A 72,089-nucleotide genomic window follows, 5' to 3' on the forward strand; every position below is an offset into this window, starting at 1 on the left:
GAGAGGATTAGAAGCCTGGGGCCAGGCCGGCGGGAGACGGATACAGATCGGAGGAGGAAGGCGAGCACGGGCAAGGAGGGTTCGAGCAGAGCGTTTGGGTCGGGTTCGGGTACTGAGCTCCTGGTCCACCAGGCACCAGCGAGGGAATGGCCGAATCGGGAGTCTTGGGGGCACAACAAGTCGTTTGCCGGGCTCCAAGCCGGGCAGTCAACACAAGTAGGCAAATAAACAATAATAACAGTAGCACATTATTATTTTATAATATTATCATTATTATATTAGTATTTGTCTGACCACGTATGTTAATCACTGCTCGTCTAACCATCAATGGTATGCTATAAAGATTCAGCTCTAGACTTGTTTGTGCTTGGAGGAAATAGTTTCTAACTTCTAAGTAAAACTATCTATACTTATATTATTAAACAGATGTTGATCTAATGCAAAGCAACACAATCTTCACAAAAGGGAGAAAACATCATTTCATAATAGTTGAGCTGAAGCATAACTAACTTCATCCTTGCAAGAATATGCAACCATCCATTGCTTAAAAGTCATTCTCTACCTATTACGTGGATGGTTGGACCAAACTCTTTTTCCAGCGTCAAATTCATAGCCGAAAGAGAAATAAAACCACCCAAAACAGTACAGGTGCATCCCCTCGTGAAGCTACCCCGCCACTGCTACCCCAAGTCCCCAACAGACACTGAACCTTCAGTTTAATAAAAAATAAATAAAGGTCATAGCGAAACTACTCTGGAAATTTTACCATCATTATTTTTTACTTTTCATGCATAGAAAATCGATTTATTATTAATCAATGGGCTATTGTATTCTTATTTTTTCTTAAAAAAAACAAAGTAGACAAGGCGTATTCTTTCTAGCAACGAACCAATCAAATTTCACCGGTTCAATAGAGGCACACGAAGCACAACAGGCGCCATCCACTTCCAGGGATCGCGTAAGAGCCGCACCTTTCCCACCAATCCAGACAAACAGGGAAGGGAAAGTAAAGTGGATCACTCACACCACGGGACGACGGCGCGTTCGACGATGTCTTCGGCCAATGCGAGGTCAAAACAGTAACGGGCTCCCGTAGAACAAAAGGCCGAATAAGAGAAGAAACTGATCAGGCTACACTGGCTACTATAGTAGTTCATTGTCCGTTTAGTACCTGATCTGATTAGTGTTTCTGTATTTATTACTTATGAAACATATATAACGTTGAGTATAACTCAACAATCTTACGATTACAGGTTTATTACTGCAGAAAACATTTCCATCCAGAACATAAAAATCACATGAGGGTAGACAACCCGAAAAAGAACGCGAAGATGCTGCAGCCGCTCTCTTGCCATGTCGCCTCTTTCCAGCCCAGCTAGTAGAAGGCGTGCTTTCCATAGTCCATGCCTATTCCTGTACATAAGACCACAGCACAGGTACAAAGAAATATAAATCTTAACATTATTTCTAGACTCTTTCTGAAAGGCTACCTTTAAAGAAAAAATATTTTCCTTCAGATTTTTACTTTGTATCGCGCATGTGGAAGGTCAAAAAAATGATTTAAAAAATATACTCGAAAGAAAAATAACTTAGTTAGTTGTTCTAATAAAATTCCAATCATCTAAAGATATATCATTTGCACATGCAAATAATCAATTGCACACCATGATATGTTAGTGACCAAACGCTAGGCAACAAGGGCCTTCACAACCATATAATTGTAGTCTCTCAATATGCAGAGAATAGCCTAGTACTGGTGTATTTGCAATGGCGATGTGGCTGGCCGAGGTGGTGATGAAAGGTGGCCTAGGAGGCTATAAATAGGGACGCATATGCACCATGAAAACATGCAACCCTGAACATCCATACATGAGCTAAACGCGAAGGACAGAGTAAGAGCAGGGACAGGACAAAGAACTTTAATTACGATATTTCACCACATCAGGATATATCACATCGTATGGTTCAACACAGAGGAGAAAAGGCCAATAGATAAAAAGTGAATAACCATGGATCAACAAAGACAATTTTGCTAAGTGCTGGCACACCAAGTGAGGGCCAAGGCGGAGGCAAGCACCTGTCGTGGCTCACGCTGGTGTATGTATCAGTAAGTGGACTAATCAGGCTTTAGGGTGGAGATGAAGCTCAGATATTGTGGAGACAAACGCTACACGTATTTTTTCACGTGAAAGAATACGTGTAGCGTTTGTCTCCAAACAAATTAATTAAAAAGTATATTCTAATTATATTAATTACTCCCTCCGTCCCGTTAAGTTTGTCGCTGAAGGAATGGGCGTGCATACCAAGACGAGAGAAGAAAGGCTAGGAAACCGTACGTGTTCGACAGATTCAAAGTTTTGTGCTGCAACATGCCTTCATTAAATGCTTCCATCATGTCAATGCTACAGATACATTCATCGTATCAAAACCAGCCACGACACAAGGCAATTAGCACAGTAGTATTCACCGATTAAACATACTCCTATGGGCACAAATCGGCAAGCAGTGAAAAGTAGCTTTTCAGCATCAAAATTTTAGCGCCAAAACTCTGGCGCTCTTTGTTTACACACACAAGGCAATGCTTGAAACTTGAAATCCAAATATTGAATCAGGCGCCCTTTCTCACTTTTGTGAATTCTAAGTCACCGCCGGCAGCTTCATCTTGCACTATTACCATCCACTTAAGCCCACATCCAAGCACTTCCCTTCCACTTCAACCATTCACCTCCATGGCCATAGATTTGAACACAACTGTAGCTGAGGAAGGAGACCATGTTTGATCTCAACAATCCACCTGACGAAGAATATGATGAACTGCACGGTGGGACAAGGCCACGAGGGCATCATCACCTTGGTCTCAATCTTCAAGAAACAGAGGAACACCAAGAACATCATCAAGGTTAGCACATCTGCCTTTCTCCCAAAATGAGTGTACTTCTATCTACCTCTCCTAAAATGATGAACTGCCTATATTCTGTTTTTTTTTGCATCTCCTAAAATAAGTGTTGCTTGTAAATTGTATGCCTTGTTTTAGAATTTTGTGTACAAATGAAAATGGAATTCTTTTCAAAAAATGGGGGAAAAGGTTTAATCGTGTATCAGTTCAAAGTGTCCTGGTATCTTAATTCAAGCCTAGAAGAAAAGTGATAGTTGCCATCATTGTTTATCAGGTTTTGGCTAAATGATGGACAACTCAACAGAATTAGTATGCACCTGCTTCTTGCTATGTGTTCTTCCTCTTTTTATTATGCACCTGTAGCCATAAAAAACACAAAACAGGGAGCATATTCATTAGATTACAATAAGAGGAAAATGCAAACAAAAATATTCATGATCCATTGAAATTATTGGTGCAGGTGACATTAGTGGGGTTGATCCTTTACCTGGCCTTATCCTTCAAGCTGCAAGTCAGATCGATGAAGTGCATGAAGGAGACAACAATAGAGGGTATCATTGGGGTCTCGATCCTAAAGAAAATGATGGCCAACAAGAACTTTATGAAGGTAACCACAGTTGTATCTCTTGTGTACAATAGATGCATTTTCAGCTTGTAGTAGCAAAAAATTTGTACTTACAGGAGACGATAATTCACAGGGGACAATATCTCACATGATGCTGGTCTTCCATTTGATTTAAATGATCCACAAGAAGAAGACAACCTGCATGAAGGTGATTATTTCCATCATTTCCAAGACATGTTACCAATATTAATTGTGTATGCTAAAATGTGTCATCATCCATGTACTAACAATATGCATGCACCATCTAATTTATTTGCTAGGCTATGGTGACGTTGGCTTACAAGATGCACAAGATGCCATGGACAATCTGATACACCAATTTGGCGTATACGCAGATGAGGTCAACGTCATATTTGATGAAGAAGAATTGACCGACTCAAATGACGAAGATTTTCAGGCAACACAAGATGAAGCACCAAATGCAACCAGGAATTTGACAGACAGACAAAGGCAAGACATATATGAAGATTTGCTTCAGATAAGCAATCATGGGAAATTAAAAAGGACACACACAACACATGTTGCTACAAAACACAATGTGCATCTGCGTACAGTACAACGTATATGGCAAAGAGCACAAAACTGCAAGGCACAAGGCATACCAGTAGATGTCAAATCAAGGATACCTAAGAATTGTCATCGCAAAAAAATTCAGGTGGACCTATCAAGGGTTGCTGATATTCCCTTAAACAGAAGAGGTACCATAAGGTCATTAGCACATGCTCTAGGTGTACACAAAACCACTCTACATAGGTGGTTCACGGAAGGTTTGCTACGACGACACTCCAGTGCACTCAGGCCCTATTTAAAAGAAGCAAACAAAAAGGATCGATTGAGCTGGTGTCTGTCTATGTTAGATCCAAGCACTTTGCCAAATAATCCCAAGTTCCGCAATATGGAAGATATTATCCATACAGATGAGAAATGGTTTAATGGGACAAAGAAGACCAAGACAGCTTACATGCTTCCCGATGAAGATGACCCACACAGGACAGTGCGCAACAAGAATTCAATTGACAAAGTCATGTTCTTTTCTAGTGTTGGCAGACCAAGATTCGATGATGAAGGTAGATGTTATTTCGATGGCAAGCTAGGCACTTGGCCTTTTGTGCGAACGGTACAAATCGTCTCTACATACGATTTGCAATCCATTTTCTATCACTTCTCACAATAATGCATATTATTTCAGGAACCAGCAAAAAGAAAAAGTGACAACAGGCCGAGGGGCACACCAATCACCAAAACAATGAAGGTTGATAGAGAAACAAGCAGATTTTATATAATCAATTATCTCCTACCAGCTATACAAGCTCGTTGGCCTCGAGAAGATGCACACAAGACAATATGGATCCAGCAGGACAATGCTCCTGCTCATATACTAGAAAATGATGCTGAGTTTGCTGCAGCAGTGGCCCGAACAGGACTTGATATACGGCTAAGGAACCAGCCGGCTAATTCACCGGACATGAACTGCCTAGACCTCGGTTTTTTCGCTTCTCTTCAGTCATTAACGGATAGAACCACTGCTAGAAACATAGATGAGCTCATTCAGAATGTGATCATGGAATATCAAAACTACGACCCGATCATTCTGAATAGGATATTCCTCACACTACAAGGATGCATGATTGAAGTTATGAAAGATAATGGAGGGAATAGGTACAAGATCCCGCACATGAGTAAGGAGAGGCTAGAGGCACTAGACATGCTTCCTAGAGTTCTTAGTTGTGATAGCCAGCTAGTTCAAAGGGCATTGGAGAAGTTGAGCATCTAATGGGCACTGTCATGTAAGTAGCCATTGTATGCTTGGCTTTGTTTTGGCAAGATGGGTTGTACATATGCAATGGTAGTCTGTAACCTACATATATATGTACGTAAACTAGTTCATATAATCGTTTCCTTCTAAGGCGAACTTTTATGTTATATGGGCGCTTTTCAATCCACAATCTCTGATTGGAAAATGTAACCTTCGTACTGCCGTCATAAATCACAAAGAAAACATATGGCCCTTCTTGTGTGTCTTGGGCAAAATCCTGGCCTTCTATGGCGATACACTGCTTTTCCCGATCCCACCAAGTGCCAGGACGACGTTCCCGCCCGCGCGTGCGATTGGCAGGACGCATCCCACGGCTGGATTGGATACCCAAGGCACGCCTCATCTGCAAGCGGCAGATGAACCGGCTAGTCCCATGTGCCCCCTTGCCACCCACCATTGTACGGCTGACTGAAGCACAGGAAACACGCTAATGTAAGAACCTATAAAAATTTGAAAATTAAATATAGAGTTGCAATATCAGTCAGCATTACACGAGTCACCATATGGTTAACTTGATTTACCAAAAAAAAAAGAAACATAAGCCTAAATTATTCCTAGCATACTGCTTGGCCTCTAAAAGAATTAATCTAGACACAATGTGCTATTGTGTTTTTTCCGTTACCATCGCTAATCAGGACAAGCAGATTACCAAAGCAAATGGTTGTCAATCCAAAGACTGAAATAAAACAAATTCCTTAACATGTCTCCTCTGCTATTCAGGAAATTTTGACCTCCAATCTGAGCTCCCAACGCACGTACCAGATTACAACAGGAAGGGAGCGGCCCAAAATAAAGATGCAGGGGAGGGCATTTGGACATACCAATGGATCTGCAACAGAAACACGAATCAGAGTCGCGGAGATGCCGGAAGCAGTCCAAGTCGAGTGCTGTAGGGGGCGGCGTGCTCCACCTTGGCTTGCTCCAGGGGGCGGCGGCTAGCAGCTGGAGGTGCCGGGGCCCTAGCTTCCTGGTCGACCGGGAGGTACGGACTGCGGTGGCAGATGGCCCGGTGGAGGGGGCAAGCCGGCGGGGCTAGACGGCGAAGGGGAAGCAGCCACAGATAACTCCCAACCCACGGACCGGCTGGCCTGCCGATGCCTCCACCGGACGTCAGTGACTCCAGATTGGGGAAGGGGATGCCGATGACTCCGGAGTCCGGACGGGGGCGGCTGCTTTTGGATCCACGCGCCCGCCGGCGGCCTCGCGGATCGGAGGAGGAGGTGAAGTGTAGGGGCGACGTGGCCTGGAGGAGGAGCCGAAGCGGAGGGGCAACGCGGCGTGGAGGAAGAGGCCGCCGGCCTAGAGGATAGGCGAAGCGGAGGAGCGACGGAGCGTCACGCGCGGCATGGAGACTGGGAGGGATTTTTTTTTGTGAATGGAGACCGGGAGGATGGGATGAGACCGGGAGGATAAGGCTGGGTCTCTGTTGCTTTGCTTTCCCAGGTGTGGGCCCCTCGTTAGCTAGAACGACAATCTCGGTGGGACAACAGCCGGTTGCTTCAGCGACAAACTTAACGGGACGGAGGGAGTATGTACCATAAATATTAATAATTTTTTATATATATTTTGGTCAGAATTGTTTCTTGAAAAATAAAAAAGAGAAATATTTAGGAACGGAGGGACTACTCCCTTATCTATGCCTAGTTAGTTTTGAAAATATATGGTCTTGGGAGTCACAAAAGGACAATCCCTATGGGACGAAGGTAGTAAGAGACAAGTTCACAAGTTGAGTTGATCCATGAGAGACAGAGACATGCATCGCTGCACAAATGTGACGAGACAAAACATGTTTCACGACGCCAAACAAATAAATGCAACGTGCTTAGCTAAACACATAAAAAGTGTATCTACCACTACAGCACAGGACAGGGATAGTGCATGATGACAATTCTCCCATGTGGTAGCTGTACATTTGATGGGTCATGGGAGCGGTCCTTTTATTGTTGCTGCTGCCATAAGGCCTTGTTTAGTTGGCGAGTTTTTTTGGAAAATGGTATTGTAATATTTTTGTTGTTATTTGATAATTAGTGTCCAATCATAGTCTAATTAGGCTTAAAAGATCCGTCTCGTGAATTTCGTCTAAACTGTGTAATTAGTTTTATTTTTTATTTATATTTAATGCTTCATGCATGCGTCCAAAGATTCGATGTGACGGGGAATCTTGAAAAATTTTGGGAACTAAACACTACCTAACTTAGGGGGTGTTTGGTTCCTACAGGAAAATTTTAGTCCCTGTCCCATCGGATGTTTGGACACATGCATGAAGTATTAAATATAGACGAAAAAATAACTAATTGCACAGATTGTGGCTAATTTGCGAGACGAATTTTTTAAGCCTAATTAATCCATGATTTGACAATGTTGTGCTACAGTAAATATGTTCTAATGGCGGATTAATTAGGCTTAATAAATTCGTCTCGTAAATTAGCCTCCATCTGTGTAATTAGTTTTATAATTAACTCATATTTAGTTCTCTTAAATAGCATCCGAACGTCCGATGTGACATAGACTAAGATTTAGTCTAGGAAACCAAACACCCCATAGGCACACCAAGAGAGCAATAATTTATAGATGGTACCCATCAGCCCTGATCCTAGCGTGCACATGGCTGCATGCCGCCGCTACGCTGGTCCAGGTTGTATGGTGCTGCAGGCACGGAAGCATCAAAACAGCAGCAGGCTTGTCTTTTCCAATTACTACCAAACCACATGCAAGCGCACCAGCCAGCAGCCAAGCGGAAGCCTACATCATGCAACCATCAAGCACCTGGCTGCATGCACTCATCACATTTAAGGCTTCTCATGCATGCATCTGCGGCTCAGGAAACCACGAGAAAGAAACCACGGGATTCATCTACCCTACAAAAATAAAGGATACGTGGACACATTGGGAGGCCGCCTAGACGGCGCAACCTCATACTTCTGATACACCTGCAGGCTGCAGACCTGCACAGGCAAGAGCAGCAGTTTCATTCGGCGCAAGAGTCGTAGGGAGTGGCGCGAGTACTATTTGTGACCACGGCTATTTGTCGCCGACGTGGAGAGCTACGGGCCTGGCCTTAGTAGGGAAGGCCGGTTCAAGGCCCACACCCACTGGGGTAGTACGTGGCCCATTGTCTCGAGGGGATTTGTTTTGTTCCCTTTTGTTTTTCCTCTTATAATAATACGTCCGTGTGTTATAACGACAAGAATATTCATTTATGTAGGTAGCGTAGCGTATAGTGGAAATAGTCCAATTTACTCTCCCCACACCAAAATTGTCCGGATATTCCCCTAAAACAATCTGGTTCAATTACTTCTCCAGATCTTATAGTTGGTCCAGTCTGCCCCTTTATACAATTAGACTTTTTTTTTCTCCGCATATAAGTTGAGTTTTAAGTTGAAATTTTGTAGGGATATAAAGAACTTTGTCAATGGTGCTAGAAAAATAAATTATAACTTTTCATCATTAGTTTTTTATACTTCAGGCATCTAATAATAAATTAACACTACACATACAAAATTATACAAAAAATCATCATTAAAATTCATAATGGGTATGTTCGCTTGAACTTATCAGCTAGAATCTACAGTATTTTGCTCTCACAACAAATCAGCCAAGACTGGCTTATCAGCCAGCTTTAATACCATCCGAACGTGCCATTTTCTAATATAATTTATGATATTTCCTACCATTTTACAAAATTTGAACTAAAAACTCAACTTGTACAAGAACAAATAAAAAAGCAAATCATATGAAGGGGTGGAATGGACCAACTGGTAAATTCAAATATTGAACACATAATTGCTTTATGGGTTATCCAGACAACTTTTCTATGGAGGGAGTAATTTAGAATTTTTTTTCTAAAATATTTATATGATTGCCTCCAAGAATAACTCAGTCACAAAATGCCATTGAACTTTCCAGTGGTGGTCCTTCTGTTACAACACCGAACTCCATTGAACTTTTCAATTCTATTGATTCAATTAAAAAAGCCTTCACATTAAGTCTTATTGGAGCAAACAAAAATATACAGTCCATGTAACATAACAACGCACAATCCCCTGTGTGTTACAGGAAAAGATGGCCAATCTGTATGTATCATTGAAAAGTTCACTGTGACTCCTATACAAGTTTTAAAAATTTTCTTCCCCTTGATGCCACTTTTTCTGTTAGGGAGCTAACATCCAATTGTTTCGGTCAAGGGATCCGAGAGAGCAACCATGTTAGGCTGACACGAAAAACTAGCAGTTGCAAGCTTACTGTGTAGAAATTGTTGGCACCAGCTGAGTGCCCACACCGGAGATCTCCGATGGCTACAAAACTAGCCATAGAACGATTCCAACACTCCAGTGCATCTCCATTGAAATTACCGGAGAGCTCCTGTCAGTGCAACGCCTCAAGTGCGCAGAAAACATTGTTGCCTCTAGAGTCACACCGGTGAGCATACTAGAGAGCGTAGGTGTGCACAATTGAACTTCGCGAGCTATCAATCGGTACTGTTCCCAAACTTCGCTACATACAGAAAGTTACAGCACTGATTGAGACCTCCGGTGCACCAAGTCTGGTGACCACCGAAGGACGCCAATGAGTGCAAAAAACGCCACCAAGGCCCTGTTTAGTTCCACTCCAAAATGCTAAATTTTTCAAGATTTCTCGTCACATCGAATCTTTGGACGCATGCATAAAGCATTAAATATAAATAAAAAATAAAACTAATTACACAATTTAGACGAAATTGACGAGACGAATCTTTTAAGCCTAATTAGATTATGATTGGACACTAATTGTCAAATAACAACGAAAGTGCTACAGTGGCATTTCGCCAAAAATTTTGCCATCTAAACGGTACCCAAGTGCGGGTTTCAAACCAGTCTTGCAAGGGTGATAACTCCAAATGTATTCCACGTGAACACCAACTATTTAGCACAGAGTTATAGGGTGTTTGGTTCTTTAGTCGCTCCTAAAATTCATGTCATATCGAATATTTAGATACTAATAAGGAGCATTAAATATAGATTAATTATAAACCAATTACATAAATAGAGGCTAATTTACGAGACGATTTTTTAAGCCTAATTAACCCGTCATTAACATATGTTTACTGTAGCACCACGTTGTCAAATCATGGACTAATTAGGCTTAAAAGATTCGTCTCACAAATTAGACGTAAGTTGTGCAATTAATTTCATAATTAGTCTATATTTAGTACTCCATGCATGTGTCCAAACATTCGATATGACAGGAATTTTAGGAGCTCCTGTAGAAGCCAAACAGACCCTTAGCATTTTGAAATAGTTCTCAAAACATTTTTTCATTTGCTCCCCCACCATGGCACTAGGTCTGGTGCAAATGCAAAGTTAGTTATTACGTTCCAAATTATAAGTCGCTTTGGCTTTTTTGGTTCATCTGTTTTGCTATGTATCTAGACATATTATTATACATAGATGCATAACAAAATAGATGTACCAAAAAAGTTAAAGCGACTTATAATTTGGTGGAGGGAGTAGTAGCACTCGATAACTGTAATCACTTTAGAGCCGCCCTCTTAATAGTACGAATATCTACCCCAAACACTACCGTGCACTTTATTGTATCTTGGCCGGCGAAACAAAGCCCCTACGCATATACTATTGCCTCCGGGCTTATTTTCAATTCCATCTCTTCTCCAAATGTTGAGCACTTGCTTCATGGTTATGGCCATCTCCATTCAAAAGCAATAGTCCACTAGTTATCACTCAATTACGAAAACTAAACTAGGGCTTCTAGTGATTCGTCGGAATGGGATCCGATCACTATTTTTAGATATGGGAATACACAGAAGTAGAGAAACAATGGAGATTCCTTTTGTAGGTTATAGGTGTGGGTTGGGTGTAGGAGATGGTTGGCTGGTAGCGGGAATGAGAACATTGTTGACGTGGAACAGGCGGCGACCAAATATCTAAGTGGACATGCTTTTTTGATTGTCTAGAATAAATTATTGAAAAGTGTTGGTAATGGCTTGTTTTTCCGCCTTCAATATTTATTGGAAAAGTTGAAAACCAGATTTGTAGAATTAATTTTAGTACTATTGGAGATGCTCAGTTGGTTAGCCAATTAGCTGCGTATGTTTGAATCACTCAGCTAATTTTTAACAATTAACTGTTATTTTGATACAAATAGAACAAGTTGCTCTTAAACCACACCTGGAAAAAGAAACTTACCCAAGCAAAACCGCGGTCGTCTTTTCTAATCCGTTGGCCCTGTTCGGCTTACCCCATATTCGTCTTGTTCGGCTTCTTTTTTCAGCCGGAACAGTGTTTTTCTCTCACAACAATTCAGCCGGAACAGTGTTTTCCAGCCAAGTTTCGTACCAGCGAACGGGGCCGCGATGTCGACATCACCGTCCACCACGCAGGCTCACCTCGCTCACCGACACCTGGGCCCGTGTAACCCCGGCCGCGCGTGCTCGCCACCCGATTGGCCGGTGGAGCGTATGGCCATATGGGCCGAGGCCCGTTGGCCCGGCCCACGGCCCGATGTTTCGGCCCGGCCCAGGCACGGCATGGCCCGGTGGTTGGCGGGCCCGGGCTGGCCCGGCCCGACCCTTGGGCCGTGTCTAAGCCTCACTTTTGGCACGCCGTACCGGCCCGGCCCGGCCCGATACAACGGTTGGCACGAGGGGCCCGGCCATGGCCCGTTTGGCAACCGGCCAATATAAATCGCTCGATTCGCCCCTCTCCTAGTCCCGGTCTCCCCAGTCCCCCCGGCTCTCTCCATCGGTCCATCCCAAACCCTAATCCTCATTTCACTCCGCCGCCCGCCGCCTCGCTCGCTCGCCTAGCGCCAGAGCGGAGAAAGGGAGCGCCGCTGTCGCTTGCCTCCAACCATCACCGGGCGCCGGCTAGCTTCTCTCGGCTCATTTGAGGTTGCTTCCTTGCCGGATCTACGACTGCGGCCATCGAAGGCGCATCGACGACTCCTCTCGCTTGTCTGCTCCGCGCATCCTTCCTGCTTCCTCCGTCTTCGTCTTCATCTCCGGTCACCGCTCGCCGGATCCGGTCCCATTTTGGCCATCTATAGCCTCTTCTCTCCCCTCTAACCGTCTCTTCCCCGTCTCGCTCCCTCCACCGTCCTTCTCTTCGTCAGATCTGTCCCCCAAAACCTAGTCTCTCCATCATCTTCTCGTAGATCTATGGATCTCGGTCTTCAACGGCAACTTCGGTGCTCCGGTTGAGCAGGTAAGCCACACTCCTAACCCTAACCCTAACTTTGTGTAGCTTGTTCTAACTTCTATCGTTTTGCAGGGCGCAGGCTTCTTGCTAAGCTGCGGTAGCCGCCGTTGAGGGACCGGAGTGCCCACGATGGCCGATGGCGACGATCCCACCTCCACCAATTACGAGTTGAGGATGATGGGGCTTCGAGGTGATGACAAAGATGACTTGGAGGACGGGCGCATGGAGCTGTTCGGCACTGCAGCCACTCCGATCGAGGTTGGCGTAGACTAGCCGCCGCAGTCTGAGCACGGCGCTACTCTTGGAGCTGCTCCTAAGCACGGCGCTGCTCCTGGCGCTGCACCGTCTGGCTCTAGCGCCAGCAACAAACACACCAGGTCTGAGGTATGGGAGGATTTTGAGGAGTTGTTTGAGCTCCACAATGGATCTCAAGTTAGAGTCAATGCTAAGTGCAATTACTGCAAAAAAACTTTGACTGCTCGTTCTAGTGCTGGTACTGGTCATTTGATTAGGCATATCAAATCATGCAAACCGAGAAAGCTTGGCAGTAATGCCATGTCTTAGTCCCTGCTTAGGTTTAATCCTGATGGTTCTGTCCATCACTGGGAATACAACCCTGAGGTTGTTAGAACACAGTTGTGCAGGTTGATTGCTAGAGAGGATCTTCTAGTTTGTTTTGGTGAATCTGCTACTTTTGAGGAGTACATTAAACTTGCTCATAACCCTAGGTTTGTTCCTGTCTCTCGGCAAACCACCACCAGAGACTTTGTTAAGTACTTTAATGAACGTCGTAGCAAACTCCTTGAATCTTTGAAGTCTGTTAGTTCTGTTGCTTTGACATATGATATATGGTCTGGTAATGCTAAAGAAGACTACTTAAGTATTGTTGCTCACTATGTTAACTCTGACTAGCAATTAGAGAAGAGGATTTTGGGTCTAAGGTTGATTGATGTGTCACACAATCATGAGAACATTGCTGAACGTGTGCTTACTTATATTGATGAATATGGCTTAACTGATAAGGTTTTCTCCATTACATTAGACAATGCTTCTGCAAACACTAAAGCAATGGAGATTCTTGCTCCTGCATTGTCTGATTATGTTGGTGAACTATTTTTGCATCAGCGCTGTGCTTGTCATATCATTAACTTAATTGTTAAAGCTGGGCTAGAAGTCTTCAAGCCCATGCTGCATGCTTTTAGAACTGCAATTTCATTCATGAATTCCTCTAATCTGCGCATTGCATCATACAAAAATTTCTACATTGCTAAAGGTGTCCGCCCTCGTAAGTTTGGCTTGGACATGGATGTTAGATGGAATGCAACCTATCTGATGCTAAAGCATCTGATAGGACACATGGCCCCTTTTTCAGTGTGGATCACTGCAAACCATCCTTTGGTTGATGGCCAGCCGTTGTTAAAAGAGAATGACTGGAAAGCTGCTGAAAAACTTCTCCTATTCCTTGAACAGTTTTATGATTCTACTGTTGTGCTGTCTGGTGTTTATTATCCAACATCTCCACTAATTATGCATCATGTTCTTGAGATTGCTGGATATTTAAATACTACTTATGAAAGAGACAGGGACCTGAGAAATGTTGTTGCCCCCATGAAAGAGAAGTTTGAGGACTACTGGTCTACAATTCCAATGCTTTATTCCTTTGCTTTTATCTTGGATCCTAGAGCCAAGATAAGAGGATTCACTAATGTTCTCCAAATTATGTCTAACCTAACTGATGAGAACTATTCTAAATATTTAACCACTGTTAGGTATCTCATACTTTTGCTAAGTATGACAACAAGTTTGGTGCTGTGAGATTGCAAAGGGCCACAGTTCCAGGCCCTGCTTCAGGGAAGAGAAAGACTGCTTGGGGGAAAATTTTTGGTGGCACTCTAGGTGGTGGACTTGGTGCTGGTGCCAGCCTAGCTGGTGGACTTGGTACTGGTGCCAATCTAGCTGCTGCTGGACTTGGTGCTGGTGCTAGTCTACCTCCTGGACTTGGTACTGGTGCCAGTCTAGCTGCTACTGGACTTGGTGCTGGTGGTAGTCTACCTCCTGGACTTGGTGGTGGTGCATCTTCATCCACTAGGAGGCCATCAGCATGTGCTTTGCTACAGGCAGCACACTCTGGTGCTAACCTGAATGCTTCTGAGTTGGCTGCATACCTTGACAGTGACACTGTCAACCAATATGACGATGACTTCAATATCCTCAACTGGTGGCATGAGCACAAACTGTCATATCCTGTTCTTTCCATCTTAGCCAGAGATGTTTTGACTGTGCCTGTTTCTACTATATCTTTAGAATCTGCATTTAGTCTAACTGACAGGATCATCGAGGAACGACGACGACGTCTAACTTCAGACATGGTGGAGATGTTGTCGTTGGTGAAGGACTAGGAGCAAGCAGATACAAAGACTCAACATACCATGGAGAATGTGGAGCTAGTGGAGGCATTTGAGAACTTGTATCTTGATGATGAGAATGTGTAATGCTGTGGCCTATGGGCTCGTACTCTTTTCTTTTCATTTCTGGATGGCTGTAAGACTTAATGAACTTATGAACACTTATTAAAGTTGTGGGCTGTACTCTTTTCCTTTCTGGGGTTTTCTCATGAGGTGTGAGTTTTTACCCAGAAAGGTTTTTAATGAGGCGGCCATTGCACTAAGCAGCTAATATATCAGTTATTTATGTTTACATTCATGTTACTTGTGATCTGTGAAAGATCTTTACTTGTTGAAAGATAACCGAGAACTTGTTGAAAGATGTAACTGAGAACTTGTTGAAACCTGTTTTACTTGTAATCTAAATTCTGAGTTGAACATGTTTTTCTGAGTCTGGGGGTGTCGAGCCGTGGGCTGGCACGGACACGCTGGGCCAGTCGGGCCATCGAGCCGGCACGGCACGACACGAGAACTTTAGGGCCGTGCTTGGGCCGTCAGTGCTGCCCGTGGGCTGGCACGGCACGGCCCGATGCACTTGACGGGCCGTGCCGGCCCGATGACCTCCGCAAATCCCTTCCTTTCCTTCACTGCAGTTCCAACAAAAGTCAACTCAGCCAATAAGCGCCGCTGTCCGCTGCGGTGTGCGGTCTCACGGGTGGTTTCGGGGGCGGGATGCAGTCGCTGCAGGACAAGGCGTCGGAGTGGAGCGGCGTGGCGGCCGCCGATGCCTTCGCCATCGACGACGTCAACATATTCGAGTCCCTCGGCGGCACTCCGCAGCCCTTCGTCGACCTCTCCAACAATTTCTACACCAGGTCCGTCCGTCGGTCGGCAACTCTGTCCCTCCCTTGTTCTCCTCTGCTTTGAACCAATCCGATCTAGAATGTTTTCGCTCGTGTCCTGCTGAATTTCTGGATTTTATAGGGTTTATGAGGACGAGGAGGAGTGGTTTCGGGAGATATTCGCGGGGTCCAAGAAGGAGGATGCCATCCAGAACCAGTATGAGTTCCTGATCCAGCGCATGGGCGGCCCGCCTCTCTTCTCCCAGAGGAGAGGTAAAGTAGCTCGTGCCTCTTCGTCTTCGACCTGTGGGACTCCGTGTGATTTACTTAAATTGGGTGGAGGAAATGAGGGATGAATGTTGTTATATGATTTTGGTTAATTTTGTGGAAAAGTTATTTAGTTTGGTCTTAGCCACGTAGCGTGGAAGCGGGGAAGAAAATCTGCTTTGGTGTCTTTGCGCGTTGACAGTCATCAGTCATGTTCCTGAAACCTGAAAAGTACAAGTTTAGATGATGTACAGATAAGGGGAGCGATCCATTACACATTCTGCACTTGCACATGTTTACCAGTCATATTCCCTGCTAATGCATTACTTAGTGGAATTGCTACTGTTGCTGTGTTTCATGACACTATAACAACTTTCAGGTCTAGAATGAGAGCGTTTTTTTTTTCTTGCCTCTAGGGGCCTGTAACTCTTCTCTGTTAATGAAATTGTACACTCTCGCACACTATAAGCCTAAACTTCTAGGAGAGAAATGAGTATGTGGTGATTCAGCCCCTGTTTACATTCTCGTTAAGTGTTTTTTCTTGTTACTGTCTGCAGCCTTGTTGGTTCTTTCATGTTAACCAGCAGCATACCTCCGTGGCACTTGTAGGCCCCGTTTGGGAGAGCTCCGCTCCCTGATTCTTCAGTTCTGCTCCTTGATTCTCCGATGGAGTGATTCCATTGGATTCCTAGGAGGGAGCAGGGTGGGGAGCTGATGAGAATTGATTCTCTGCTGATCCCCACCAGAATATAACAGGGAGCAGGGTGAAGTAGATTTGTTTAGCTCCCAGCTCGTAGTGTAAATGGAGAAGTGATTCTCTGCTAATGTCCACCTGAATCAGTTGGCATTTTGAGCGTTTGGTTGGTTGGGAGTGATTCTCTTCGGAGAAGCTGAAGCTGGAGCTCTCCCAAGGGGCCCCGTATTTATTCTGTTGATTCAGTTCTTTAAACATATAGTTATCACTATCAGCAATATTTGTTTGAGTGCTTCATGCTTGACCTGAGAGTATCCAAGAATGATATAGTGTTCTTCAATGTTTTCAAGGCGTCGCTTTGTCATCGCTTAATCGCCAAGGCGCTCCACGTGGGACGCCACAACAGACGACTCGCCTTAGATTCGTATGGCATCCGCCTTACGACCGTGACGTCCAGAAATCGTCGCTTTGGCGTCCGATTCACGCCAAATCGTGCGTGGTGGGCGCCATACACGGGTCTAATTCTGGGCGGCAAACAGGAGCGCGCAGGAGAAATTGGCACGCGCGCAGAGAGAGACGTGCGGAGAAATACAGCGCAGAGAGAGGAGCACGCGGGAGATCTTGAAGGGGAGACGGCGACGACTGTCGATCTGAGAGCACTGACCAGAGAGGAAGGGGAAGCAGAGGAGAGAGAGGAAGGGGAAGCAGAGGGGCGGAGGGAAGAGCAGAGCAGCGCGTCAGGAGGAGAGGGAAGCAGAGCAGGGCATCCGGAGAGGGGCGGACGGAAGCAGAGCAACCACTCGTGCGGTCGTGCCGTCGTGTGGAGGCGGAATAGCAGTGGGGAGCGGCGGCGCTGATGGGGGTCGGGAACTCGGGATAGGGACTTCGATGAAGCCACACGCCAGGAGGGGAAGGAGCACATGGTCTGCCTAGTGGGCTGGGCGAGCCCACTTCTTACTCGGCTCCTTTCTTTTTCTTTTTTTCCTTTCCTTTTTTCTTCATCTACTGCTCTAAGCTGCTGTTTTCATTTTTTAATTAATTTCTTAAGGCATCGCCTCGCCTCACGCTTTAGTCGCTTAAGCGTAAGGCGGTAGTCAGTCGCCTCGCCTCGCCTTACCGCCTTGAAAACATTGGTGTTCTTCTCTTTTGTCGATCTATTTGTTCATCAATTGTTCCAAGGAGAGTGAATATTTTTCATTTCAATTATTGCTTGGTTTGATCAGGGGCCTGGCTTTATCCTAACCTGAAGCACCTTATTCAATAAATAGTACAAGTTGTGATTCTCGATTGAGGTTGATTTCGTATTCTGTAGTCACTAATAGAGTGAAAAAGATTCATTTAGCCATTTTCTGCTGTTGTTCGTTTGCATGTCTGGCTAGATGATCTGCCCAAAATGAATGAAGAAATGAGTGTCTTCATGTTCAGTGCCACTATTGTTTCTGGTACATTCTGTTGTTGTTAACATTATGTAGTGATGTAGTGCCAATGCTTTTCTACTTTGTGTTTTCTATTCATTGCTCTCAAGATAATTTGGACTTGTAAGCCCAATTTGTCTGGTTTTTCTTGCAGGACACCCTGCCCTTATAGGAAGACATCGACCGTTCCTGGTTACCCACCGAGCGGCAGAGCGGTGGCTACACCACATGCAACAAGCTTTGGATGCAACTGAAAGCATAGATGTGGACTCAAAAACCAAAATGACGAACTTTTTTAGGTCTGCATTATGACTTAAGTTTCGCTGGTTCTTGTATCTAATTAACCAACAATTCCGCTAAAACTTTCATTTGTTTTCTTTTTCCAGGCACACCGCTTACTTCATCGTTGCTGGCAATGAGATGACAAGGCAGCAGGGCCATGGAGTAGCCTGCAAACATGCAACAAGTAAACCAGCTGAGTAACTATTTCAGCCGTGGAGCTGGTAACCATTGGAATAATTACTGATAAGCCTTTATCCAGGGTGCCTTTATAGCATTCCGTATACAATGGAGTTCGAACAACCTCCATATTCAAAGAAACAATGGCACTGACTCTTTGTAGGCTTTATAGCCATTCTTGAGCAGAGAGCGTACTCAAAGTGGATAGTTGTAGCTTCTTCCAATATTTTTATCCTTCTTTGTCTCTTGCGCTTAAGAGTTATTCACGACAGTACATGTGAAGATGTCTCTTTTTCAGATTCGACTTAACCGTAGCAAGGGCTGGTTTGGATGGCTACCACAGGTTACCACACCACATGTTAAGCATGCCACACTTATTTAAGGTCATAATTGTTTAATTTCCATAAGTTTGGCAGCCAAAGAATGCTATAACCTATTTAGTTCGCTGTCAAGGAGAGCCTAGCTAGGCTGGCAGGGACAGGCCAATGACATGCAAAAACTTGTTTGGTTCATTGCATCCTAAAGATCAGGCAGAGTAGAGCATTTGTTTGATTGGTTGCACTAGGATATGTTGTATTAAACTGAAATAAAAAACAAGTACTAAGATCAGGGAGTACTAAGATGATTTTTATTTTGCTTGAATCGATTGTATAATATTTATCTTTAAGGCTTAATTTACTTCAAAATATATCAATATGCCTTAAATTATGCTAATCATCTACTAATGCCATCACTGAGCTGTTAATACCCTGCATCCCATGATCTAGAGTAATGGATTTTATTCACGTTGAGCGCTTTTGCACGCCGCTGGACTGGCCCAAGCCATGCTAGTGTCTGGTAAAGGCTTTGCCAAAGATTAGTGTTGGCCAATTGTGCAGTGAGCAATTGGCTGCCAATATTTTTGGCGAGAATCTGTATTGCTAGGAAAGCTTAACTTGTGATTGGTAGGGTGCATATGGGCTTATCTTTCTCATCTCATTTGTCTCCCTCTTCCTCTCAACTCTCATCGTTGCGGCGTCCCACCTTAGATCTAGGCATCGTGGCTACGGGTGTTCACCAGATTTGGTGGCCGTTGTCTTTAAGCTGGGGATGCCTAAGCTGCCGGTGTTTATCTTGATGTTTTACAATGGCACCATAAGCTGATATCTTCCTTCAAGAATCTGTCATACTATTTGTTAGGATCTGATTGTTCATCACTGACATACTCAATTCGTTCTGTAAATTGCTGGATACCAAGGCCATCTCAATTTTTTGAAAAATAAATGAATTAATGATTTGTTTTTATTTATTTCTCTCCTATGTGTCGTGTCCTTGCAGTTTCAGTGCCAGTTTTAAGTTGTATAAATGCGATCATTATTAGTCCTATAGCTCATAGTTTACAGGCTGTATGCTGGAAGTTTTGAGCTCACATTTTTTTTAGCATGGAATGGCAGGTGCTCTGCCTTTGCATTTAAGTAGATATGGAGAAAACAGTACAAATTTACACTCTTGCCAGAAATTCATCAGGATGCTGAAAAGGAAAAGGTAAATAGGGGAAAGAAGTTAGCAACTTGCCTTGCTGCAGTAGATTGCAGCCATGGCCAAACGCCCAAACCTGCATATACAAGCTAGTTATCTGCAGGATATTGCCCATGCGCTGTTTCATTGAGGAGGATGTCTTGCGTGATTAGGCTTGCTATATGTGTGGGCGTCTGTTCTTTGTTGTCGAAAACTCGTCTGCTCCTTCCACAGGTTTCAGACGGTGTATAAGCACGCTTTTTCTTTTTGATCTCGATAAGCACGCTTTCTGTCTATTCCCAAACTGCTCAACCCAAACATAGCAGCCACCAGAGTTCTGTCTATCCCCCAAACTTCTCAGCCCAAACATAGCAGGACACCAGAGCTTAATCCTTGTGCTTCTTATGGTCTGAATGACCACTGGAAGGGTTAATTTTGAGCTACTAATAAGGACCAAACAATACACGAAAAGGGTTAGTTTTTTGAATTTCTCAAACAACAATTGGTAATGTTCAATGTCGTGTAAAATATGGTGGTGAGAATAAGGGCTATGATACTGATACCAGCTAATTTTCCTGCTACTTTACTGGATAACTCGTTCCTGGGAAAGGATTCGTGGGTTTGTTTGGATTCCATCTAATTTGATATTCTGTGAAACAAACGCATGCAGCTAATATAAAGGGAACACATGCTGACATTATATAACGAAAAATAGAAAAAGCATAGTAGAACTAATGACACATGTATGTAGGTAGGCCGCCTGTGTCCTCGTGAAACTGAACCTAACAGAAGTACTGGAAATATCATTCTGAACACCAAACCTAACAGAAACACTCGAAAGATCATTCTAAACACCATTTGCACCTTTGCCTACGACGTCATCGTAGGTCTCCTGAAGCTCTTCCACAAGCTTCTGCAAAGCCATGGCCGAAGTTCCACCGTGGCTCACCGCTGACCTCGCTGCTTGCTGCGCCCACGCAGCCCTCTCCCGCATCTGCTTCGCTGCCTTGCATTCAGCGTCCATGAGCTCCCGAACCTTCTCCTCGACCTCCGCGCTTCCGATGACGTCCGCGCCAGCCTTCAGGGCTATCCTCACGCCGACGCCGATGATGTTGGCCACGTGCCTTGCGTTGAGGTGCTGCTCCGCTATCATCGGCCATGCCAGCATGGGCTTCCCGGCGGTGAGGCTCTCCATCACCGAGTTCCACCCGCAATGGCTCACGAACCCACCAACTGCCTTGTGGGCCAGAACGCTTCTTTGCGGGACCCATCCACGGACGATCCGGCTGTTGGGCCCCACGTCCACCGGCGGCGACCATGTGTCAGATCGGACAGCCCAGAGGAAGGGATGGCCGGACTGCAGCAGCCCGTGCACCAGCTCGTCCAGCTGCGCGTCCGTGATGTGGGCCTGCGTCCCGAACGAAACGTAGACCACCGACCCCGGGTGCGCCGCCGCCCTCTCGTCGAGCCACGAGAGACAGCCCTCGGGGTCTTGCTCCTTGTCGCCGTCCGGCATGTCGCCGGCGGCGGCCAGGAACAGCGGGCCGATGAGCCAGGCACGGGCTCCCGCCTCGTAGAACGACTCCAGGGCCGGCACGTAGGCCTCGTCGAGCGCGGCGAAGCTGTTGCTGAGGACGCCCCAGCTGCGCACGTCCGAGTCACCGATCTCGTCCATGAAGAAGCGCGTGAACGGGTTGTCCGGGTCGGCCCTCTTGGTCACCCCATCGGGGACCTCCTCCGCCCTGACCACCACGTGTTCGGGCATGCCGGGCACCTGGATCATGGCCCCCGGTTCGAAGCTGGGCGGCGGGCTCGCGGCGAGCGCCTTGCAGATCGCCGAGGCGAAGCAGGACATGCCGTTGAACACGACGCGGCGGACCCCCGCGTCGGCCGCGACGCGGCGCGTGAACCCGAGGAAGAAGTCGGAGACGAGCGCGAGCGGCGGGGACGGCAGCGACGCCAGGAACTCGGCGAAGGGCCCGCGCAGGAGCCCCGTCGCGTGCATGAACGTCAGGTGCAGCGACGGGCACGGGAGCGCGTCGGTGGACTCGACGCCCGCGGGAAGCGGCGGGAACGACAGGAACGGGAGCGCGACGAGATCCACCGACGCGGGAAGACGGCTCCGGGCGAAGGCCACGTTGCCCGGGGTGGTGACCAGGGTCACACGGAGGCGGCGGCTCCTCCCGTGTTGCGCCGAGAGTGCCGTCGCGAAGTGGAGCAGCGGCAGCATGTGGCCCTTCGCCATGAAGGGGAAGATGACAACGTGGTCGCGGCCTGAGCCTGGCACGGGAACGCCGTCGCCGGCACCGTTCGCGCCATGGTGGGACGCGGGGGAGCCGTAGGCGGCCGTGGCGGAGGCGCCATTCGGTGTGGTGGCAGGAGTGCCGTCGGTACTGGCGCCGTTGGCAGTGGCAACGGTGGCGTTGGTCATGGCAAGGGCGCCGTTGGTGGCGGCGGCGGCGGCCATGTTAGGGGTGCGGCTTGCGTAGTAGATATAGGTATACTGTTAGTATATATCTCCTATTTGCAAGGCCATCTCCAACAGACTCTTCCATTCCTTCCCGTGAAGATCGCGTCCAGCAGATTACAACTGAAATATGTGGTGTCTTGCAGTTTCAGCTGCAACTGAAATGTTGAATTCGGTATGTGAATTACCAGATGGCATGTTCTTGCTATCTCAGATACAACAATTGGGATGTAAGCAGTCTAAGGCCCTGTTTGGTTCCTAGCTCCTAAAACTTTAGTTCCTAAAAAATTTAGGTAGCTTTCTAAAACCTCCTAAAAGAGTGTTTGGTTGCACCTCCTAAAACTGACTAAAAGCAATAAATGTTGTTGAACAAAGACACTTTTATCCTTCTTTAGAAGAGAGAGAGAGGGGGAGGGGGCAATAAATGAGAGGTAGTGGGATCTAGGAAGGACTTTAGGAGGTTTTAGGAGGGGTGGAGCTCCTAAAGAAAAACCAGCCTCCTAAAACTTTTAGGAGATTTTAGGAGGGGGTGTTTGATTCTTTAGACAGATTCTATCCAAATTTTAGCTCCTAAAGCTTTTAGGAGAGGTAACCAAATAGGGCCTAAGACAACTTTCCCTTTCCATCTCTAGCAAAGGATGGCTAACATCATACATATGCAGCCATTCAAATGGCTAACATCATACATATGCAGCCATTTTGGTGCCGCTCAACCGGCGGCCTCGTCTATATGCAAATTGCTTCTTGGTCCCGTGAATTCCCCCGTTCCAAATAACATGACCATGTACTGTATTTTACGTGCACTACAACACTTGTTCATCGATTTATTAGGTACCTGCTAGTATCGCCCAGATTCTTCTCGTTATAGGTACTGTGTACTAGGCATGTAACCGTTCAGATACTTATAGCTAATTAACGTTGCCAACAACCACAAAAGCAAACTCATGAAAGATCACTGACAGTTTGGCAGTACTATTGTCTCTTCTCAGCTCGGGTTCTTATAGGACATCAGAGCGAGCTTGCCCCGTGCGCTGTATAGGACTCCATTGCTCGCCAAACCTGGAGCTATCATGCAGCCCGCGGCACGAAGGCCCGGCACGAAACCCGCTGTTTTGGTCCGGCCCAAGTCCGGCCTGGTCCGACGGCTAGTGGGCCTGGGCTGGCACGGCCCGGAGGAGCAGGCCGTGCCTAGACCTTACCCCAGGCACGTGGGCTGGCATGGCACGGCCCGCTCCTCAACGTGAGGCCCGGCCTGCTCGTCTGCCGCAGGCCACAACCTCCTCCCCCGCGCAGCCCCACGCTCCCACCCCCGAAATAACTCCCTTCCCCCCCTTCCCCGCCGCCCCGTGTAGTCCCCTCCCCACGCGGCCGCGCTGCACTCAGTCCTCTGCGCCGGCAGCGCCGCACTCCGTCCTCCCCCGCGAACCCTCCCCCACGACTTTGCTCCCCTGTCCTCCGCTCGCCGGCAGGTGGCGCCGCCGGCTCCTTCCCTCCTCACGGCCGCGCCTCGGGAGCGAGTGCGCCGGCCCCAGGCTCCACGCCTCGGGTGTGCTGCTGCGGCCTGCGAGGCCGCCGGATCCGCTTCAAGCAGCTGCCTGCCTGCCTCGCTTTCCCCGCCTCTCTCTCGTCTCTGCGGCCTCCTCCATGCACTGCCGTCGGCCTCGAGTGTGCAACTGGCTTCGGGCGACCGGATCTGGCGTCCCGTTGCCTGCTCCGACGGTTGATGTTGCAGATCTACCTCGAGGACAGGGCGAGCGCGCCGGCGTCGACCGCCGCCACAGCGCTCCCGTGCTGCCCCTTGCCCCCTACTGCCCCTCATGTTCTTCCCTTTCCTCTCTCTGATGCCGCCGACGCGGCCGGCGGCCCTCTCGACCTCGATGCCGTCATCGCCTGCTGAAGCGGGCCTTGGGCTGGCCCGGCCTCCCTGACAGGCCATGCTTATCGGGCTAGCCTGGCCCAAAAATCGGTCCAGTAGGCCGTGCCTGGGCCGTAGGTCAGGCACGTTGCCCGCCTCGGCACTGCCCGGGAGGCACGACGTGCCGTGCCGGCCCGAACCCCATCGGGCCCCGTTGGACATCTATACCTGGAGCCTAGGTAGGAACCTAGGGTCGCCGCTGGTGTGGGCCCCTAGCATGCTGCACCTCTAGCCTTTTGTGTCCTAGTACTCTATTCTTTGGCTGTGTTGTCTTCTCTTTGTTCCTTTTTGCAGATGTTGTGGATGCTTAGGCTTGATGTGGCCTTCTCCTTGCCAAAGGGAACCATTTTCCTCCTGTTCTGGTGCCTTCCTGCTGCTAGGGCGTCGGTGGCCATTGTTGTCGACTGCTGGTTAGCTGGAGGAGTAAGGGATCGATTCTTCTTCTGCGCTAAGAAAGCCACAGCAGGCGTTGGTGGCCATATATTGTTGTTGACTGTTGATTGGCTGGAGGGTACGTCGGATACATCACGCTGTCTTTGTAATTTAGCATGGCCTGGTGGGCAGTCTCTTGGTGGATTTTTCCTTTCCATTGCCACCTGTTTTGCTTTATTGCTCTCGTTACATTGACCTTTCTTTTCCTCCCCACTCAGGTCTCAGATTTGGCTGAGCTTCCTTTTTCTTTTTGTGTGCCTATGCTTCCTTCTGATTTTGATGCAAGCTGATTTTTCTTCTTTCCTCTTCTGCTCTGGCCGATGGGGATGGCAGCGCACCTTCGGCCAGCTGTGAGCGTGTTACTTGCTCTACATATTGGGTGCTTATTATTTGTTTCCTGGTGTTATCCTTTCCTCACGCAGTGGCGGATCTTGGAATTTAACCGAGCCTAAGCGAAGCCTAAGACGAGTTTGAAAGGTCCTAATATGCTTAGAGGGGATAAATAGTCTATTTATAAATCTACAAACCAACTAAAGCAATTTGATTAGTACGATAAATAGTGAAATACAAACTTGCTCTAGCTCTACAAGGGTTGCAAGCCACATATCCAACAATTCTAGTTACTATGATTAATAAACACACAATTTGCTAAGTCACTACTCACTAAGAGCTCTCACACTTGCTACACTAAAGGGCTCCACTAGATGAACTTAAGCTACAAAGCAAGCTCTTAATTCTAGCTACACTAAAGAGCTTGCTACAACTAGTTTGCAGGAATATAAATGAGTAAGTAAGGTGATTATACCGTCACGTAGAGGAGTGAACCAATCACAAGATGAATACTAATTCAATCACCGGGAGAATACCAAAGGGCAAGAGACAACCAAGGTTTTCTCCTGAGGTTCATGTGCTTGCCGGTACGCTAGTCCCCGTTGTGTCGACCAATACTTGGTGTTTCGGCGGCTAAGAGGTGTTGCACGAACCTCGTCCACACAATTGGACACCGCAAGAACCTACCCACAAGTGAGGTAACTCAATGACACGAGCAATCCACTAGAGTTACCTTTCGGCGCTCCACCGGGGAAGGCACAAGACCCCTCACAATCACCGGGAGATGGCCACGAACAATCATCAACTTGTGCCACCGTCTAGGTGGCGGCAACCACCAAGAGTAACAAGCGAATCCGGTAGCGAAACATGAACACTAAGCGCCTCTAGATGCAATCACTCAAGCAATACACTTGGATTCTCTCCCAATCTCACAAAGATATTGAATCAATGATGGAGATGAGTGGGAGGGCTTTGGCTAAGCTCACAAGGTTGCTATGTCAATGCAAATGGCCAAGAAAGTGAGTTAGAGCCGGCCAAACGATATTTATAGACACCCCAAATAATAGAGCCGTTGGCTTAATTATTGGGCTGACTACGGGACGACTGGACGCGCAGGTCATGTGCATCGGACGCGTCCGGTCGCTGCGTCTGGTCGCAGCCTGACCGCCACGTGTCCTATTCAAATTGTTTGGCCATTCGCACCTAACCGCTATCTCTGTGCACAGTAATATTGGTGACCGGACGCGCTGTTAGAAAATGACCGGACGCAGGAGACACAACGCCCGGTCGAGTCTAGAGAGCTCCTAGAGCCGCTCTGGGCCGACCGGACGCGTCCGGTCACACCGGACCGAACGCTCCCAACGTCCGATCAATTATAGCGCTGACAACCCGAGTCTTGCAGGTTCACACCGGACGTGTCCGGTGTGGCGACCGAACGCATCCGGTCGCTGCGTCTGGTTGAGTCTAGAGAGCTCCCAGAGCCGCTCAACTACAACCGAACACGTCCGGTGTGGCCGACCAGATGCACCCCTACGTCCGGTCCTCTCTAGACCAACACCCGCGCCCCACGTCACCTCGACCGGATGCTAAACAGTGATTGCTCAGCGTCCGATCACTGCTACGACCTAGAGTCCGGTCACCTCATCAACTCTGCCGCGCCTGGCCAGAATACCGAACGCGTTCGGTATGTATATCGGATGCGTTCGGTATGTATATCGGACGCGTCCGGTCACGTCGGGAAGATACCGAACGCGTCCGGTCCTCACGTCAGACGCATTCAACTCATTTTCAACTCTATCTTCTTTACCCTTGCTCAAATGTGCCAACCACCAAGTATATCACCTTCTGCACATGTGTTAGCATATTTTTATAAATGTTTTCAAGGGTGTTAGCACTTCACTAGATCCTAAATGCATATGCAATGAGTTAGAGCATCAGTGGTACTTTGATAACCGCATTTCGATACAACTTTCACCCCTCTTAATAGTACGGCTATCGATCCTAAATGTGATCACACTCTCTAAATGTCTCGATCACTAAACCGAAAAGCTCCTATCAATTTCACCTTTGCCTTGAGCTTTTTGTTTTTCTCTTTCTTATTTTCCAAGTCCAAGCACTTGATCATCACCATGGTATCACCATCATCATGTCATGATCTTCATTTGCTTCGCCACTTGGAGTAGTGCACCTATCTCATAATCACTTTGATAAACTAGGTTAGCACTTATGGTTTCATCAATTCACCAAAACCAAACTAGAGCTTTCAACCTCCTCCTTTTTGGTAATTGATGACAACCCTTACACAAAGATATGAATTGAAATTTAATTGGATCCATGTTGCTTGCCCAAGCATATTTGCCATGTGTAAAAGGATATGGACAAGTTTTATGAATCCCATATGGTAGCAATTGCTCCCCCCTACATATGTGCTAAGGGTTTGGATTGTAGCTTTCACATATGCTTAAATAGAAAATATAGGAGACAATGTCTACCAAATGATGCTAAGGTATAAGAGATGGACCTTTGAAGCGTGATACCAATCAGAGTGCACCAATATACCATCCTTAGCACCATTAGTAACTAGACATACACAAAGACTAGAATACCCCATGGGATCAATATTAGAAGCAAGGGTCTAGTTTCCATCAAATGAACATAAGTCTAGTTACTTAACCTATGCATGCTAGTTTTTTATTTCATCATTCAAACCTACAACTAGCATACACCACACAAGCATGGATATTGAAATTTAAAACTTGTGTCATGCAAGCAAATATTTGAAATGCACATTCAAATGCAACATACAAGTTTATGAGCTTGCTCCCCCTACTTGTGTACAATTTTGATTGATCCCCTTACAATGTCATTTCATTTGTTTGCTCCCCCTATCTTACTATCTTTGTAAATTTCTCTCCCCCTTTGTCAACAATTAGCACAAAAAGGCGAGCTCAAATTTTAGATAGGTTGGGGTGAAACCATGTAAAGTGAGGATCATTTTCCCAATTTGGTTCAATCTAGATCACTTGCAAAAGATATTTAACTCGGTTTGATCTAAGGACAAGCTTCTTCACACCTCCAAATAAGGGTTATCTGGTACCATGTTGAGTTAAATACTTAGAGTTCATTTTCTAGATCAAACACTAGGTTTACAAGCCCACAAACATGTCATATGCTACCACTAGACCAAATTAAGCATAGAAGCAATAGTGGTACCATACAAGCATCAAATTCATTTGATTTTCATGAATGAGCCTATTAAATGTGAAAGATGTCTAGATGCACTAAACATGTCCTTAGCAAGGATGTGTGCCATGCCAATCAACTTTTACCTTGGATTGCTCAAAGGAGAGACATGTCATATAAGTGGGGGTGCATCAACACATATTTGAGAAATCCAATATGTTCAACTCATTCCTTAGCTTGCAAAACCTTTTCTCATCTCATGGCTTGGTGAATATATCGGCAAATTGATCTTTGGTGCACACTCTCAATGCAAATGTCCCATTTTTGTTGATGATATCTTATGAAATGGTGGCGGACATCAATGTGCTTTGTTCTTGCATGTTGAACCGGGTTGTTGATTAACTTGATTGCACTCTCATTGTCACATAGCAATGGCACTTTCTTGAACTTGATTCCAAAGTCACTCAAAGTAGACTTCATCTAAAGTAATTGAGCACAACAACTATCGGCCGAAATGTACTCTGCTTCGGCGGTTGAAAGTGCTAAACTATTTTGCTTCTTTGATGACCAAGACACAAGTGATGTTCCCAATAGTTGACATATGCCCGATGTGCTCTTTCTTTCAACTTTGCATCCCGCATAATCGGAGTCTGAATATCCAATCAACTCAAATCTTGCTCCCTTGGGATACCACAATCCAACATTTTGTGTATGGTTCAAGTACCTCAATATTCTCTTTGTAGCCTTCAAACGACTTTCTCTTGGTGAGGCTTGAAATCTTGCACACATGCATACACTAAATATGACATCCGGCCTTGATGCGGTCACATAGAGTAGGCTTCCAATCATAGATCGATATAATTTTTTATCCACTATATTGCCTCTTGCATCACTATCCAAGATACTATTTGTCCCCATTGGTGTACTAATTGCTTTGCTATCACTCATGCCAAACTTCTTGATCATGTCCTTGATATACTTGCCTTGACTCACAAATGTACCATTCTTCAATTGCTTGATTTGAAGACCAAGGAAGTAACTTAACTCTCCAATCATAGATATCTCAAACTCACTTACCATCATCTTGCCAAACTCCTCACAAAAATCTTGGTTTGTTGACCCAAATATGATATCATCAACATAGATTTGCAATACAAACAAGTCATTTCCAAGCTTCTTGGTGAAGAGAGTGGTGTCAACCTTTCCCATTTTGAATCCCTTAGAGAGTAGAAAATCCCTCAATCTCTCATACCATGCTCTTGGTGCTTGTTTCAATCCATACAAAGCCTTTCTTAACTTGTAAACATGGTTGGGTTTTTTTTCATCTTCAAAACCAGGAGGTTTCTCAACATACACAAGCTCATTGATGTACCCATTGAGAAATGCACTCTTCACATTCATTTGGTACAACTTGATGTTGTGGGCACAAGCATAGGCTAACAATATCCTAATTGCTTCCAATCTTGCAACCAGGGCATATGTTTCTCTAAAGTCAAGACCTTCAACTTAAGTGTAACCTTGAGCCACTGTCGACACAGAATTTCATCCCATGCCGAGGACACACGCAGCAAGCCGGAAGGGTCCGCTCGATGGAGTAGATCCGCCTAGCTTCAGCGTAGGGGTGGTCGATCCTACGCAATTCTCCCGAGGCGTGCCAGTCAATTTGACCCTACAATTGAGAATGAGAGAAAGTTCATCAGTAATTAAGGGCGGAACTTGCCGGTGTTGCCAGACAGTTCCGAAAGTATGGCTATGAGAGCCGATATGGAAGGAAATCAGCTAAATAGCCGATCCCAGTATATTCATGAGAATAAGTCAGTTAGAGCTCATGGGGTTGTGTGAAGAAGAATCGGTTATCATTCAGAATAAATATCATTTAAGCAAACATTAAGTGCTGCCACTCGTTGAGCCAATTGACCCAAGTTGTCAAATTCCTGTCCCAGCAGTTTCTCTTTCCACATTGGCAGCATTCCTTGGACGACTAAAGCAGCTAACTGATCATCGGCCAAGCTCAACGAGAAACATAGATTCTTAGTCTCTCAGAATCTCTGAAGAAACTCAGTGTTCGATTCATTAGTCCTCTATCTTATGGTTGTCAAATCGGTTATTTTCTTCTCTCCAGTCCCAGTGTAGAAATATGTATGAAACTTCTTCTCCAGGTCAGCCCAATTGGCAATGGAGTTGACTGGTAGTGACGAGAACTAAGTGAAGGCCGGCCCTGACAGGGACAAGGAGAAGAAACGAACTCGATGGGCATCCTCAACTGATGCTTCGCTCAATTGTGTAAGATACCGACTGACATGTTCTATTGTGCTTGTACCGTCTTGACTAGTGAACTTGGCGAATTCCGGGAGCCTGTAATTTGTAGGAAGAGTGACTAAATCATACCACTCTGGATATGGGCGTTTGTACGAAAAGGTCAGCCCTTTTGGCTTCAGGCCGAACTGATTCTTCATCATCTCGGTCACCTTCAGCAGCAACTCGTCAGCTTGCGGATTTGGATTTCTCGGTACTTGCTGACCCATCTGTGGATTGAAATCCCATGTGCCTTGATATCCTAGATTTGGTATCATGTGGAGGGTGTTATAATCCATGCCATAATGATAGCCTTATGGAATCTCAATCTGTTGGGTCCTTTGCTGGCTTGCTGCTTGAAGTCTCTGATTATAGACATAAGGATCTATATCTCTACGGATCCTCTAAATGGATGGTGCTATCTTCTGAGCCGACGATGGTATGTGGCCTGATGTGCCAAAATTGATCATCTGGTTCTGACTTTTCCCCGCCGGCTATTGCACATGCTGTATTGACGGTCCAGGATTGTACTGTATCTGATTCGTGGTAGCACTTGGAGTTTGTTCAGATGAACCTTGAAGTGCCTGGACTTCACCATTACCAGCTGGTGCTGCTTCTTGATGGTTGGTGCCAACTTGATTAGTCCCTTGGGTCAACAGATCTAGAATGTTGTAACAAATCGATCCAACCTGACTAACTAGAATTCCATGAATTGCCTCTTTCATGGCGTTGTGAAATGCGTCAACGAAAGCTTCATTGCGGCTTGATAGGGCATCACAAACATATTTGTCTATGGCTTCCGTAAAGAAACGCCTTTCTTCAGCTTCGACTGTATCTGTCTGTCCGTATAGTAGAACTCTTGGTAGTGGAAATTTTTGAATAATCATGTTGTCACGCGTTTTGGTGTAGGACAGCAAACACTTCTTCTGAAATTCTTCCATAGCTTTGTTGATGGTATCCCTATCTTCGTCAGGCGAGTCTTCATAATGTACCATAAGGATGTTGTCATTATTGTGAACCGCCATAATGATTGTGGGGTCCCACCGGGCGTGCCAGAAACATGTGTCGACACAGAATTTCGTCCCGTGCCGAGGACACACGTAGCAAGCCAGATGGGTCCGCTCGATGGAGCAGATCCGCCTAGCTTTAGCGTAGGGGTGGTCGATCCTGCGCAATCTCTCCTAAGGTGTGCCAGTCAATTTAACCCTGCAATTGACAAGGAGAGAAAGTTCATCAGTAATTAAGAGCATAACTTGTCGGTGTTGCCAGACAGTTCTGAAAGTACGGCTATGAGAGCCGATATGGACGGAAATCGGCTAAATAGCTGATCCTAGTATATTCATGAGAATAAGTCAGTTAGAGCTCATGGGGTTGTGTGAAGAAGAATCGGTTATCATTCAGAATAAATATCATTTAAGCAAACATTAATCAATGGCAATAAGATATCGATGATGATTGGTTTATACTGAGCCAATGATTACAAGTAACCGAACTCCTATTTATGTAAAGAAACAATTCGACACCGCTCAACCATCTAATAAAGATAAATCTAATGAACATGTTAGATCTCATCTATCGCCATGACCAGTGGGGCATGAGGTAGAATCATGCAGGCTGTAGAAACAACAATAGACTCGACGACCCTAACTCATTACTAATATCAGTGGGGCATGAGGCAGAATCATGCAGGCCGTAATACAATAACAAGATCATGGGGCTAACACATCTTTCAACTTATCTCTACTTCAACGATCTTGTGATGTGAAATGTTCGTGAAAGCATTTGATATCGGCTAAACAGCCAATTTAGGCATAGCGCACAGTTAAGGTCATGCCTTCTCAGGAACGGATCTACCAACTAACGATCCCCACTCCACGGTGCCAACAGTGGGGTGAGAGGCAGAATCCCACAGGCCGTGATGACGGGCCATGGAACGGTTCTCGCTAACCAATAGATCTACTCAAGATCAAACATGCCTTAACCGCACGCTATGCACGATTAAGATTGATATAAAATAGCCAATAAAAACATAACTCATCATTTAAGATGTAGATTAGATCAGTTTAAGATTAGCAAACGATGTGTTAAATAAGATATAAGGCCGATCCAGATCAATCTCAATCGGGTAGAGTGATATTGCTGTAATTAGATAAACAATGAAAGCAATAAGCAATATCGGTAACTTAATAAATCTACCAAAGACTGCCATTCAAAGGTAGAGCCGATAACTTGACCTCGATCTAATTCAAGCAGTGGGGTGTGAGGCAGAATCTCATAGGCCATACTTGAATTAGGCAAGAGTCGATAACTAGCTTATACCAGAGCCGCAGTGGGGGTCGACCGGATCGATGCAGCCATATGAATAGAGGTATAAACCATGACGGTACTTACAACAAGCAGTGGAGGTCGACTGGATCGATGCAGCCATACTTGCTGAAGAACTCGCCGAGATCTACTCTACTCCTACTCCTAAGGGGTGGCCGGAGCCGAAAAAAGTAATTGACTTGTATTTGATTGATTGGTTGTCTCTTACAATAGCCGGGGTATGGTATTTATACCCGGAGCCTAAACATGAATCCTATTTGAGCACGATTTGTTACAGACTTTGGCATAAAAATGAAAATATTCCTAATTTAAGATAACTTGGACTCTAATCTTTCCCTTTTTGTAGAGTCCAACATGTTTTCGTCCTGGTGTTGATCGTAGCCTTGTCGTTATCTGCTGGCGCTGTCTGAAGAAAGCCGATTCCTAGATTTTGTGTCTGAATTAGCTATTTCTAATCCGCCCGCAACTGATCCCTTGATGATACGATCCTGGGAGCTTCTGGGTCTCTATGACTCTCCTTCCAAATTTTGGTGTAAACAACCACTAATCTTGCTTTGTTTCTTATTACTATGCCATCTTGATTTTGCTTGTTTCTAAAGACCCATTTGGTTCCAATCACATTGTGTCCCTTTGGTCTCTCTACTAATTCCCATACTTGATTTCTTGTGAAGTTATTCAATTCTTCATGCATAGCATTCACCCAATCAACATCCTTCAATGCTTCATCTATCTTCTTAGGTTCAATGGATGACACAAATGAGAAATGTTCACAAAATGATGTCAATCTAGATCTTGTTTGTACACCTCTAGAAATGTCACCAATTATAGAGTCCAAAGGATGATGTCTTGCAACATTGGTTGGTTGGAACACTTGCATTTGATTGCTTGCATTTGATTGAGATGATGAACTAGCCAATTGTTGTTGATCTTGCACTTTGTCATCACTAGCACTTGCTTGACTTTGATCTGGGGAACCACTAGCTTGTTCATTTGAGTTAGAGAGCACTTGATTCTTGTCATCTTCAACATCAATTACTTATCTAGGTCTTATTTCACCAATGTCCTTGTTCTTCATTGCATTGACTAATTGAGTGCCTCTCACATCATCTAGATTCTCATCTCCCTCCTGGGAACCATTTGTTTCATCAAATTCTACATCATGAACCTCCTCGAGAGTACCACTAGCCAAATTCCAAACTCTATATGCCTTACTAGTAGTGGAGTAACCAAGCAAGAAATCTTCATCACATTTCTTTTCAAACTTGCTCAATCTAGTGCCTTTCTTCAATATGTAGCATTTACAACCAAAACCCCAAAAATATGCTATGTTGGGCTTTCTTCCATTCAACAGCTCATAAGGTGTCTTCTCCATCATAGGGTGACAATAGAGTCAGTTGCTATAATAGCAAGCCATGTTGATTGCTTTGGCCCAAAATGAATGACTCACATTGTGCTCACTCAACATTGATCTTGCCATGTCAATGAGTGTTCTATTCTTCCTCTCAACAAGGCCATTTGATTATGGAGTATATTTGGCCGAGAATTAATGTCTAATTCCTAATTCATCACACATCTCATCAATTCTTGTGTTCTTGAACTCACTTCCAATGTCACTTCCCTCTTTCTTGATGGTTGTTTCAAACTCATTGTGAATGCCCTTGACAAATGATTTGAATGTTGCAAACACATCGCTTTTGCCCATAAGAAAGAACACCCATGTGTATCTAGTGAAATCATCCACAATCACAAATCTGTATTTGTTTCCACCAATGCTAGTGTATGTGGTTGGTCCAAACAAGTCCATGTGCACCAACTCAAATGCCTTAGATGTGCTCATCATGCTCTTCTTAGGATGTGTGTTACCAACTTGCTTTCCGGCTTGACATGCACTACATAGCTTATCATTCTCAAATGTGACATCTTTCAAGCCTCTAACTAAGTCATGCTTGATCAACTTGTTCAATTGCTTTATTCCAACATGACCAAGCCTTCTATGCCATAACCAACCCATGCTAGACTTAGTGATCAAACATGTTGACAATTGAGCTTCTCTAGCATTGAAATAAACCAAGTATAGATTCTCATATCTAAGTCCTTTGAATATCAAGTTGGAGCCATCTACACTTATGATCTCTACATCATCCACACCAAATATGCACTTGAAACCAAGATCACACAATTGAGCTACCGATAATAGGTTGAAGTTCAAGCTCTCTACTAGTAGCACATTGGAAATGCTCAAGTCATTGGATATTACAATCTTACCAAGCCCTTTAAGCTTGGCTTTGCCATTGTCACCAAATGTGATACTATCAATCTATTGCTCTTATTTTCATTGATTGAATTGAACATTCTTGGATCACCGGTCATGTGTTGTGTGCACCCACTATCAAGCACCCAATGCCTTCCTCCGGCTTTATAATTGACCTATAAAAGAAGATCAATTCTTTTTAGGTACCCAAGCTTGCTTGGGTCCTTGAAGGTTAGTTACCAAGGTCTTTGGTACCCAAATGGCCTTCTTCTTTGGGCCCACAATTGGTGTACCAATGAACTTAGCCTTCACACCATTGGCACCCTTAACAAGCATGTAACAAGAATAAAATCTAATTGAGGATACATTAGGTAGCTTGTTCTTGTTAGTCTTATAATATTGCTCTATATGCCCAACTTGCTTGTATCTATTGCAAAACCGATCATTGCCCTTCACAAAGCTAGCTTTGGGAGTGACAAAGATTGCCTTGCCTTTCTTGGGGGTATAGCTTAGTCCCTCTTTGTTGAGAAAAAATCTTTGGCTACCCAAGCACTTTAGCAAGCGGGTATCTCCACCATAGGCATTGCCTAAGGCACGAGTGAGCTCTTTCACCTCCTTCTTGAGGGTCTTATTTTCCACCATTAGTGAGGCATCACAAGTGAAACCATCACTCAAAGGTGAAGTAGAAGTAGTAGTGCTACAAGAAGGCTTAGTGGGAGCAACAACAATGGGCTTATAAAAAGATTCATCCATAATATCACATGTTAGTCCTACATCACAAGACACAAGGCTTCCTCCATCTTGACTTGCTCAATGAGAGAGGAGTGAGCCTTTTCAAGCTTAGAGTGAGCTTTGCCAAGCTTCTTATGGGCTTCTAATTGCCTCTCATGAGTGGCTTTGAGCTCATCAAGAGATTGCTCAAGAAGTTTGACTTTCTTGTGCAATTCTTTGCACTCCTTTCTCTTCATCTCAAAGCAAGTGTGCACTTGCTCACACATGTCCATGAGCTCCTCCTTGGTGTACTCCTCCTCATCATCATCACTCCTACAAGCATCACTTTCACATTCATCATCATCACTCACATCATATTTTACCTTGGTAGGCTTTGCCATGAGGCATGTCAATGGAGTGTCGAAGATGGAGGGCTTGTTGTTGATGGCGATGCTTGCTAGTGCTTTCTTGATAGATTTCTTGCCATCATCACTAGAGCCATCACTATCCAAAGAGCCATCACTATCCCAAGTGACCACATAGCCTCCACCCTTCTTCTTTTGGAAGGTCATCTTCTTCTCCTTCTTCTCCATCCCTTCTTGTGCTTCTTCTTCTCATCCTCATTATTGTCACTATTGTAGGGACAATCCGCTACAACATGATCGGGGCTCTTGCAATTGTAGCATCTTCTCACATATTCTTTGCTTTTGGTATGATCTCTTTTCTTTCTTGGACCATAGCCCTTCTTCTTCATAAATTTGCCCATCTTGCGCACAAAGAGAGCCACAACTTCATCATCAATGTCACTAAGATCATCATCATCACTTGATTCTTTCTTGGACTTGCCCTTGTTCTTGGATGATGATCTAGCCTTGAATGCTACACTCTTCTTCTTCTTGTCTTCATCTTCCTTCTTGTCATCCTTGTCAACCCCCTCCCTTTCCACACGGTATGTCTCTTGTGTCATGACATCACCTAGTACTTGGTTAGGGGTAATCTCCTTCAATCCTACTCTTATGATAAGCAATCTCAACATCTCAAATCTTGGAGGTAGGCACATCAAGAACCGATGAGAGACATCATCATCATTGATCTTTTCTCCCAATGCCTTTAAATCATTGACAATCACTTGCAATCGATGGAACATCTCCAAAATGCTCTCATCTTCCTTCATCTTGAAGCTTGTCAACTTGTCCTTGAGGATGTATAACTTGGCACTCTTCACCATCGGTGTGCCCTCATATGTTTCCTCCAATCTCTTCCACACCTCATTAGCTCTCTCACAATCCTTGATTTTCTCAAACACCTTAGAATCAATGGCATTGTATATGGCGTTGAGAGCCATTGTACTGCATTGCTTGTTGGTCTTGTCTTGGTTGGTGAGATTATCAGGATCAATGATAGCATAGTCACTCTCGGTCACATGCCATACTTGATCATTGACTGAACCAAGATACATCCTCAACTTTCTCTTCCAATAATCGTAGCATATGCCATCAAAGAACGGTAGTTTGCCCCCCACATGGTTGAACACAATTTGAGCCATAATTTGACACCAAGGTTGTTAAGCCTTCAATCAAATGGTGACCACAGCTCTGATACCACTTGAAAGGTCCTAATATGGCTAGAGGGGGGTGAATAGCCTATTTAAAAATCTATAAACCAACTAGAGCAATTTGATTAGTATGACAAATAGCGAAATGCAAACTTGCTCTAGCTCTACAAGGGTTGCAAGCCACCTATCCAACAATTCTAGTTACTATGATCACTAGACACACAATTTGCTAAGTCACTACTCACTAAGAGCTCTCACACTTGCTACACTAAAGATTTCCACTAGATGAACTTAAGCTACAAAGCAAGCTCTCAATTCTAGCTACACTAAAGAGCTTGCTACAACTAGTTTGTGGGAATGTAAATGAGTAAGTAAGGTGATTATACCCTCGCGTAGAGGAGTGAATCAATCACAAGATGAATACTAATTCAATCACCGGAAGAATACCAAAGGGCAAGAGACAACCAATGTTTTTCTCCTGAGGTTCACGTGCTTGCCGGCACGCTAATCCCCGTTGTGTCGACCAACACTTGGTGGTTCGGCGGCTAAGAGGTGTTGCACGAACCTCATCCACACAATTGGACACTGCAAGAACCTACTCACAAGTGATGTAACTCAATGACACGAGTAATCCACTAGAGTTACCTTTCGGTGCTCTGCTGGGGAAGGCACAAGGCCCCTCACAATCACTGGGAGATGGCCACGAACAATCACCAACTCGTGCCACTCCACCTCCACAGCTCCAAGCCATCTTGGTGGTGGCAACCACCAAGAGTAACAAGCAAATCTAGCAGCGAAACATGAACACCAAGCGCCTTTAGATGCAATCACTCAAGCAATGCACTTGGATTCTCTCCCAATCTCACAAAGATGTTGAATCAATGATGGAGATGAGTGGGAGGGCTTTGGCTAAGCTGACAAGGTTGCTATGTCAATGCAAATGGCCAAGAGAGTGAGCTAGAGCCAACCAAATGATATTTATAGACACCCCAAATAATAGAGCCGTTGGCTCAATTGTTGGGCTGACTGCGGGACAACTAGACGCGTCCAGTCACTGCGTCCGGTCGTAGCCTGACTGCCATGTGTCCTATTCAAATTGTTTGGACATTCACGCCTAACGGCTATCTCTATGCATAGTAATACTGGTGATCGGATGTGCTGTTAGAAAATAACCGAATGCAGGAGACGCAGCGTCCGGTCGAGTCTAGAGAGCTCCTAGAGCCGCTCTGGGCCGACCGGACGCGTCTGATCAATTATAGAGCTGACAACCTGAGTCTGGCAGGTTCACACTGGATGCATCTGGTGTGGCGACTAGACACGTCCAGTCGTTGCGTCCGGTCAAGTCCAAAGAGCTCCTAGAGCCACTCAACTACGACCGGACGCGTCTGGTGTGGCCGACCGGATGCACCCCTACGTCCAGTCCTCTCTGGACCAACACTCGCGACCCACGTCACCTCGACTGAATGCTAAATAGTGATTGCTCAGCGTCCGATCACTGCTATGACCTAGAGTCCGGTCACCTCATCAACTCTGCCGTGCCTGGCCAGAATACCGGATGCGTCCGGTATGTATATCGGACACGTCTGGTCCTCACATCGGACGCGTCCGGTCACCCCGTGAATAGCGCATTCAACTCATTTCAACTCTATCTTCTTTACCCTTGCTCAAATGTGCCAACCACCAAGTGTATCACCTTGTGCACATGTGTTAGTATATTTTCACAAATGTTTTCAAGGGTGTTAGCACTTCACTAGAACCTAAATGCATATGCAATGAGTTAGAGCATCTAGTGGCACTTTGATAACCACATTTCGATACGAGTTTCACCCCTCTTAATAGTACGGCTATCGATCCTAAATGTGATCACACTCTCTAAGTGTCTCGATCACTAAACCAAAAAGCTCCTATCAATTTCACCTTTGCCTTGAGCATTTTTGTTTTTTCTTTTTATTCTTTTCCAAGTCCAAGCACTTGATCATCACCATGGCATCACCATCATCATGTCATGATCTTCATTTGCTTCACCACTTGGAGTAGTGCTACCTATCTCATAATCACTTTGATAAACTAGGTTAGCACTTAGGGTTTCATCAATTCACCAAAACCAAACTAGAGCTTTCAAAGTTTCTCTTTCCATCTCCAGCAAAGCAAAGTTGGTACCATTGAGCAACAATTTAAATGGTTAACATCATACGTATGCAGCCATTTTGGTGGTGCTCAACCGGCAGTAGTGCCCATGCATATTGCTTCATGGTCCTATGAATTTTCCCGTTCCAAATAACATTATCAGTAATTAAGGGCAGAACGTGCCGGTGTTGCCAGACAGTCTCGAATGTGTGGCTCTAAGAGCCAATATGAAAGGAGATCGACTAAATAGTCGATTCCGACATATTCATAAGAATAAATCGATTAAAGCTCATGGAGTTGTGTAAGAAGAACCAATTATTATTCTAGATGAATATCATTGTTTAGACAGATATTAGTCACTAGCAAAAGGATATCAACAGTAATTAATTGATGCTAAGCCAATGACTGCAAGTAACCGAACTCCTTTTATGAAAGAAATAGTTCATCATCATTCAATCGTTTAATAGAAATAAATCTAATGAACATATTAGATCTCATCTATCACTCTGACCAGTGGGGCATGAGGCAGAATCATGCAGGCCATAGAAACAACAATAGACTCGACGACCCTAACTTATTACTAATATTAGTGGGGCATGAGGCAGAATCATGCAGGCCGTAATACAATAATAAGATCATGGGGCTAACACATCTTTCAACCTATTGCTACTTTAATGATCTCATGATGTGAACTGTTCGTAAAAGCGCTCGATATCGGCTAAAACAGCCGATTCAGACATAACGCACAGTTAAGGTCATGCCCTTTTAGGAACAGATCTACCAAATAACGATCCCCACTCCATGGTGCTAACAGTGGGGTGTGTGGTAGAATCACACAGGCCATGATAACGGGCCGTGAAACGGTTTTCGCTAGCCAATAGATCCACTCAAAATTAGACACGCCTTAACCGCACGCTATGTACGATCAAGATTGATATAAAACAGCCGATAAAACATAACTCATCGTTTAAAGTACAGATTAGATTAAATTTTAGATCAACAAACGATGGGTTAAAAAGGATATAAGGCAGATCTAGATCAATCCCAATCGGGCGAAGTGATATTGCTATAATTAAATAAACAATGGAAGCAAAAAGCAATATCGGTAACTTAATGTATCTATCCGAAGGAACACCACCCTTAGATAGAGCCGATAACTTGTCCTTGATCTAGTTCGAGCAGTGGAGGTCGACCGGATCGATGCAGCCATACTTGAACTAGACAAGAGTCGATAACTAACTCATACCAGAGTCACAGTGGAGGTCGACCGGATTGATGCAGCTGTACGAACAGAGGTATAAGCCATGACGGTACTCACAGACAAGCAGTGGAGGTCGACTAGATCGATGTAGCCATACTTGCTAAAGAACTCATCGAGATCTACTCTACTCCTACTCCTAAGGGGTGGCTGAAGCTAAAAAAGTAAATAACTGGTATTTGATTGATTGTGTGTCCTTTAGAATAGCCGGGCTTTGATATTTATACCCGGGACCTACGCATGACTCCTGTCTAAGGATGACTCATCACAATTTTGACCCTAGAGAAAACATTCCTAATTTAAGATAACTTGGACTCTAATCTTTTCCTTTTTGCAGAGTCCAACATGTCTCGTCCTGGCGCCGATTATAGCCTTCGTCGTTATCTGCTGGCGTTATCTGAAGAAAGCCAATTCTAGTTTTGCATTCGAATCAGCTGGTTCTGATATGCACGTAATTGATCCCTCGATGATATGATCTTGGGACCTTTTGAGTCCCTGTGACTCTTATTCCAAATTTTGGTGTAAACACATGCCCCCCAATTTTGGGATAAAAGTAATTTTATTCCAAAATTATCACATCTATGCCCCTAATAGGTCCACAGTCATGGGTAAAGAATCTTGATCTGGGGTCCACTGTTTGTCGTCGTCTATGTCAGCTCATGAGCCCATGCTTCAAAACTTTTATGAGAGCATCATTGCTTCACGAGCACTTGGATTCATCCTTCCAGGCCGGCTATAAAATGTTTATTCGACCCTGGCGAGAGCAACTCAATAATTCAGCCGTGTTTCTCTTTTACCTACCTCCTTGAGTGCTCCTGACTCTGCTGGACCCTCCATGGTCTATCCTTTTGCTATGAAGATCCCAAGTGGCTAGAAGAATTCTTGTGCATAGGGTGATTGTGTCTCCCATCTTAGCATCTTGTCGAGCAAGAGAATCAGCTACTGCGGTTAGAAGAATCCTTGTGTCGGGTTCATAAACCCGGGGTCCCTCGGGGACCGGCTTCCACGCCAAGTCTCGGCCTAAGAGTCTAAAACGATAGGCAGGAAGGGCGGCCCAGTCACCGGCCGGAAGGTCTAGCCGAAGAGGAACAACGCCTGCTCATCGGCTACTTTGGCCCACCTCTCCGACCGGAGCATTTGCTTCAACTCCAGCCGCCTCCGAACGGCCTCTCCGATCGAAAGGCCTGGCCCAAAACACCACTTCTGACTTCGACCCCGCGTCTCCGACCTGGGTTCGTAGGAACCCTGCTCACCGTTCTTCTCTGACTGGCATACTCAGAGCCGACTAGAGCCATCCAACCAGGGATGCCCGCTCGGTAGGAACCAGAAGACGTGCGGAGAAAAGCAAGGCAAGGCTCATAAGTCAAAACCACTGTACCAGGGACCATACCCTGCACGGAATAGTACTCTGTAGCCACCCTGACACAAATAGTATTGTAGGCACCGACATCTCCCTCTACGGTATTGTAGGGGCCGCTAAAACTCCCATATGGTAAGGCCCCCCATGTGCCTCTGGACATCAATAGCGGTATGAACGCCAGGATTTACCGTACCAGGTGAACATAGCGAGACTCCTCACATGCCTCTAGGCATCAAATAGTATTTGTAGGTACCGACATCTACCATCCCTAAAAAAGGCAGCACAACCTCCCATATGCATATGACATTCTACAGTGACATCAATAGTGTTGTAGGCGCCTACCATTATCTTGTACCCGCCGGCGTGGGCAACAAGGCTCGGTAGGCGTGGGTAACAAGGCTTGGTAGCATATGTACCCTCACCCTCTCACTTGTAAAGCCATCCCCTTTATCTATAAAAGGGGACGCGCCCCCTCCAATAAAAGAGAGAGCCCTTCCTAAAGATAACCAACATCGATCGAGTTCATCAGCTCACAACCATAGAACCGCCGGGTTCATACCCCAAGCACATGCTTGAACACTTAGCTCATAGCGTAGCTCCTGTCGCTCTTGGCCCTTCCGACCGGAGCCGACTAGACCCCTTGTACACCCCATCTTTCTCCTTCTCGTTTGTAACCCCACTACAAACTTCGAGCACCTAGGCTCAGGAATATAGTCACTGACCGACCCAAACTTGGACGTAGGGCACGTTGCTTGAACCAGTATAAATCCTGTGTCATTGAGTGCTAGGCCACCTCCAATCACAACGTACGACAAAACTACAAATATTCACTAGTTGGTCACTTTCTGCGCCGACAGTTGGCGCCGTCCGTGGGGAAGACGTTGTACGTTCAACACTTTTTGGTCATCGGATGGCCCACCTTTTCCGCCACCCTCGCCGTGGAGGCTCGAGCGATACGATTCGCTTTGGCTCGCTGGAGTTTCCCGCACTCTCACCCGCTGGGATGCGGGGTTCCACCTGTCTTCGAGCCATCCCAGGCCTTCCTCTTCGGAAGCCTGAACTTCATCGCCGACCGGCTCGGCGTGCTACATCTCCGCGAGGAGGCTCATGTCCCTGCACCCGTCGGAGGAGCGCCCTCATCAACTCTAGGACGCATGGCTTCGATGACACAGCATCTGTGCTTCTTTCCAGCAAACTCTCTGCTCAAACCCCGCTGTGAGTAATATCACACGCTGTTATTTACTTCACTATTCTCTATCTTTCCGCCGATTACCGGAGGAACCCCGTTGTCCCCAATGCAACCGTCGTACGACCAGTTCCCTATGGCCTCGCGTCTTCCACAGACGCATACGCCCGGGGAGCTCCGAAGGATGCCTGCGCGACCCCTCTCACATCCGAATTCGATGGGAATGGCGAGCTATGCTCCCACCTGTTTCCTCGACCTCATGGATGACGATGGCGAGAGTGACGGCTCCAGCATCGGCGACATGGCACCTAGCCACCGTCCGTCCTAGGGAGTGCGCCATGGCGGACCCTCTGGGACACCCACCGGCGGAAGCGGAGTCCTCACGGACTCACACCTCTCCGGACCCTCACACGGAGACCCCTGAGCTCACACTTGAGCATGGGAGGAACTACGACAACGGTGGCTGCATCAGCCACCAACTGCGCCGGCACGCCCGGCGCACCACACTGCGCCCCGCGCGCATAGACCGGCGAGCGGCGCCGAGGGGCACACCCGTCAGGTCCAGCACAACACCATGGACAGGGGGAACGATCCCCCGCACTTCGCTCGGGCGAACCAGAACATCGCCCGCAGTGGCAATGCTTCTACGCGGCCTGTCCGAGCCGAACGACCCTCATGAACAGGCGATCCACCGGAACCTCCGGGCACTAGTGGAGACCGCCAGCGTTCAACAAGCGGAGTGCTCCATATCGCGACGCCGACTTGCATCCTCGCTCTCTGCTAGGGGAACGAGGACACAGCAGATGGGTCGCTCCACTTGATCGCCACTACAATCGCCGAGTGCAGCACAGGAGGCCACACTGGCACCTCGTCTTGACCTAGCGACCGCTCCGCACTGACCGCCTATATTCACGTGGCTCGGACCAAACCGAGACACACACAACAGCGACCGGAGTCCTAGCCCTGATGGCCTGGGACCGTGGACCTTTGTCCAAAACCCCCAACAAACGCCGCTCCCGCCGCGCTCCGATGGAGGCCGGGGCAAAGGCAAGGCCAAGTGCTGGGATCAGGACAAAGGCCCCTCCACGCAGAGGGGGAAAAAGAACAGAAAGAATCACTGCCAACCAGCCAACTCCACGTTGGTCACCATGGCTGATCATGTGGGCAAGCAGCCCCAGCAGGGCCCTTCCGTCCACTTCCATGAGCTCATGTAGAGCCCATGCACCAACCACGACTACCCCGTAAAACACCTCTACAAGGACTACCAGCTCCTCAAGCACCTTCTATGGCAGGCCAGCAGGCCGAAGGAAGAAAAAGGCAAGGAAGTAGCAACCAAGAAAGGGGGCGTAGCGGGCTAGGATCCGGACGACTGAAGGACAAAGTGATCCGACCGGACACGTACCGACCGAAGGACGACAACGACGCCCATCTCTCTAAACTACTGGAACAGCTATGTCGTTTCTCCTAAGCTTCAATCTTACCATTGTTTACTTAGTATATGCTCCTACAAAAGCACCCCGACCCAAACAGCTTTTCAGCCCAGGGCGCTCGGGGGCTCCACTAGGGTACACTACTATCATTATGCTTAATGACTACCTCCCTGTTTTGTTTACATATGGTGGAATTCCTTCCTACCCAACCAACGGGATAGTTTGTTCCTTAGTTTTGCTTTACGTAGCTTTGATTTAAGAACATTCCAACCGATCGCACCCCGCCTTTTCCTATGGTTACGAGCAGCCGAGCCTCGTGGGCCACGCCCTAGGCTCCCAAGGTCACGGCCTATGGGACAAACAGGCAGGTACGAGAAAGAAAGAATAAAAAACAAAATTATGCTAAGGGAAAACTAAGGAACGAAAGGGAACAGGCTCCCCCGAATAGAGCAATTCCATCACAGAAAACAAAACTGACTATAGTCATTAAGCACACAATAATATTTACACGGGGGCTCCCACACAAACTTAAACTTCTACCTTCACTAAACTACTTATATTTTGCAAGCTATTAGACCAGCCCGGCGGCATCTGCTGTCAGAGCGACCGATGGGGGCGCGGGCTGCTCACTCCCCAGCGGCACGACATTCGGCTTGGTCGGGGCCGGGGCGACATTCACCTCTGACCCAAGCTCCACGTCGCCTGCAGATTAGGCAACGTCTTCTCCATGCATGCTTCTAGCCATATCTTCACGGTGGACGTCCATTACCCACTGGGCAGAGACTTGCTCCGCCGCCGACCTTGCGTGCGACAGCAAGCCCTCCCTGATCGACTGGACGTCCTCCATGCTCAAGCCTTCAGCATACCCGCTGTAGATGGCAGCAAAGTCCGGGTTTGGATGGTGCGTCGCCACCGAAGTCAGCACCCTCGACGCCCCATAGAACAGCCCGCTCCTGATAAGGTCCCGAACTGCATCTGGGACCTCTGCCAGCTGGACCGCGGGCGCGCTAGTACTGGGCACTGACCCGAAGACATCCGAGGTGATAAGCTAGGCAACGTTGCGGATCTGGTCAAGATCCCCCTCGATAGCACATTGCTCTTCATGAGACTTGGCCAGTTCCTTCGCATTTCGGCTGAGGGTCGCCTTAATTGTCTCTAGGTCCTGCTCCAGCGTCTTCACCTTTCCACCCAGCTCTGAGAGAAGAGCAACAAGGTCAGAAACAGGCTGAAGGAAAAAACCAACAACGAAGAATAGAAAAAGCACGTACCGACACGGAAGTTCTCAAGGATGGAGAGATCCTCTGCCTACCAGGCCGCCTGCTTGCGCAGCCAGGCACTCGCGTCCTCCGTCCCCATCACCCGGCCTCAGAGCGTGAGCACCTCCTGGTCTGCCTCCGACTGGGCCTTTCGCTCCGCCTCCAGGGCCTTCCGTGCCGACTCCAGGGTGTGTCTACGCCGACACCAAAGCGGCCCGCTCCGGCTCAAGGGCCACCAAGGACTCTCGCAATGCCACCTCGGTGTTCGCCAAGGATGTCAACAACCTCGCCTCAGGTCTCCGCCTGATAGGAGTTCACCACCTCGAGCCTTTGCTCGGCGGCAGTCGCCCGCTCGGCTGCACCTGCCCCTCCGCCCATGCTACGGTCGCCTTGGCCAGCCTGGTCCTAGGACTCACGATGGGCGACGCTAGCTGATGTTCGAGCTCGGCCAATCCGGGCATGCTCCGTTTAGAGAAGCAGGACTTGCGGGATGACATCCCCTTCAGTCTCTACAAAAAACAAACATGCTAAGGCAACCAACAAAAGATTCAGAGGTCAAAGACCAGTCTGCAAAACTCACCTCCGCAGCTAGCTGCAGGTCAACCTCAATCAATTGCTGAGCGAACTTAACCTGCTCCTGGGCGTCTCCAAGCTTCGTGAATAGATTGGCGAGTTCAGACACCGCTGCGTGCCCCTGCTCCTCGAGGATGTCCTAGAGCTGACACTCTTGGGAATCTCGGAGGACGAACCATGCCTTCGCCGGGTCCTCAGGGCAAGGCCACTCCAGGTCACCCTCTAGTAGGTCACCGGAGGGCCTAGCCTCCGACCAGACCACCGCCAGCTCCCGCGACGACACCGGCGGCTCCGCCGTATCATCCGCCTTGTCATCAGACAGGATGTCCACCACCTTAGTTGCATGGACCGCCACCGGACGTTCCGACACCATCCCGACCGTGCTCTCCCCTAGCGCCTTCGTCTCTGACCACGTGGGTGAGCCATGCGGCCCTCCTCCCGGTGAGGCAGGGAGCTCGGTCGCCCTCTCCTCTTCTGTCACAATCGGTGGAGGAGGGGCCACGAGGGTTACTTCCGACGTAGCCCTTGCCATCGGCACCAGAATCACTGCCAACGTCGACGCCGCCGCCGTCACTATGGCAGCAACCACCCCCAAAAGGGAAGGGCTCATCGCTGCCATCCTGCTCCCCCCCGCCGCTCGTCGCAGCACGCTACAGGGTAGGCCTCCATGCCTCCCGCACGGGAGTTAGGGCAATGCTCAACCCCATCATCCTCCGGCCACTGACAGAGGGAGCAGGTAAATCACACTCTAGAGAAAAACTCAATGGCAAAAGATTGGAAAGAAACAAAGGGGAACATACCAGGTGGTGAGCGGTACGACTCTGAAGGCAAGATCCAGCGTCAATGGGCCTGTAGGGCACGGGCCACTCCCAGGCTGTGACCCGCGCCCGCTTGCTTTGACCGAGGGCGGAGTCATCCCAACCGGCTCCTTCCTGACCTGTGGGTCGCCCCAGCCCTTGGCTCAGGACTCCCTGACCGGAGCAGGGGGCGGGGCATCCTCTGGCTATGAGTCGCACGATGCGCAGGCGCCAGTCTGCTCCTTCGGCCGCCCGGCTTGCTCAACCGCATCCATGATCGGCGGGGCCACCCCTGGCTATGAGTCACGCGCCCTCGTCGATCCCAGCAACGCACAAGTGCTAGTCCGCTCCGTGGACCGACCGGCTTGCTTGGCCACATCCACCACAGGAGGCGACGGGACCAACGACGCCACCAAGGCATGGTGACCGCGTCTGCTTACCGCCCGTTCACCAAAAGCGTCCGCGCGCTCGCCGGGCTTCCTCGGTGCGGAGGCCACCATGCCGCTGATCGTGGCTCTTGCTCATCACCGGCGGACACACCGCAGGGAAACGCATGCCTCCCCGAGGTCACAATGACCTCCCAACTTCCCTCCTCCTCGAGAAGAAAACCTGTCGTCCACATCCGTGGGGTCCCCCGACTCGAGCTCGGCCTCGACGTCGCTCTTCCTCTCCCAAGCCTTCATGTGCCGGGCAACCTCCTTCTCTTTCTTGTGCTTCCGGTGGGCAACCTCGGCCTTCTTCTTCTTCCTAGAGTCTGCCGCCTCCTTCTGAGCGGCCTGCTTGGCCACGCCCTCTGGACCCTTGGGAAGGTGCGGCCGGGACTTGTAATTTCCAAGCCCCTGCGGAACGTGTGACTCCCAATCAAAAAAGAAAAATACACATAGGAAAAGCAGAGGAGGACATGCGGGCTAAAAAGAAGGAAGCATACTAGGGTGGACACGATCGAGGAGTTGAAAGGCGTGGGCCTCCCTTTGACCTTCTCTCTAGGCTTCAACTGCAGCACCTGGCCAAGGCAACTCCAGACCTCGTCGTCTGGCAGATCCTCCGGCGACGCAAGGTCTGGGTTCGATGGGCCACTGTACAGCCACATCGGCCGCGTCCTCTCCGCCAACGGCGCGACCCGGCGATGGTACAGGGTGTGGAACACCCGCACCCCATTAAGGCCGTGCTTTATGAGCTTTCAGAGCTCCTCCTCGATGACCCCCACCTTATGCTTCTCCTTTTTGGCATAACCCGACGTCCAACTATCCTGCTTCTCTGGCCTCCCACCAGTGAACGCTGAGAACGGCGCCGCCACTGGATTCCTGATGTAGAACCACTCCCCATGCCACCCCTGGTTGGAGTCACAGGGGAGGTATGCGGGATACGAGTCTCCCACACCCGGTTTTCTCTGTAGGGCAAAACCCCCCACCGGCGTGACCTCGGCTGGGTCCCCCACCGTCAAGGCTCTCGGGGAGAAGAGCCATCGGAAGAAATCCACGTGTGGCTCCATCCCAAGGAAAGCCTCGCAAACGGTGACGAAACCAGCGATGTGCAGCACCCCCATTGGATTAAGATGCTGTAGCTCCAGACCCCACTCATTGAGGAGGCCGCGTAGAAACCATTGCGCGGGGTATCCTAGCCCACGCTTGTGGAAGGCAAGGAAGGAAACCACCTCGTCGGGCTGAGGTTGCGGGGACTCCTCCCACCCGAGAACCCTCCAGTGCACCACCTCCTTCGGCGGTAGAAATCCCTTCGCAACAAAGGCCTTCAACACTGACTCCCTCATGGTGGACGACTTCTAGTCCGACATTTCGCTCTGGATCACAGAAGGATCGATGAGTTCTTCTTCTTCTTCTCCCTCGCTCTCTCCCCTTTCTTTCCTAGAAACCTCCACGGCTCTCAGGAACGCTCACGACAAGAAGGAAGAGGAAAGACGGCTGCAGATGAGGAACAGGCAAAAGAACGGGTCAAAAACCCTTTCCTCTCTCCTACTTAAGGAAAAGGGAACAACAGTTAGGGAAGGGCGCGCCGATCAGGAGAAGGCAAAATGGCGAAGCGAGGAACTCTCTCTCTCTCTTTCCCATTTAATGCAGATAAGACGCACCCTGACCGATGAGACGTGCCCTGCCCGACGAAATGGCTCCTGATCAGATGGGACATGGCCTGGACCGGGCCCACCACTACCACACGACCAACCACTACCTCACGCCGGGCTTGAAAACCAAAGCACCACCGCACGTGGGCAGCACCCTGCTTCCCCAGGCCAGGCCTTGAGAAACCCAAACAAGATCTCCACCGGGGGAGATCACCGGGCCCCCTGAGTCGATCGAATCACTCAGGATAGACACCAAGAGATAGGTAAGGAAGCAAAGGGGCGCCCCATGTAGGCCATGCCGACTTTGTCACGAATGACGAGCACGGGTCCTGGTCGGACATTTCCGACTGAAGCTCTCCGAACCCCGTCACTCAGGTCGTCAAGAGGCTCACCCACGAACGACGAGCGCGGGTACTGGTCGGACATTTCCAACTGAAGCTCTATGAACCCCATTACTCAAGTCATCAAGGTGAGCATGTGTTCATTAATACAAAAACTATTCACACAAGGGCTCACCCACGATTGACTAGCGTAGGTCCCAGTCGGACATTTCTGACTGAAGCTCTCCGAACCCCGTCACTCAAGCCATCAAGGTGAGCACTACCAACCCCCTCTATTTCCTTACAATCACTTCATACATCCATACGCGCATTCATTCCATACGCCCGAAGCTCCCGGACGATTCGGGCCTAGAACCGCCCGGGGGCTCGGGAACTAAGCATCGCACATGCAGCGAAATGCATCATAACGTTCTATGTTGCGTCACGAAGCAGTGGTTGCCTCATTCGACATGAGCAACCAATAGAGCCAGGGGAGAAAAATGTAGATGAGCCCCATGCGGCCGTCGCTTGGTCAGGCAGGCCGGGTCGTCTCAACCTTCTCGTTCGATCCTAAACCTCTCGCCATACCCATAGAATCTCCATCGAGGGGAGGCCATTAGGCCACCCGGGTCGGTCTCTAGAATGACCCAGGCATCTACCAGGTTGCAGGTAAAGGAGTAGTGGAATGTCACAAGAGGGCTATGCCGACCCCGTCACGAACGACGGACCTGGATTCCACTCGATCACACCCGTTAGCGAACTCACCGAGCACGTCACTCGAGCCCGAGTGATCGGGACAAGTGACAAAACTTAGCCCCTCTGGTTGTGAGGAACCGAGGATGGGGTAACGCACACAACTCACACCGACCCCTACTAAGGCCCAACAGGGCTCGGGGGCTCAAGACAAAAAGCCTGGGACCACGACCCCGAACTCACCCCTTCCGACTGCGCTCCAAAAACCTAGGTTTGCGACCCCGATCTTGCCCCATCTGGCTACGCTTCCTACTATGCTCCAAAAACCTAGGTTTGCGACCCCGATCTTGCCCCATCCAGCTATGCTTCCGACTAGGCTCCAAAAACCTAGGTTTGTGACCCCGATCTCGCCCCATGACTCTGACTCGCTCGATCCTACGGTGCGCATCGATGCCAGCATTAGTGAGCTCTATCTTGTCCAAGACTGACTCCCTCGCTCGATCCCATGGCGCGCATCGACGCTAGCATCAGTGAGCTCTATCTCATCCAAGACTAACTCCCTCGCACAATCCCATGGCGCGCATCGATGCCAGGATCAGTAAGCTCTGTCTTGTCCAAAACATGACTTCGACTCACTCGATACCACGGCGCCCATTGATGCCAGCATCAGTGAGCTCTATCTCCTCCAAGACTAACTCCCTCGCTCAATCCTACGGCGTGCATCGATGCTAGGATCAGTGAGCTCTGTCTCGTCTAAAACATGACTCTGACTCGCTCGATCCCACGACACGCATCGACGCCAGCATCAGTGAGCTCTATCTCATCCAAGACTAACTCCCTCGCTTGATCCCACAGCACGCATTGATGCCAGGATCAGTGAGCTCTGTCTTGTCCAAAACACGACTCCAACTCGCTCGATCCCACAGCGCGCATCGATGCCAGCATCAGTGAGCTCTGTCTCATCCAAGACTGACTCCCTCGCTTGATCCCACGGCGCGCATCGATGCCAGGATTAGTGAGCTCTGTCTCATCCAAAACACGACTCCGACTCGCTCGATCCCACGACGGACATCGATGCCAGCATCAGTGAGCTATGTCTCGTCCAAGACTGACTCCCTCGCTTGATCCCATGATGCGCATCGACGCCAGGATCAGTGAGCTCTGTCTCATCCAAAACACGACTCCGACTCGCTTGATCCCACGGTGCGCATTGAGGCCAGCATCAGTGAGCTCTGTCTCATCCAAGACTGACTCCCTCGCTCGATCCCACAGCGCACATCGACACCAGGATCAGTGAGCTTTGTCTCATCCAAAACACGACTCTGACTCGCTTGATCCCACGACGCGCATCGACGCCAGCATCAGTGAGCTCTGTCTCGTCCAAGACTGACTCCCTCGCTCGATCCCACAGCATGCATCGATGCTAGGATTAGTGAGCTTTGTCTCATCCAAAACACGGCTCTAACTCGCTCGATCCCATGGCGCGCATCGACGCTAGCATCAGTGAGCTCTATCTCATCCAAGACTGACTCCCTCGCTCGATCCCACGGTGCGCATCGACGCCAGGATCAGTGAGCTCTGTCTCGTCCAAAACACGACTTTGACTTGCTCGATCCCACGGCGTGCATCGATGCCAGCATCAGTGAGCTCTATCTCGTCCAAGACTGACTCCCTCGCTCGATCCCATGGCGCGCATCGATGCTAGGATCAGTGAGCTCTATCTCATCCAAAACATGACTCTGACTCGCTCGATCCCACGGTGCGCATCGACGCCAGCATCAGTGAGCTCTATCTTGTCCAAGACTGACTCCCTCGCTTGATCCCACGACGCGCATCGACGCCAGGATCAGTGAGCTCTATCTTGTCCAAAACACAACTTCGACTCGCTCGATCCCATAGCGCGCATCGATGCCAGCATCAGTGAGCTCTGTCTCATCCAAGACTAACTCCCTCGCTCGATCCCACGGCGCGCATCGATGCCAGGATCAGTGAGCTCTGTCTCATCCAAAACTAACTGCCTCACCGATCCCATGGTGCGTATCGACACCAGGATCAGTGAAGCTCTGTCTCATCCAAAACCCTTGACTGACTCCCTCGCCCGATCCACGGCGCACACCGACGCCAGGATCCATAAGCTCCCGCTCACCCGATCTCTCAAAATAACTAAAAACCGCCTCGGCTGCACAACGACGCCTTGGGTGATAAAACTTCGTCTCAAAATAAAAACTCCCCCACTAAACAACATAGGAAAACCTCTAGACGATTCTGCCCGAACCACCCAGGGGCTCGGAGGATACACCCGCGGGTGCATTCGCGCGCACCCGCTGGCAAGACAAAAATCCCCCGGACAATTCTACCCGAATCACCTGGGGGCTCGAGGGCTCCTATCGGGTTCATAAACCTGAGGTCCCTCGAGGACCGGCTTCCACGCCAAGGCTCGGCCCAAGAGTCTAAAATGACAGGGCAGAAGGGTGGCCCAGTCACTGACCGGAAGGTCTGGCCGAAGAGGAACATCACCCGCTCATCGGCTACTTCGGCCCACCTCTCCGACCGGAGCATTTGCTTCGACTCTAGCCGCCTCCGGACGGCCTCTCCAATCGGAAGGCCTAGCCCAAAACACCACTTCCGACTCTGATCCCACGTCTCCAACCCAGGTTCGCAGGAACCCTGCTCACCGCTCTTCTTTGACCGACACACTCAGAGCCGACTGGAGCCATCTGACCGGGGACGCCCGCTCGGTAGGAACCAGAAGACGTGCAGAGAAAAGCAAGGCAAGGCTCACAAGTCAAAACCACTATACCAGGGACCATTCCCTACATGGAACAGTACTCTACAGCCACCCTAACACAAATGGTATTGTAGGTGCCGACATCTCCCTCTAGTATTGTAGGGGCCACTAAAACTCCCATACGGTAAGGCCCCCCACGTGCCTCTAGGCATCAATAGCGGTATGGGCGCCAGGATTTACCGTACCGGGTGAACATAGCGAGACTCCTCACATGCCTCTAGGCATCAAATAGTATTTGCAGGTACCGACGTCTACCATCCTTGAAAAAGGCAGCATGACCTCCCGTATGCATCTAACATTCTACAGTGACATCAACAGTGTTGTAGGCACCTACCATTATCTTGTACCCGCCGGTGTGGGCAACAAGGCTCGGTAGGCGTGGGTAACAAGGCTCGGTAGCATACGTACCCTCACCCACTCACTTGTAAAGCCATCCCCTTTATCTATAAAAGGGACGCGCCCCTCCAACAAAAAGAGAGCCCATCCTAAAGATAACCAACATTGACTGAGTTCATCAGCTCACAACCACAGAACCACCAGGTTCATACCCCAAGCGCACGCTTGAACACTTAGCTCATAGCGTAGCTCCTGTCGCTCTTGGCCCTTACGACCGAAGCCGACTGGGCCCCTTGTACACCCCATCTTTCTCCTTCTCATTTGTAACCCCACTACAAACTTTGAGCACCTGGGCTCAGGAATAAAGTCACTGACCTACCCAAACTAGACTTAGGGCACGTTGCCTGAACCAGTATAAATCCTATGTCATTGAGTGCTAGGCCACCTCTGATCACAACGTATGACAAAACTACAAATATTCACTAGTTGGCCACTTTCTGCACCAACACCTTGTGATATCACCTGGGTCTTCTCTCCATGCTCACAGAACTGTTCTAGTGTTTACAAGGCCTAAAATGCGTGGACACTTTCCCCTTGTTTGCTCAATTGAATGCCCATCAGGAAAGCCAGAAGCTTCTTTCCAGCAGCTTCGAGAAATTAGCTAGGCATCTGTTAGACAGGCGACCTTTTGCCTTCTCTGTTGCAATTTTATTAACGAGCCGATGTGACTTGGTTTATGATGACTTTTGGCCCTGTGAGGATTCGAACTTCCTTCAATCCAAAGAGACCTTGGTGGGCTGATTGCTGGTTAATGTAAATCTTTTGCATCTATCCCATGACATTCTGTAACTTGGGAGAGCAATAAGTTCAAATCTATTATCTCTTCATTATCTGTTCCCTAAATTCTCGGAGCGTCGATCCTTTTCCATATCTGATTTTAATTTCACACCGCTGGCGAAATCTATCTCTTTGCCTTCCCGAGCTACATCTAAGGCCACGGCTAGGGATCGAAAAACAACTCGCTTCACCTCAAACCTTCCTCATCCTTAGTATAGTTCCTGCTTCTCCGTAGGTTTGAGATCATGAAGAACAACAAGAAGTTTGCTAAGGAGGCCCTCATCGGACCTGCATCATCTCATCATCGCCTTCATTGTCAGGCGAGTACAACTCGTGGTGCCCCCACTGCCTCGGGGAATAGGACCGACTCTGTTCGGCCTTTAGGGTCCTCTTCATTAACAACTCATCGTCAGCACCCTTGTTATCAAAGGAGGTGGATTGACAACAACGATCTGCTTGCCTCCATTGATCAGCATGGCCAGAGTCTCGCTAAATGTCTCTCCCTCATAGAATCGGCTCTGGCCATGGTTCGGTGTCGATCACCTCCCGAGGCTGATTCAGTGGAGGATAAGTTGGCTGTGGCCGAGGCTAGAATTATGGGTGAGATATTTGTCATAACCTTTGCTTCCTTTCAATTTCATCTTCGAGACTCTGATCATCTCCTCTTTGAATCTTTTAGATTTGTCTGCCCAACTAGAGAGCCTCTGATTGGTTGCGGAGCATGCGGCGGGATTCGTCAACGCCAGAGGCGCCATCCTGGTGGTTCACCTGCATGACATCCCGAACCATGTCAGGGAGGTTGCTTTGCATGGCGTTCGCCATGGTGCCGCCATGGTGTTGGCTTCTGCACAAGTTCATTCTGGCCACGAGCTTCGGTTCCTTCCCCATGGTTTTCCAGCCGTGGCGCACCCTGGGGATTATGAACGCCTGATTGATGACTTCTTCAGTGCTGCTAACTCCATAGCCTTTATCTCCTAGGTCGATGATATAGTAGCCAAAGTGTTTTCCGGCCCGTAGTTTGTAATAGGTAATATTAGCAAACAATTTCTCCATCTTGAGTGATTTCATCACTTTGTCCGTGTTTGCTTTGCTCCTGCGGGCGATACACATTGTACCGGCTTTTACACCTTTGGGTTTATCTTAGCACTAGAAATAATACCCTTCTGGTATTGGCTATTAGAGCTGACAACCGAGCAAATTGGTTGTCAAGTATTAATCCAAACGTTAGGGTAATATTCCTTTAAATATTCCCCATTTGATTGCTTTGCCGAATCCTTCTTCTCCTTCCAGTGTTTCCAAAATATAAGTATTTCCCGGCGCACAACGCTTGATCCGATAAGGTCCTTCCCAATTAGGTGACCACTTTGTCGAATTTGCTGTCCTTTGACCAGATCGGTAATTTTACTCTCCAGACCAAACCTCTCTCAAGAATTGCTCATTCTTGACCTTTTAATTGTAATATTTTGCAATCCTCGGTTTATGGGCTTCAATGTTTTCAAGAGTACGCAGTCGAAGGCAACTCAAGTCTTATAAGTCATTTATCACAAAATTTTTGTGGACTTCGGCTGATAAATCACTCTGCAACATAACGCGCCTTGATCTAGTTCAAACTTCCCAAGGAGGGACTGTATTACGGCTATACATGAGTCCATAAGGTGACTCTATTAGCTCTTTTGCTCTTGGCCATCAAGGGTAATTCATCCCCAGCCCCCTCCAGAGTCTTATTTCCTTTCTCCATTTTTGAAGATCAGGTCCTGAAGGTCACACGGGCTTCAGTGGAGTTTTTTTATCATGAAATTTATTTGGCCAAGGGGAACTCGAATAGGTGTGAGGCTAAAGGATTGTCATAGTCAATTGATCACCTTTGTTCTAGCTGAAGAGCCGATTTTGAAAATAGCCGATTCCAGACTCTTGGTTTTAATTCTATCTAGGTCTGAAAACACGGCCTTTATTAAGAGAGCCCTTCGATCTTCTATCCTTAGTCATCCGATGCCGTATTATCTTTAGCATTGGTGAAGTGGTGTTTCGCCTTCTATTAACTGCGGTTGCCTTTTGCTCGTCCCGAGGCGTCCGCCACTTCGCTTCATGTCTTTAAATACCAGCCGGGGGCTTTGGCCTCAAACACATCTGCATCCGCAACTGTTCCTTTGCTCTCTTCCACCTGCCAGAACCCTATAGTGGTTTTCTTCCTTCCTTCCGTAGATCTAATCATCTCTCATGGCTGGCGAGGACAACCGGGGCAAGCGCGCAGCGGAGGAGATCCCGGAAGAGGACATGCCAATGAACCAGCGTCTTCGACACATGAGGTGAGATTGACAACCTCTGTTCATGATGATGATCTCTTCTGACTCGCCTATAGGTTCATTATGAATGACAACCTTTGTCCTTTCCCCAGGACCGACAAACCCACTGATGCTGCATCTTCCGCGCTGGCTTCGTCGTCGGACTCTTCTAACTCGTATAATGGCAACGATGCTCGACGCTTCTTTTGAGAATGGAGGGCAGTCGAGGACCACTATTCCGAGGCGATTCAAAACAATGGCCAGCATGAGATTCATCTAGGGGTCTTCCAAGCGGCCCTTAATGTGGCTGAGGAGGAGGCTAGCACCGTTCGAGCGTAGCTAGTTGAGTCTGACGCCGTGCTAGTAGGTAAGATGAGTTCCATGAATGTTTCTATTCTGGTTCCACTACCTTTGTCTTGATAGTCTTCTGTGATCGCTAGCTCAAATGGTGCAGTTGGAGTCTCTCCAACTGGCGGCGAACGTGGCCGCGGACGCCGTTAATGCTCGGGGTTCCCTCATTGATGCTCGTCTCCATGATGTTTCGGCCCGTGTTCAGGTGATCGCCCTTCACATTGTTCATCATGGTGAGGCGATGGCGCTGACCATGGTGCAGGTTTAGACTGGGTACGAGCTCCATGCCATGGAGATTGGCTTCCCAATGGGCGATGGCCCTAACGTGCGTTTCACCATGCCTAGGGCGTGTTTCACCGCTCCCCTCAATGGTTCGGCCAGGAGCCATGTCGCCTGCCCTCATCGCCGTCCGATGGACATCATCATCTTGCCGGGCCTGATGCCGATTACTAATCACGCTGCGAGTGTCTTGGTGCTGATCGGGCCATTCGCGTACCGACGGTCGGTGTAGGGCAGGCGCTAGGTTGGACCACGGCGCGGCCGCTACCTCCCAAGCCGCACTTGGCTGCTGTAGCGGCGAGCGGATGGAACGATCCATCTGGCGCATCCCTACTCCCTTGGAGGGGAGAGAGGGCACGTGTTAGAGTCACGATGTAGAGCTTTCCGCCTGTTGAACGGCGGTGGCTTCTACCAGCACCTAGAGGTTCCGGTGGACCGCCCGCTCCTAGGGGTCGACGGGCTTGGGAACACGGCGCAAAAGCATTGCCGTGGCAGCGATGTTCTGGCTAGCCTGAGCAAACTATGGGGGATCGTTCCCCTCGTTTGTGATGTCATTTTGGACTAGGTGGGCGTGACCCTGGGCGCCGCCCGCTGGGTAATGCGAGCGTGCCGACGCAGGCAGCGGCTGGTTCTGCCGCCGTTGTTGTAGTTCCTCAGCGTGCACTTGCGCAAACGTGAGGGCCCCTGCACGTGGGTCTGGTGGGGTGTGAGTCTGTACAGACTCCGCAACCACCAGCAGCTGTCCCAGAGTGTCCACCATAGCGCTCTCCTGGGATGGACGGTGGCTAGGTGCCATGCCACCGATGCTGGAGCCATCGCTCTCACCCTCATCATCCGGGAGTCCGTGGAAGGTGGTAGGAGCATAGCTCGCCATTCCTATGAATTCGGATGTGATAGGGGATGGCGCCAGCGTCCTTTGGAGCCCTCGAGTGCACATGTCCGTGGAGGATGCGAGACCATAGGTGAATCGATCGTATGGTGTTCGTAGTGCGGTTAATATAGTCCCTCTGGATAATCGGTGAGAGATAGTAAATTGAGAGAAAATAACAGTATGCATATTACTCACAGTGGGGTTTGAGTAGAGAGTTTGCTCAGAATGAAGTGTAGATGCCTCGTCGTCGAAGTCGTCATGTGTCTTAGAGCCGATGGAGGGTGCCCCTCCGACGGGCGCCAGAACGAGTGTCTCCTCACGGAGGTGTAGTACGCCGAGCTGATCGACGATGAAGTCCAGGCTTCCAAAGAGGAAGGCCTAGAATAGCTCGAAGATGGTTGGAACCCACATCCCAATCGGTGGGAGTGCGGGAAACTCCAGTGAGCCGAAGCAAGTCGAATCGCTAGAGCCTGCCATGGCGAAGGTGGCGGAAAAGTGGGACATCCGATGTCTAAAAAGTGTTGAACGTACAACGTCTTCCCCATGGACGGCGCCAACTATCGGTGTAGAAAGTGACCAACAAGTAAATATTTGTAGTTTTGACATATGTTGTGATCGAAGGTGGCCTAGCACTCAATGACATAGGGTTTATACTGGTTTAGGCAACGTGCCCTACGTCTAGTTTGAGTTAGTTGGTGACTTTATTCCAGAGCCCAGGTGCTCAAAGTTTGTAGTGGGGTTACAAATGAGAAGGAGAAATATGGGGGGTACAAGAGGTCTGGTCGGACTCCGGTCGGAAGGGCCGAGAGTGACGGGAGCCCCGCTATAAGCTAAGTGTTCGAGTGTGTGCTCGTGGTTTGAACCTGGTGGTTTGGCTGTTGTGTAGTAGTGAACTTGACCGATCTGAATGAATCTGAATCAACTTGATAGATGAAGGGGATGGCCTTACAAGTGAGAGGGAGTGAGTATGTATGCTTCTAAGCCTTGTTGCCCATGCCGGCGGGTATAGGATGATGGTAGGTGCCCACAACACTGTTGGATGTTAGATGCATGTGGAAGGTTGTGTTGTTTTCTTCAGGTATGGCAGACGTTGGCGCCTACCACACTGTTGATACCTAGAGGCATGCAAGGGGTTTTACCATGTTTGCCTGGTATGGTAAATGCCGGTGCCCACAACACTGTTGATGCCGAGAGGCATGTGGGGGAGCCTTACCGTATGGGAGTTAATGGTGTCCACAATACTGTAGGGGAAAATGTTAGCATCTACAACACTGCTTGGGTTCTATCGTGCCAAAAGGGTCACAGGGTACTGCCTGGCAGGTGCGTAGGGTACGGTCCCTGGTATTGCGGTTTGACTTGTGCGCCCTGCCTTACTTTCTCCGTCTGTTCCCTGGTCCTTACCGAGCGGGCATCCCTGGTTGGTTAGTCCTAGTCGGCTCTAAATGCGCCAGTTGGAGAAGAGCAGTGAGCAGAGGTTTGGTGCATCCCCAGTCGAAGACGCGGGTCGGAGTTGGAAGTAGTGCTTTGGCCAGGCCTTCCAGTTGGAGAGGCCGTCCGGAGGTGGGCTGGAGACCGAAGCGAGCGCTCCGGTCGGAGAGGTGGGCCGGAGTCAGAAAACGGGCGTCGTTCCTCCTTGGCCAGACCTTCCGGTCGGTGATTGGATTGCCCTTCTGGCCTATCGTTTAGATACTTGGGCCAGCTCATGAGTTGTGCGTTGTTTGCAACGTTGCCTGCTGGGCCGAGCCTCTGTTGGGAAGCCGGTCTATGAGGGACCCCGAGTTTATGAACCTGTCAATGACAGAGATGAGCACAGTAGGAACACTAATTATGATGTAGAAATACTTACTAGATCTGATGCTGGCCCTTCAAATACCTCTAGATACAAAAAGGTGAGCAAATCATTGCTTAGATTAAAAAATGTCAAGATAAAAAGGTTGTTTTTGAACTAAATTATATTTCAATGCATGGAGGCTACACTGAACTTATGTTGCAACAAATCAGGAACTTACAGGAAGATGATCAGACTGATAAGAATAGGTAGGTAAAAATTATACTGCAAGTATACAGAAATTACAGTGCACACATGTGCAAATTACACCCATATATGAGATGTAAATTTAGCATAATAGAAGTGTAATTTTTAATGCTTCATTATAAACTGTGCAGCTACATGAAGGGATGCAAGGAACATTAACACAGATGATAATTGGAAATGACATGAATGAGGTGAAATTATATATTCTTGTCAATCTAGTTGTGTTATATTTTTGGTAAACAATAACCATTGTCATTAACAAACAAATAACATAGAATATGAACCTTGAGGATCTAGATAGAATCTTTGGACCACAAATGAGTGGTCAATATCAGAGTCAAGAATGCCATATGAGGTAGATACAGACAGCTAAGCAATTTGATTACATTTATAAGCAATACAAATATGTATTGGCATCAAAAGTAAACTTATCTTTGCAAAAACAGGATGGAGAAATGGCAAGCATGGATGATGATGATAGATCTAAAATTGAACAATACCATTGGCAAACTAATGTATTCAATAACATAGAAATTGATGAGGTACATAAAAATGATCTCTTCAATTATTTCAGTCTACAGTGAAAAAATTTATTTGTATTATAAATACCATTACTTAGAAACTAAGACTGCTACTAATATATTTATAGGCACAACAAGAACATCAAGATGATCAACCAACAATGGGAGCAAATGACTTGAGGATCATAGCAGTAGAACCAACAAGTTCAGATATTACATGAACAGTAACAGATGATAATGAACATGTAAATGGCAGCCAGGAACTGATGGAGGAAACGATTGAAGAATTTATAAAAAATGAGCATGTTACAGCATCTGAAGGCAACAATGCACCAATCAACAGCAAGTACACCCCACAGCTATCAATGGAATTTAAGACTAGGCATGATGCTCACCAGTTCTTCAACTTCTATGCATTCCTAGCCGGATTTGAAGTTGTCATAACACATACAACAAGAACTACAAGTAAGAAAAGAAATAATGAGATAGTGAAAGTGACAATGAGATGCAATAGTCAAGGAAAAGAAAAGGCACCAAAGCCTTTAGAGCAAGAAGCAACAGAAATAGACAAGGATATTGGAAAGCAACTGGTAAGAAGAAGGAAAACAAATGTGCAGCAGAAATTAGATTGTCCTTATGTTATGATGGTGAAAGAAGGAGGAGGTATATGAAAGATTAAAACTCTTGATTTGGAACATAATCATGAGCTATGCCCCGGCGAGAGGGATCAACTATTTTCTGGTCACAAGTACATGATAGATATAGAAAAAGGACTTATCTAGACTCTGAACGATAATAATATCCCGACTAGGAAGATGGTTTCTATTCTATCATATCTGAGAGGGGGACTAACAGCTCTACCGATGAAAAAGAAAGATATTAGTAGCTATAGGACAAAGCTAAACAGAGAAGTTAAAGGTTCATATATGACAAAAGTACTAGGTTATTTCAGAAAGGAACAAACTGTGGATCCTTCTTTCTTTTATAAGTTTGATTTAGATAAGGACAAGAGAGTTAGAAATTTGTCTTGGATAGACTGTTCTTCTATGAAATATTATGCAGATTATGGAGAATGTGTAAGTTTTGACACGACATATATGACCAATCGATACAACTTGCCTTTTCGCACCATTTGTTGGGATAACAGGACATGGCTAAAGTTGCCTCTTTGGATGTGCTTTCCTGTATGATGAGACAGTTGAAACTTTTATGTGGGTATTTTGAACTTTCCTTGAAGCAATGGGAGGAAAACACCCTGAAACGATCATCACAGACCAAGACATGGCGATGAAATCAACAATAGAGCAAGTCTTCATAAACACAAAGCATAGAAACTGTTTGTTCCACATAAAGACCAAATGCTATATTAAGAATGTCAAGGTGTCTGGAGCAAACGAAGGACTATATGAAGACTTTGAAGATACAGTGAACAATAGTCTAACAGTGGAAGAATTTCAACAACTTTGGAAGAGAATGATTGAGGAAAGAAACCTTCAAAAGAATAAGTACTATTCCAAATTTTGGGAAATAAGGAAAAGGTTTATCCCGGTCTACTAAAAAATGACTTCTTCCCTTTTATACAGACCACATCCAGAAGTGAGGCAACAAATGCGAGGTTCAAAGATATTGTAGGGCCAACTTATAGTATCATTAGCTTTCTGAAAGAGTATAATCAGATTGTTGATACCATAAATCAAGCAGAAAAGTTGGAGGACAGCTATAGCAAGCAAAAAAGGCCAAAGGAATTTATATTCAGCTACAGAATAGAGCAGCAGGCAGCTTAGCTATACAACAGAAATATATTCAAAAAGTTTCAGATTCAACTAAAGGCAACCGCAAGGCTGAGCTACATGGAAACTGAAGAAGGGAAAATGCTTGAGGTCTGACAGAAAAGTGACTAGATTCACAACGTTCATAGAGTAAGGAGGTATATAGTAAGCATTGACCTAACAAAAGGCAAAGAAAAATTTACCTGCATATGTGCAAAATTCAGCAAAGATGGGATACTATGCTCTCATGTCCTAAAAAAAAGTTATTGAAAAGGAAATAAGCATAATTCCAGACAAATATTTCATAGATAGGTGGAGGAAAAATAATATGAAGGTACATGTTGAAAGAAAAGAAGAAACAGTTGCAACAAGTGCATTATTGAGATTCAACATATTATCCAGGAAGTCAACAATACTGAATTCAAAAGGATCAAAAAATGAGAAAGCCATGGAATACCTTATGGCATAATTCGACAAAATGAAAATCAATTTAGATAGAATGTTATCTACTCAGCAAACAAGTGAAGCACAAAATGACCAGCAAGGGAATAAATAAGGAGAAACTATAGCAGCAGAAACTGGAGATCCACAGACTAAAATAGATGATTCGGAAAGAATTCATAGAAAAGAAAGGCCACCTAAACATGTGAGAATGAAGACACATATAGAACAAATAAAGAAGAAGATGGTGGTAGCAGAAAAGAAGAAAAAGAAGAAAACAAATGACACAGACAGTGCAAGTAAAAAATTTCAGTACATACAAATAGAATTTGAATCCAAATGCACATATTCTTATTTATGTGAAATAATAATGTTTTGTAGGGCCCCTAGTGAAGACAAAAAGAAAGAAGAGGAAGGAAACATCAAATGGTAGCATTGATCCCAAAGCAACAGAACACTGAGGACATGGTAATCAAAGATGATCAATAGATGGAAAGTAAAATTTATCAATCAGAAGGAGGGATATAGTCAATTTCAGTGGCCAAATAATTTATATAATTTGTTTAATGAACATGATGTTATAATTTTAAATTAAATTATGCCCAGAACTACAATTGCATATGCTGAGAACTGAAATTGCAGTGCCCAATAGCTGCAATTTACATTGTTGGTGATTGCAATTGTGTAACCGAATGTTTTATTTGTCTGGTTTTCTTGAACAACAGATATTATTAGTAACAAAGCACTTGTTACCCTGTTCATTGTGACCAATTGAGTATTCAGTATGTGAGAAAATTCTCTATCAAATAAAAAACAACCATCACCAGTACTATTGTAGCTGTTGTCAGCACACCATTTGTGTGGATGCCAGGGTGTTGTGTGCTAGCACAAATCATAATAAAAATACAAGGACACAGTGAGCTGCTGCTCAAACATACAGAAATCACAACTGAACACTAAAAGTTTTTTAAGCCTCTGCTTGGTATACTTACACATATGAGAGCGAATGCACCACCTCCTGCAGGTCATCAGGGTTGTAGCCTATGTTATCATGCTAGATGGGATAGGTCATCAGGGTTGTTGTGGTTGGCCTTCAAGTCACCTGGCAAAAAAACATGCATTTAGATCATCAAATCAGCTAGAATGGCTGTAAATATTTACATAGGAAAGACATACTGCAAAAAAAGCAAAAACAACAGCCACTAAAATCATATAGCAGAAAAAATGAGGCAAATGGTTCAACACCAGCTTATTGCATATACTCAAAACTACAATTGCGCTGCTAGATACTTGCAATTTACATTATTGCTGACTGCAATTATGTAACTGAATCTTGTGTTCATGAACACAAAAGATTAATAGGATCAAAAGCAATACAACTACCATTCATGTGGCTGGTGGTTTTGCAGCTTTCTAAGGACAAGGACAAAATGAGGTGTGTGTCAGCAGAAATCACAAGTGACAAATATATGGAGTGTGCTAGCACAAATATATGCTGCTCCTATGTTCCATTAATTTGAGCAGCAGTCAAAAAACAAAAGACTAAATGGGCTATATATTGGTGTGGGCTGGCATAAGAAATATTGTATAATCAGCTAGAATGACTACAAATATTTATACATGAGAGACAGACTACAAAAAAGCAAAACCACCAGTCACTAATTTGGATTGACTGGTCAGTCATATATCTCTAATTTTTCAGTGAACTTGAAAAACAATTATTAGGCACAGACTGGATGACTGGGAAAATCTTGCAGTACTGACCTCTCTACGGATTATTTTAGGGCATCAGCTTCCTTGATCTCGTTCCCACCATTGTCCTGATGGTGAAAGAAAGAACTAAGGTCAAATGACAACCAATACTACTGATGATGGGCAAAGAGAGCCAAACATCACATGCTGTCACATGGGAAAGAAGAGACTCACATTGGTGTCGGAAGTCCATAGGGTCAAGTTGTCACGTAGAGGCTACATGATCAGCGTGCTGTCCTTGTAGGACTCCTCTATAAGGCTGTCTATCTCAGAGATTACATCATCAAAAGCCTACAACAAACATTAAGAGATAATGTTTCAGCGAATACGCATGCAAAACACAAACGTGCATTGCATGGACACAAACATGAATCCCCCAATAGTGCCAGCAACAAGTAAGTTGCAAGCTAGCGGTGATGGCCATCAATCAAGTTTTCTTGCAATCCTAATTTAAAACTGAGTTATTACAATTTATGAACAATGACATCATATATCATTAGATACAAATGAATTATTTCCTCTACACCATCTTTTATTGGACAAAACTATTTACACCAAAATTTGGAGAGAAAAACGTGGGAACTCGAAGCTTCCAAAATTATGTCGATCAAGGAATCGATTGCATGAGGATCGATATCAGCTAATTCAGAAACGACTCCGGAATTGGATCTCTTTGGATGACATCAGCAGATAGCGATGATGAGCTATGGTTTGCGCCAGGAAACTACATATCAGACTCTAACAAAAGGAAAATATTAGGGTCCAAGTTATCTTAAATTAGGAATGTTTTCTTCTATGCTGAAGATTGTAATGAGTCATGCTCGAGTAGGATTCATGTTTAGGCTCCGGGTATAAATACTGGACCCCGGCTATTGTAAAGGACACACAATCAATCAAATACAAGTTCCTTACTTTTTTTTGGCTCTGGCCACCCCTTAGGAGTAGGAGTAGAGTAGATCTCGACAAGTTCCTCAGCAAGCAGGGCTGCATCGGTCCGGCCGACCTTTGGCTTGTCTGTGAGTACCGTCATGGCTTATACTTCTATTCATACGGCTGCATCGATCGGGTCAACCTCCACTGCGACTCTGGTATAAGCTAGTTATAGACTCTTGTTTAGTTCAAGTATGGCTGCATCGATCTGGTTAACCTCCACTGCTCGAACTAGATTAAGGTCAAGTTATCAGCTCTATCTAAGGGTGGCGTCCTCCAGATAGAGTCATTAAGTTATCGATATTGCTTATTGCTTTCCATATTTATTCAATTACAACAATATCAATTCGCCCGATTGGGATTGATCTAGATCGGCCTTACATCCTGTTTAACCCATCATTTGTTAATCTAAACTAATCTAATCTGCATCTTAAATGATGAGTTATGTTTTATCGGCTGTTTTATGTCAATCTTGATCGTGCAAAGTGTGCGGTTGAGGCATGTTTGATCTTGAAAAGATCTATTGGCTAACGAAAACCGTTCCATGGCCCGTTATCACAGCCTATGTGATTCTGCCTCACACTCCTCTGTTAGCATCGTGGAGTGGGGATCGTTATTTGGTAGATCTGTTCCAGATAGGGAATGACCTTAACTGTGTGCTATGCCTGAATCGGCTGTTTTAGCCGATATCGAGTGGTTTCACATATGCAGTTCACGTCACGAAACCAATGAAGTAAAGATAGGTTGAAAGATGTGTTAGCCCCATGATCTTATTATTGTATTATGGCCTGCATGATTCTGCCTCATGCCCCACTAATATTAGTAATAAGTTAGGGTCGTCGAATCTATTGTTGTTTCTACGGCCTGCATGATTTTGCCTCATGCTCCACTGGTCATAGCGATAGATGAGATATAATACGTTCATTAGATTTATCTTTATTAAATGGTTAAATGATGATGAGTTGCTTCTTTTATATGAAAAGGGATTCGGTTACTTACAGTCATTGGCTCAGCATAAACTGAATATTGTTGATATCTTACTGCCATTGACTAATATTTGTCTAAATAATGATATTCATCCTGAATGATAACCGATTTTTCTGACACAACCCCCATGAGCTTTAACTGATTTATTCTTTTGAATATGTTGGAATCGACTATTTAGTTGATTTCCTTCCATATCGGCTCTCAGAGCCGCACATTCGGGATTGTCTGGCAACACTGGCATGTTTCGCCTTAAATTACTGATTAGCTTTCTCTCATTGTCAATTACAGGGTCAAATTGACTGGCATGTCTTGGAAGGAGTACACAGGATCGACCACCCCTTTGTTGAAGCTAGGCGGATCTACAGCTCCATCGAGCAGACCCTTCTGGCTTGCTCGTGTGCCCTCAGCACGGGACAAAATTTTCGTGCTGATACATGTTCTTGGCACGCCAAGTGGGACGTGGAGAGAAAAACGCACGAACTCGAAGCTTCCAAAATTGTGTCGATCAAGGAATCGATTGCATGAGGATCGATATCAGCTGATTTAGATATGACTCTAGAATCAGATCTCTTTGGATGACGTCAGCAGATAGCGATGATGAGCTACGATTGGCGCTAGGAAACTACATATCGGACTCTACAAAAAGGGAAAGATTAGGGTCTAAGTTATCTTAAATTAGGAATGTTTTCTTCTATGCCGAAGATTGTAATGAGTCGTGCTCGAGTAGGATTCATGTTTAGGCTCCGGGTATAAATACTGGACCCCGACTATTTTAAAGGACACACAATCAATCAAATACAAGTTCCATACTTTTTTCGGCTCCAACCACCCCTTAGGAGTAGGAGTAGACTAGATCTCGATGAGTTCTTTAGCAAGTAGGGCTGCATTGGTCCGGCCGACCTCTGGCTTGTCTATGAGTACCGTCATGGCTTATACTTATGTTCGTACGACTGCATCGATCCGGTCAACCTCCACTGCGACTCTGGTATAAGCTAGTTATCGACTCTTGTTTAGTTCAAGTACGGCTGCATCGATCCGGTCGACCCCTCCACTGCTCGAACTAGATTAAGGTCAAGTTATTGGTTCTATCTAAGAGTGGCGTCCTTCGGATAGATTCATTAAGTTACCGATATTTCTCATTGTTTTAATTTTTTATTCAATTACAGCAATATCACTTCGCCCGATTGGGATTGTTCTAGATCAGCCTTATATCCTGTTTAACCCATCGTTTGTTAATCAAAACTGATCTAATCTGCATCTTAAACAATGAGTTATGTTTTATCGACTGTTTTACATCAATCTTGATCGTGCATAGTGTGCGGTTAAGGCATGTTTGATCTTGAATAGATCTATTGGCTAATAAAAACTGTTCCATGACCGTTATCATGGCCTATGTGATTCTGCCTCACACCCCACTGTTAGCACCGTGGAGTGGGGATCGTTATTTGGTTGATCTATTCCTAATAGGGCATGACCTTAACTATGTGCTATGTCTAAATCGGCTGTTTTAGCTGATATCGAGTGCCTTCACATATGCAATTCACGTCACGAGACCGTTGAAGTAAAGATAGGTTGAAAGATGTGTTAGCCCCATGATCTTATTATTGTATTAGGGCCTACATGATTCTGCCTCATGCCCCACTGATATTAGTAATAAGTTAGGGTCATCGAATCTATTATTGTTTCTACGGCCTGCATGATTCAGCCTCATGCCCCACTGGTCATAGCGATAGATGAGATATAATACGTTCATTAGATTTACCTTTATTAAATGGTTAAATGATGATGAGCTGCTTCTTTTATATGAAAAGGGATTCGGTTACTTGCAGTCATTGGCTCAGCATAAACTGAATATTGTTGATATCTTACTGCCATTGACTAATATTTGTCTAAATAACGATATTTATCCTGAATAATAACCGATTTTTTTACACAACCCCCATGAGCTTTAACTGATTTATTCTTATGAATATGCTAGAATCGACTGTTTAGTTGATCTCCTTCCATATCGGCTCTCAGAGCCGCATATTCAGGACTGTCTGGCAACAACGACATGTTCCGCCTTAAATTACTGATTAGCTTTCTCTCCTTATCAAATGCAGATTCAAATTAACTGTCATGTCTCGGGAGGAGTACGTAGGATCGACCACCCGTATGTTGAAGCCAGGTGGCTCTACAGCTTCATCGGGTAGACCCTTTCGGCTTGCTCGTGTGCCCTCAGCACGGGACAAAATTTTCGTGTTGACACACGTTCTTGGCACACCCAGTGGGACGTGGAGAGAAAAAATGAGAAGTCGAAGCTTCCAAAATTGTGTCGATCAAGGAATCGATTGCATGAGGATCGATATTAGCTGATTCAGATATGACTCTAGAATCGAAACTCTTTGGATGACGTCAGTAGATAGCGATGACGAGCCACAGTTGGTGCTAGGAAACTACATATCAGACTCTACAAAAAGGGAAAGATTAGGGTCCAAGTTATCTTAAATTAGGAATGTTTTCTTCTATGCCGAAGATTGTAATGAGTCATGCTCTTGTAGAATTCATGTTTGGGCTCCGGGTATAAATACTGGACCCCGACTATTGTAAAGGACACACAATCAATCAAATACAAGTTCCTTACTTTTTTCGGCTCCGGCCACCCCTTAGGAGTAGGAGTAGAGTAGATCTCGGCGAGTTCTTCAGTAAGTAGGGCTGCATCGGTTCGGTCGACCTCTAGCTTGTCTATGAGTACCGTCATGGCTTATACTTCTATTCATATGGCTGCATCGATCCAATTGACCTCCACTGTGACTCTGGTATAAGCTAGTTATCGACTCTTGTTTAGTTCAAGTATGGCTGCATCGATCCTGAGATTCATTAAGTAACCGATATTGCTTATTGCTTTTATTATTTATTCAATTATGGCAATATCACTTTGCCCGATTGGGATTGATCTAGATCAGCCTTATATCATGTTCAACCCATCGTTTGTTAATCTAAACTGATCTAATCTATATCTTAAATGATGAGTTATATTTTATCGGCTGTTTTACGTCAATCTTGATCGTGCATAGTGTGCGGTTAAGGCATGTTTGATCCTGAATAGATCTATTGGCTAACGAAAACCGTTCTATGGCCTGTTATCACGGCCTGTGCGATTCTGCCTCACACTCCACTGTTAGCACCATGCAGTGGGGACCGTTATTTGGTAGATCTGTTCCTAATAGGGCATGACCTTAACTGTGCGCAATGCCTAAATCGGCTATTTTAGCCGATATTGAGTGCTTTCACATATGCAGTTCACGTCACGAGACCATTGAAGTAAAGATAGGTTGAAAGATGTGTTAGCCCCATGATTTTGTTATTGTATTATGGCCTGCATGATTCTGCCTCATGCCCCACTGATATTAGTAATAAGTTAGGGTCATCGAATCTATTATTGTTTCTACGGCCTGCATGATTCTACCTCATGCCCCACTGGTCATAGCGATAGATGAGATCTAATAGGTTCATTAGATTTATCTTTATTAAATGGTTAAATGATGATGAGTTGCTTCTTTTATATGAAAAGGGATTCGGATACTTGCAGTCATTGGCTCAGCATAAACTGAATATTGTTGATATCTTACTGCCATTGACTAATAATTGTCTAAATAATGATATTCATCCTGGATGATAACTGATTTTTCTGACACAACCCCTATGAGCTTTAACTAATTTATTCTTATGAATATGCTAGAATCGACTATTTAGTCGATCTCCTTCCATATCGGCTCTCAGAGCCACACATTTGGGACTGTTTGGCAACACCGACATGTTCCGCCTTAAATTATTGATTAGCTTTATCTCCTTGTCAATTGCAGGGTCAAATTGACTAGCACGTCTTGGGAGGAGTATGCAGGATCGACCATCCCTGCGTTGAAGCTAGCCGGATCTATAGCTCCATTGAGCAGAGCCTTCTAGCTTGCTCATGTACGCTCGGCACGAGATGAAATTTTTGTGCCGACCCACGTTCTTGGCAGGCCCGGTGGGACCCCACAATCATCATGGCAGTTTACAACAACAACGACATCCTTATGGTACATTATGAAGACCTACCTGATGGAGATAAAGGTGTCATCAGCAAAGTTATAGAAGAGTTTTAGAACAAGTGTTTGTTGTCCTACACCAAACACGTGACAACACAATTATTCAGAAATATCTACTACCAAGAGTTCTATTGCACGGGTAGTCAGATGCAGATGAAGATAAAGACAGGTGTTTCTTCACGGAAGCTATAAACAAATCTGTTCATGATGCCATATCAAGCCATAATGAAGCTTTCTTAGACACATTCCACAATGCCATGAAAGAGGTGTTTCATGGGTTTCCAGTTAGTCAGGTTGGGCCGGTTTATTATAACATTCCACATCCATCAACCCAAGGGACTAATCAAGTCAGTACCAGCCATCAAGAAGCAGCACCAGCTGATAATGATGATGTCCAGACATTTCAAGGTTCATCTGAACAAGCTCAAGGTACTACTACGAATCAAACACAGTATAATCCTAGATCATTAGTGCAGCATGTGCAACAGCCGGCAGGGCAAGGTCAGAACCAGGTGATTAATTTTGGCATATCGGGCCACATACCGTCGTTGGCTCAAAAAATAGCACCATCAATTTAAAGGATCCGTAGAGATATAGATCCTAATGTCTATAAGCAGAGACTTCAAGCAAGAAACCAGCAAAGGACCCAGCAGATAGAGATTCCACAGGGGTATCATTATGGCACAGATTATAACACCCTTCGTACGATTCTGAATCTCAAGGCACACGGGATTTCAATCCATAGATGGGCTAGTAAGTGCAGAGAAATCTAAATTCACATGCTGATGAGTTATTGCTAAAGGTGACCGAGATGATGAAGAATCAGTTCGGTCTAAAGCCAAAAGGGCTGAGCTTTTCGTACAAACGTCCATATCCAGAATGGTATGATTTGATCGCTCTTCCTGCAAATTATAGGCTTCCAGAGTTTGCTAAGTTCACTGGCCAAGATAGCACAAGCACAATAGAATATGTCAGTCGGTATCTTACACAATTAGGCAAGGCATCAGTTGAGGAGGCCCATCGAGTTCGTTTCTTCTCCCTGTCACTGTCAGGGCCAGCCTTCACTTGGTTTTCATCACTGCCAGTCAATTCCATTACCAATTGGGCTGACCTGAAAAAGAAATTTCATACATATTTTTATGTTGGGACTAGAGAAAGAAGATTACTGATTTGACAACTATAAGGAAGAAAACTAACGAATCGGGCACTGA

At 46.5% G+C, this 72,089-nt stretch overlaps 3 protein-coding genes across 3 annotated transcripts; 2 read left to right on the top strand and 1 right to left on the bottom strand.

Annotated features, from left to right (window-relative positions):
- Positions 1 to 3,478: 3,478 nt before the first annotated feature.
- LOC136524232 (uncharacterized) lies at positions 3,479 to 5,295 on the top strand. Its single transcript, XM_066517678.1, has 4 exons — positions 3,479 to 3,503; positions 3,595 to 3,669; positions 3,782 to 4,638; positions 4,711 to 5,295. Exons 3-4 carry the CDS (start codon positions 3,820 to 3,822, stop codon positions 5,293 to 5,295), a joined length of 1,404 nt encoding a protein of 467 aa, XP_066373775.1. The 5' UTR covers positions 3,479 to 3,503; positions 3,595 to 3,669; positions 3,782 to 3,819.
- Positions 5,296 to 15,561: 10,266 nt separating this feature from the next.
- On the top strand, positions 15,562 to 18,838 carry LOC136520613 (group 2 truncated hemoglobin 3-2). The gene is made up of 4 exons (XM_066514183.1): positions 15,562 to 15,789; positions 15,899 to 16,029; positions 18,287 to 18,431; positions 18,519 to 18,838. Exons 1-4 carry the CDS (start codon positions 15,647 to 15,649, stop codon positions 18,613 to 18,615), a joined length of 516 nt encoding a protein of 171 aa, XP_066370280.1. The 5' UTR covers positions 15,562 to 15,646; the 3' UTR covers positions 18,616 to 18,838.
- Positions 18,839 to 18,985: 147 nt separating this feature from the next.
- On the bottom strand, positions 18,986 to 22,775 carry LOC136520612 (UDP-glycosyltransferase 73B5-like). The gene has a single exon (XM_066514182.1). It carries the CDS (start codon positions 22,553 to 22,555, stop codon positions 20,936 to 20,938), a length of 1,620 nt encoding a protein of 539 aa, XP_066370279.1. The 5' UTR covers positions 22,556 to 22,775; the 3' UTR covers positions 18,986 to 20,935.
- Between the last annotated feature and the right edge of the window lie 49,314 nt (positions 22,776 to 72,089).

The sequence above is a fragment of the Miscanthus floridulus genome, chromosome 18 (genome assembly GCF_019320115.1).
Source record: "Miscanthus floridulus cultivar M001 chromosome 18, ASM1932011v1, whole genome shotgun sequence".
Classification (NCBI taxonomy): Eukaryota; Viridiplantae; Streptophyta; class Magnoliopsida; order Poales; family Poaceae; genus Miscanthus; species Miscanthus floridulus.

Bases quoted from the DNA above. Each gene is read 5' to 3' on its own strand.
- LOC136524232 (XM_066517678.1), top strand. From the start codon at position 3,820: ATGGACAATCTGATACACCAATTTGGCGTATACGCAGATGAGGTCAAC. The intron at 4,639-4,710 runs GTACAAATCGTC...ATATTATTTCAG, and splicing joins CTTGGCCTTTTGTGCGAACG to GAACCAGCAAAAAGAAAAAG.
- LOC136520613 (XM_066514183.1), top strand. From the start codon at position 15,647: ATGCAGTCGCTGCAGGACAAGGCGTCGGAGTGGAGCGGCGTGGCGGCC. The intron at 16,030-18,286 runs GTAAAGTAGCTC...TTTTTCTTGCAG, and splicing joins TCTCTTCTCCCAGAGGAGAG to GACACCCTGCCCTTATAGGA. The intron at 18,432-18,518 runs GTCTGCATTATG...TTCTTTTTCCAG, and splicing joins AAAATGACGAACTTTTTTAG to GCACACCGCTTACTTCATCG.
- LOC136520612 (XM_066514182.1), bottom strand. From the start codon at position 22,555: ATGGCCGCCGCCGCCGCCACCAACGGCGCCCTTGCCATGACCAACGCC.